This window comes from Malus domestica, chromosome 06, assembly GCF_042453785.1.
Source record: "Malus domestica chromosome 06, GDT2T_hap1".
Taxonomy (NCBI): domain Eukaryota; kingdom Viridiplantae; phylum Streptophyta; class Magnoliopsida; order Rosales; family Rosaceae; genus Malus; species Malus domestica.
The window spans coordinates 8,200,535-8,270,979 of NC_091666.1; the positions used below are offsets into that span (position 1 = coordinate 8,200,535).

Sequence of the window (70,445 nt, forward strand, 5' to 3'; positions counted from 1 at the left end):
AGGCTTTTATGATAAACTTTCACACTGTATAGGTGCAGTTCCTAAAATATTACTTGGAGGACAATGTAGGTGACACTGTTACGAGGCCTTTTGTGATAAATCTCAACACACCAATATGACTCATTGAAATGAATTGGTAGCTATTTATTGCAGATTAATGAGAGCTTACAAAAATTGTATAATACATACATTACTTGCACTTGGCTTGCTGCCACTCTAACTTTGAACATTCAAATAAACTAGTCGTTAAAATAAAATCTGTAGCTTTTGAAAGCTAATGAATCGATAGCAATTAACTACAATTAGTCGTGTCAAATCTACACGAAAATAAGAGAATTGGACGCAAGCCGAATATTGCTTTGTCTCAAAGGGATGGCGCGTGGAATCTTGTGGTTGCCAACGAAGAAGGGATGCTTGAGTGCTTCAGCAGCAGTAGGCCTTGCGGAAGGGTCCCAAGAACAAAGGGAAGAAATCAGCTGGACGGCAGATCTGCTTGCGGAAGGAACCATCGCAGATAGACCAACACTTCGAAGTTGTGGAAGCTCATAGTTCAAGTTTTGGGCAAGAATATGTCCCTCTGGCCATGTATCCCAAGTTGGACTGCCAATGACGCTGCAAATCTTTAACATCTGATCATCAGCACTTTGACCGGGAAACAGAGTCCGGAATGAAAACAGCTCTGCCATGATGGCGCCCATTGCCCACATATCGACCTTAGGACCGTAGAGGCCTGACTGAAGCAACACCTCAGGAGCTCGATAAGGGCGAGTGGTGACGTAGTCTGTATAGGGGGGGGGTGAATCGATCTCCATAGCAGAACCCAAATCTGCAATCTTGACGACACGGGAACCATCGTTAAACCAGACGTTAGCGGGCTTCAAATCACCGTGGAAATAGCCGTTTCTGTGCATATAATCCAGGCCATGAAACATCTGAAAGCAGATGCTTCAAACTTCATCCTCGGTGAATTTGGTTTGCCTTTTGACCATGTGATCAATGAGACTGCTCTGCATATACTAGAAGCCAAGGAATGCAGAATCGCATTTGGTGAAGATACCCTTCAACTGGACAAGGTTGGGATGCTTTGATAAACCAAGTGGTGTGATAATATTTCTGCAATCTCCCTTGCCTCAAACCCTGTCTTTCATGCCCGCACTCGCCATGTCGAAGTCGATTATCATTACATTCGGGAAAAGGTCACACGCCAGGAATTACAAGTTGGTTATGTTGCTACGCAAGATCAACTTGCTGATTTCCTGACCAAAGGACTGTCCACTTATCGTTTCAATTATCTTCTTTCCAAGCTTCCCGTTCGCCGGCAACCGCTCAGCTTGCGGGGGTGTGATAAACCAAGTGTTGTGAATGACTCTGCATGACTCTGCAATACATACAACGCATGCATTAAACAAATGCTGCCCATGTGAATGACTCTGCAATACACTCAACGCATGCATTAAACAAATGCTGCCCACGCATGCATTAAACAAATGCTGCCCATACTCAGATGCAGATGCATTAAACAAATGCTGCCCACGCATGCATTAAACAAATGCTGCCCATACTCAGATGCAGAAACATTGATGCAGTGTATCCATGTGAAATATTCACTATACCTGTAAAGTTCTAATTAACTATACTTGTAAAGTTCTATATAAACAGAAAATGAAAAGAAGCTCAGTAAATCGAGCACAATTCTTTTATGCTTGAGCTTGGAAAGGGACCGAACTTCCGGTAGTGTTAGACACTACTCAATGGAACTGAATATCTCCCTCAGATACTTGACTGCAACAATTTTACCCGTCGGTTTGTGCTGCGCCTTAAATACAGTCCCGAAAGATCCACTGCCTAGTTCCTCAAGAACCCATGATCAGGTCGTAGCTATTAAGGAACTGAACCTCAAAAGCTAAAGAAATCTGTGACAAAATTCAGAGCGTTTTCGCCTTTTCGAAGATGAAAAACGAGTTTGGCGTGAACCCAATTGAGAGAACTACTTACAATCTATGAGGCAAACCCCTCCTCGAATGTATGATCAGTGATGAGCGTTTTGATCTCTGAGAACAGCAGACACGAAAGTTGAGAGCTTTTGAGAAAACGAGAGAAAGAGAGAGAGAGAGAGGGGGGCAAGTTTCTAATTGTGGTATGAGAATTGGGAAATTAGGGTTCCAATTTAATTTATTGATTGATTAATTTCATTATTTCCTGATGGAATGAGGAAAGGCGGGAAGCAACAACACTCACTCGTTCAATTGGTTTCGTGGAACGCAAGCAATCTTGACTACTCTCCTCACAGCAGTAGGAAAAGGAAATGGGCTTTTTCGTCAATTCACACAACCCGGTTTTACTTTGGGCACAAGGATTTTCCAACGGTCACGATTTTATAAAATTAGTTTTTTACCTGGGCCAACAGCTGTCAACGGTCCGATGGGCCGTTGGGCCCACAAGGATTATCCGCAATGGAAAAGGAGAGACAGAATATAACAAAAACCCAACCCCCTTACCACTTCAATTGCTCTCTCTTGTCTGTCTCTCGTGGTCTCTGTGGCGCTATGAAATTTCCCAAAAGCAAACCCTAGCAGTCCGGCGGTTCGTCATGATCATCAGCCTACAAAACTCGCCCTAGGGCCTGTAGATCGTTGCCACTTTCACAATTTCACGGGGAATTCTCTCCGACGGAATCTGATTTTCTCGATTTCGGTGTGTCAGAAGCTTTCTTGGAGCTCGTGCAACCCAATCAATCGGCGATTTCGAAGCGACAATCCAATCAATCAATCGGCGAATCAAATCATCCGATCCGATTGAGTTTTCAACCAAGGTTTTCGGATTCTCTCAGACTCTTCCTGAAATTCGAACGCTTTGCATTGATAAGCGCAGAGAGAGGGCTTTCTTTAATTTCACCGAGATCTGTGAAATTCGATTCTGATTGCGGCGGTTGGCCGAGGAGGATTGGGTCGGCGGCGGACGGAGGGTGGAGGAGCCTAATTTAATTCCGAGCATCGCATCTGTTCGACATCGGTTTCTGAAGGATTGGAATCGAAAGAGCTGAGATTGGTGCTGTGGTTGGCGGCGGCGAAGAAGCTTCGGAAAAGCTGTCAATCTGTCTCTCCATTTGCGGTGGTTTGATTGTTCGATCTCAGTAGAATAATCGAAGAAAAAAAAATGAGCTTGAACTTTTTGTACTGTTTGATTTGATAGTAGTTTTTTCTTGGCCTTGAATATAAGGCCGTATAGTTTTATCGGCCTTTGATTATCGTTCTCTTCAGGGAGATTGTTTGTTCTTGTTTGTGGTGTTATACATATTTCATATTTTGGAAGGAAAAGAAAAAAAGATATTTACCATGGCGGTGTATTATAAATTTAAGAGTGCAAAAGATTATGATTCTATTCCTATGGACGGCCCGTTCATCGCAGTTGGTATTTTGAAAGAAAAAATATATGAATCCAAGCACTTAGGGCGGGGTACTGATTACGACCTCGTCGTCACCAATGCCCAGACCAATGAAGGTTGGTTCTGATTTAGTTATTACCTTCTCAACATGTTGAAATTAATCACAGATATGTGTACTAACATGTTGTATGAGAGTGTGTTTGTCTGATTGAGTGGTGAAATCGTCGGTCTATGGTTTTGGGGATTTGTAAAATTGTCTTTTGGGGTTTTTCTCGAATAATTAAGATTAGGGGTTGCCTTGAAATTCAAGATAGAGTGACTTTGTATGGTGGTTTACTTTTGTCATTGAATGAGAAAAGTTCGACCACCACATTCTCTATGGTGAATTGAGTCAATCTGAGTGGGGACAGGTTGTGTGAGGTTGAAATCTGGGTTCTTTAGGAATGGTTAATCTGACTAGAAACTTCCTAGGAATTGTGGGTTGTGATGTCGGGATTCAAATTTTGGTAGCTTTTATCCTTGCTTTCATGGATTATATCATTACAATATTTTATAGTCTTTACGAGCTATGTTTTGTAATTTCAGAGTATCTTGATGAAGCAATGTTGATTCCAAAAAATACGTCAGTTTTAATTCGCCGTGTACCTGGAAGGCCTCCAATGCCTATTGTTACTGATTCAGAGTACTATCTCAGATCCTTTAACTTCTTGTCTTTAGTTATGTTGCAAAATCCATAATCAATTTAGATGTTCTTGTGTTTAATGAATCTGTGACATGGGTAGTCCCTGTTTTGCATCTTCGTTGGAGTTATGCCATGTGCTTGGATAGGGTGATTGTGTTTCTTATGACCCCTAGCGCAGATTTCAAGGGTTGGTTAAGTTAGGCTATTTTTATTTCTTTTGTTGTAGGCGAAAGATGGAAGATAAGGTGGAGTACACTGAACCAGAAAGGACTAGCTTTCTGGCGGCTGAATCATCTGCCACGAAATATGTAAGTTTTAATAGCCACTTGATCATCTTTGGTTTTAACTGTGTGCTTATGCTTTGCTTTGTCCCAGACGTTTTAGTGATCTTTTGTTTATTATGGCTTTGCAGCCTGGTGATCCAGATTGGGATGATTATGGGGATGATTTGTATGAAATTCCTGAAGTGATGACAGTGCAGACAAGTTATCAGGCTCCGGATGCACAGCCAACTGATAAAGCTGATGAAGATAGCAAGATTAAGGCTTTAATCGACACTCCAGCCTTGGCATGGCAACAGTAAGATGCTTTCAGTTTCATTAGTGTACTGTGATATGATAATGAAAGGTTTCTGGTCACTAATGTTGGATGATCTTTGTGTTTTTGCAGCCAAGGTCCTGATGGTTTTGGTCCTGGTAGAGGTTTTGGCAGGGGTGGAAGAATGATGAATGGACGTGGTATTGGTGAGTCTCTTTAGATTATATAATTTTTATTTTTCGTAACATATCAGTGCTGATTGAATTTCTGCCTCTTTCTCTGTCAATTTTTCATAATGAAACTGATATCAATTTTCTTTGATTGAGGTCGAGGAGTAGGGGGCTTTGAGAGGAAAACACCTCCACAGGGCTATATTTGTCATAGGTGTAAGGTGCCTGGTATGTTCAAGTTTCCTTCTCCTTTTAGAAGATAACAGATGTTTTGTGATAAGTGATTAGATGAGGAAAATTCTGATATTTGGCATTTGTATGTGTGTTCAGGGCATTATATTCAGCACTGCCCTACGAATGGTGATCCAAATTTTGACATTAAAAGAGTGAAGCCACCCACTGGAATTCCTAAGTCCATGCTGATGGCAAACCCGGATGGCTCATATAAGTTGCCAAGTGGTGATAAAGCTGTATTGAGGCCAAATGAGTAAGCTGATCTGCTTTACAAATTTTATAGACGTATTTTCCATTTTTTTTTTCATAAAAAACTTATGATTATCTTTGATATGGAAATAGGGCTGCTTTTGAGAAAGAGATTGAAGGTTTACCATCTACGCGTTCTGTTGGTGATCTACCCCCGGAGCTACACTGCCCGTTGTGCAAAGAAGTGATGAAGGATGCTGTGCTAACGAGCAAGTGTTGCTTTAATAGCTTTTGTGATAAGTGTAAGTTATGATGTAAATTTAATTGTATAAATTTTGAACTTCTAAGGGAAGAATTTCAACTTTTATCTCTTGGGATCTTTTTGGTTTACCCTCATCTGGGTAATTTGATGAGGCCTGTTGATATCTTATTGTGTATCCTGAATTGTCGTACCAGTATGATTTACCATATCAATTTTCTTTGTTTACAATGGCTCATATGTTAATCAGGTATCAGGAACTACATTATGTCCAAGTCAGTGTGTGTCTGTGGGGCTACAAATACACTGGCAGACGATCTACTGCCAAATAAGACACTGAGAGATACAATCAATCGCATCTTGGAGTCTGGTGGTAACAGTAGTGCTGACAATGCTGGGAGTACTTTCCAAGTTCAAGGTTTGTTTTTCAGTGGCTTGCCTTATATTTCTATTTAGACTAGAACATTTTTATAATTACACTCATGATTTGTAACATTCAGATATGGAGTCTGCTCGCTGTCCACAACCCAAGATTCCTTCCCCTACGGTATCTGCTGCATCAAAAGGAGATGAAAAGCAGTTACCTCAGAATGAAGAACCTCCAAAGTTTCCTGAATCCGAAGATGACGTAAAGCCTGTTCTTCCCCAGCAGCAGATTTTAGAGAGAGTGAGAACTACAATAGTAGCTGATGCATCTGAAGCCACGCGTGAGTCAATGATTGTGAAGGAACCAGCGTCACAAGGTAGTATCCCACTGGTTGAGGAAGAAGTGCAGCAAAGAATGGCTTCTGGGGATGCAGGTAATGTAGTGGTCTGGGTATTATTGTTCTCTGGTTCTATCCTTGTGCATAAGCAAGTTCTGTGTTACCTTATTTTTTTGACATGCAGGTGTAGGATAGATGTGTTGAGTAAATTATTTTTTCTTGAAAAGAAATCTGTAGTGATCTCTTATTTTTATTTTTCTTCATTGTATCTCCGTTGCAGGAAAGAAAAGGAAAAAGAAGAAAATTCGTGTGCCTGTGAATGGTATGCCTTTTCTCTTATTTTGTTTTTGTAAACATAGAGGTTTCTATTCAAGTTATCTGCAGCAATTATAAATTTGAATTATATACATGATTTAATAGATTTTATAACACAATTACATTCAACGCAGACATGCAATGGAGAAACCCTCAAGATCTTGCAGCCGAAAACTATATGATGCCTATGGGCCCCGCTGCTTATAATCCATACTGGAATGGCATGCAACCTGGCATGGGCATGGAAGGATATATGACATCGTATGGTGGTCCGATGCCATATATGGGTTATGGTCCCATTGACATGCCATTTGGGGGTCTTGGTCCACAGGACCCATTTGGTGCTCAAGGTTATATGATGCCCATGGTTCCGCCTCAGAGGTATGCTCATGAATTTCATAGTGAACTGGTGTGATATGTTGGTGTGTTTGTGTTATGAATTCTTTTATTCAAATTGGATATGCAAGTTAATGTTTTTTCTTTTGGAGCCTTTACACAATATTTTAGGTTTGTAGGTGGAACCATTGCCTGAAGTGTCATTTTATGGTTGCAAGTTGCAATTCAATGTTTTCTTGCCTTCCTTTCGACCCTACAACCTTATTTCGTTTTGAATCTTCAACTTCATACAGGGATCCTGCGGACTTTGGTATGGGCATGAATGGGATGAATGGGATGAATGGGATGAATGGACTCCCCATCATGAGCAAAGAAGAATTTGAGGCTCGGAAAGCTGATTTGAGAAGGAAGCGTGAAAATGAAAGACAGGGTCAAAGGTAAAGATTGAATTTCAAATTGAAATTGGTTGCGTTTCCGCCATATCTATTTTAGCGTGGTTGAATAATTAATCGAGTTTCATCTTTTTTTTTCAGCCGGGAGTTCTCCAAAGACAGGGAATACAGAAGGGAAGTTAGCAGCGGCGGCGATGGTCCTCCAATGAAATCCAAATCTGTACGTCTTTTATCGTGCCAATTTTCCTCTCTCGTTATCATTTGTTGTGTGTTGCAGCAGCTGCGTATGGTTTTTATCAGCATTTTGGCAAGCAGACACCAAGTTGGCAATAAAAAACCAATTGTGGCTGCAATTAAGATCAAAGAGTCTAGGATGTTTTATTAACCCGGTTTTCGTTTTCCTATCATTTAATTATTTTTCTTTGGTTCTTAATTTTAAATTTTACGTCATTATATTATTTGTTTTCTTGGTAATGCGTGCTCCATTTGGTCATGGGGAGATGAAATGGAGGGAAACATATTCTCGTTTGGCCTTTTGTCACGGTGACCGCGAAACGGTCAATTTGGAGTTCTGTTATGGTCTGGGTTACCCTACGGCCTTGTGAATGCCGTTACTTCCAAATTATTTTTCGCAGGATCATTGATTCGGGAGTACCGAAAACGTTTCCGGAAATTGTTGGTGGAAAATTCGATCACTTCCGAAAACCCCTTGGTTGTCACTTTTTATTAAAATTTTGTAAAATTAGTAATGCTTCTCCTCCTCCCAAACCCCCAAAAACTCATTTCCATTCTAGATTTGACCAATTGCCCCTTCTACCTCCCTTGCGTTCTTGACAACCCATCTTTGTCTTATGTAGAGTGCCGTGTTTAACGAAAGTTAGATAAAATCCTCCAAATTTTAATCGGGCAATGCAATTTGATGGACCTGAAATAATTACCCCCACCACCCATAAAAAGGGACGTAAAATGGGAACGGTTTGGTAAATTTTGTTGGAAATTACTACAATGGTGGACTTATTGGGTTCATACTTATTTGTTGGTGCAGAAGTCGTTGGCCCGATCACCAAGCCCAGACTATCCTAATCAGCACCGCCGTCACCGACACGAGAAGCAATCTCCAGAACGCAGGCCCTCACGTGACCCACGTGACCTTGAGCCACAGCCGCCTCCCCGTCCTCCAAAGAGAAAATCCGAGCAGCACCACCACGACAGGGAACGCGAGCGGGACCGAGATCGAGAACGCGAGAGGGAGCACGACCATGAGGAGGATCATCACCGCCAGAAACGACACCGTTCTGAGTCCTCCTCGGCCAAACCTTCCGCCCAAACGACAGCATCGGCGAAACCTGCCTCCTCTGCAGCATCAGCTGCTGCGGCAGAAGCGGCGGCCGCGGCGGAGCGGAAGCACAAGGCAAGCGTGTTCTCTCGCATAAGCTTTCCCGAGGGAGAAGTGAGCAAGAAGCGGAAGGCCTCTTCTTCCTCCACTGCTTCTGCCACCGCTCCTTCTCCGGCGGCGGAGGATACCAAACCGTCGGCGCATCACCATCACAAGGAGTCGTCGTCGTCGTCGTCCTTGGCGAATGGATTCTACGACGAGTACAAGTCGTCGTCGACGGCCAAGGCTGCGAGCAGCGGAACTGGAAGCAGAAAGACTATGATCAGTGCTGCTTCCATGGAGTACGAGTCGAGCGACGACGATCGGCACTTCAAGAGGAAGCCGTCGAGGTACGAGGCGTCACCGCCGCAGGCCGCCGAGCAGGAAGAGCCCTCCGGGCACTCGAGAGGAGGCAGGGATCGGGATCGGGATCGGGATCGCAGGCAGAGATAGATAGCATTTTGGGTAACGCCGATGTTGGCTTTCTCCGAGAACGACATCGTTCGGCCCCACTCACTTAATATGTTGGTGTTGGGCCTTTTGAGGCGCTGGGTGTAGTACTGTATTGGTAAAGAAGCCCAATCGGGAGTTGTTTCGGGGGCCGAATGTATGTTTTCGTTTTTTGGTTGATGCTTGATATTTCATATCCCATGTTTTTTGCGTATCTTAAAACCCAAAAATTACAAATATAAATAAAAATACTCAGTCTTGATGTTCCTGATTGCCTCTTGGTTTTTGCTATTTTATTTTATGATTAATTCACACCTTCAAACTCATTTGATTAAAACAACTAACACCATTTGAGGAGTCATTTTGGTGATAAAAGTAGTTTGTGCCTGTTAATACTCAAAATTTGGATGTCAACGAAGACGAATATGGTTGGCCTTTGGTGGGCTCGGGATAAATACTATATGAAATTGACAACAAAGTTTAAGTGCACCCTTAAAAATTGGGCTATGTCGGCTGTAGTGCTCTGTTTATATTAGGTATAGGCTACAAGATGAGTTGCTCGGTTATATTGTCCTCCTTTTGTCCTCTTGTGCCTCCCTTAAATAGGCCTTCAATGGGTCCCAAAATCCCTAGGTTCTCCAGTATTCCACTGCTCTAGCATAAAAATCTTAACACGTAAACTTAACTCGCTGACGACTTCTCTTCATTTAGTCAACACAGAGAGATGAGATGGAGTGGCACTTTCTCAGAACTAGCGCGCAAGGTTTTCTCGGGCAACACGTATCGAGTGCTTCCCTTAGTCTTATGTAGTTGAGGAACCGCCTTCCCAAATGCTTGCTTTGACAACCTTTATGTCTTCATAGACTTCTTCTATTGCTAATGGCCAAACACGTGACTTGGAGTTGACATTTGAGTAAGTTTGTCCGTGGGGCTTCGTGTTACAAAGTTGTCAGTTTGCTAACTTGCCTCAAGAGGTCAAAAACTACTTTTTGAATAGGTGCTCGCCAACCTTGCGTTAGCAATGCCTATAAGACTATTGTTGTTAGAAAAATAAAAATTGAAATGAGTACAACAAATGGCCAACTAGGAATATCGGACAACAAAACGCTAGATAAAACATACACTTAAGGAAATGATTTTCAGTCTCTTATCCCCTTGTACTATTTCTTTTGTTTATAGCTACATAATTTTGTTTTCTTCCGATTTATAGCTACATAATTGAATATATAAACAATGAATGAAGGGAGAGAAACAAACAAGGAAAGGAAGAAATACAAAGGAGAGTGTATGAACCATGGCCATTTTCTAATTACAACAACAAAAAGCTTAGTGAACACACAAAACTAAGAGAGGGGAACGTCTACATACTATTCTTTATCATGGAGTTGAGTTCATGTTTAATCTTAATGATGTAGGCTATTATGGTTTGTGAGACTTTTGTTCACTTTAGTTTTGCTTCTTTAGTCGTGTTAGTTTTGTTAGTGTCTTAATTGCGTTGTTTAAGGCCATTTAATCGAAAATTAAGAGCTCGTTTGGATGTGCTTTTAAAATGACTAAAAGTGCTTTGGGTGAAAATGTTTTTGGAACCAATCCTTAGTAAAAATGCAAGTAAACTTTGGAAAATCACTTAAAGTGCTTCCGAGAAGAATCACTATAACTGGTGCTTATTGTAGAAAGCACTTTAAGTGCTTTTGGAACCAAAAAATATTTTCTCTAAAAACACTTTCAGTCATTTTAAAAGTATATCTAAACGAGCTTTAAGCTTAAGCTGTTTGAAAAATTATCAGACAACTTTAACGGCATCGGAATGAGAAGAAGCTGTGATGACCTTGGGTTCCTCCGTCTCGAGACAACGAGATGGTTGAGAAAGGCGCGAATGGCAGAAGAGTCAATGGCGATGTCCGGATTGTAGTCAAAATTGACGAAGCAAAACCGTAGAGAAAAAATATTGAAGAAGCAGAACCGCAAAGAAGAAAGAAGAAAAACGACGAAGAAGTAGAATTGCAAAGAAGAAAGATGAATTGAAGAAGAAACAAAATCACAGGAAGAAAGAAGAAGAAGAAATGTGTTGTGGGAAGATTTAGATGAAAGAAATCCAAAGATGAAATGTTTTTGGATTTCAAAAGCATTTGTAATTTGGATTGATTCCGGAAATATGTTTACCAAAAGCATCTCTAAAAGCACTTTCAAAAGTCCAATAGAGGAAAAGCCCTTGAGTTGCTGGGCCACATTAAAATAAAGAAAATCCGGTGAAAAACCGAGAAACATGATGTCGTTTAGCAAGCTACGACACATCGTAGTTCTGAAGACATTCTAGGGTTTCAGAAAAACAATGGACGGCTCAGATTGGAAATCCCGATCCTTTCCAGCACTATAAAGCCGAGTTTTCACCGCAAAGCCTCACTCTCTGTTTGGAAAAACCCTAGCCCCGTCCGCCGAGCCCTGCGCGTCGTAGCTCATTTCTGATCCGACCATGGGTACTCCTCTCTCTCTCTCTCTCTCTTTAGATTCATCTCCGTTTTCGTACGCAGATTCATGCTGGTTATATAGACATTGAAACTAAAGGTGAATCTGTTTTCCATGCGATTGGTTATGAAATACTCATATTTGCCAATATATTAACGTTGTAATTTTCTTTAAATCTTTTTGGAGCATTGTGTTTAGGGTCTGTTTTGTTGTTAAATCTTAGTACTGAGCTTATATGTTAGTAATAATTTCACTTTTACTGATAGTTTATAAGTAAACGGAAGCCTAATTTTTCAAATTTACAAGTTATTGTGAACTGGGTTTGGTTTTTGCTTGACGGTCATGTTGTAGGAAATGCGCCACATTTCACGGTTTAAATGAATTCACAAGTTTGATTATTACATGATTAATGGTGGTTTAATGATTTCTGTCAAATTCAGTTGTATAACATGTTGTTTCGTTTTGGGGACATTTAGGAGCCTACAAGTACGTGTCCGAGATATGGAGGAAGAAGCAGTCCGATGTGATGAGGTTCCTCCAGAGGGTCCGCTGCTGGGAGTATCGCCAACATCCCTCGATTGTCCGAGTCACAAGACCCACACGCCCTGATAAGGCACGTCGTTTGGGTTACAAGGCCAAGCAGGTAGTGATAATTTCATTAGCCGTTGTCAAATTAAATTTTCTACGTCTATGTCTAAGTAATAGGCATTTATCTGATGCATAATGTATGTTGATATTTGACTATGAAATGATTATAATGGCTGTGTCTGGAAGGTTTCTGTCTTATCTGATGCATATTTAGTCATCTTTCAGTTTCGGTTTACACCATTGCTTAATGATTCATGTCAGTGTTTATTGAGCATGCATGCTGTCTCTAGTACATTGCTTTGCCTTTGTTGTGCATCAGTTAATTTAATTCAGAGTATCCACTGGTTAAGCAGCATTCTGATGCCTAAGCATTTTGCCTATAAAAGCTGTTTTTTCAATCATCGAATGCTTCCTGGGACTGGCTATACTAAACCAAATAATTGATCTTCCACTGAGCGAGTTCTATTTATGGCTCTTGCTTTTTTGCCTCGATTCGACATATTGAGCTATTGTAGTCTCTGTCTTGGATTTTGTTTCCTTTGTCTTTTAATTTATAAACATTAATTTGTTATCTGTTGGAATGCACCTTTGGTTTGCTGGTCCCCATCCATGTTTGATGTAATTAAGTGATTTGGCTGATGGTTCTAGTAAAACTTGTTTCAGGGTTATGTTGTTTACCGTGTCCGTGTGAGGCGTGGTGGTCGCAAGAGGCCTGTTTCCAAGGGTATTGTATATGGAAAGCCCACAAACCAGGGTGTGACACAACTCAAGTTCCAGCGTAGCAAGAGGTCTGTTGCTGAGGAGCGTGCAGGGCGCAAGTTGGGAGGCCTCAGGGTTCTCAACTCATACTGGCTCAATGAGGTTTGTGATTCAGTTTCAACTTTTACTCATGTACTTGAGTTAGTTAGATTGGGGCTTGGTGTTAGTTTGATTTTGCGGAGTCTTGCTTACAATTTCTCTGCAATATTTGGATGCAGGATTCGACCTACAAGTACTTTGAGGTTATCTTGGTTGATGTTGCTCACAATGCTATCAGGAATGACCCAAGAATCAACTGGCTTTGCAACCCTGTTCACAAGCACAGAGAGCTTCGTGGTCTTACTTCTGCTGGAAAGAAATACAGGGGTCTTCGTGGAAAGGGACATCTGTACCACAAGAACCGACCTTCTCGCAGAGCAACCTGGAAGAGAAACACCACCCTTTCACTCCGTCGTTACCGTTGATTTCGGTCATGTTGCCTTATGCTTGGTTGTTATGTGCGTACCTTCAGGAAGACGATATATGTTATGCGTTTGAAATTTTGGCAGTCGAAGACTTCAATCGTGTTTAATTTGAATGATTTACGGTTTATTTGAAAGTCTTTTGGGACAGTATTTCCCTTATTTAATGTGCCGGACTCCTTTGATGTGTTTAAAGTAGTAGTTGTTTTGGTAAATATTTTCATGTCGGGTGATATGAGTTAAATATCGATTGATTCGGTGAAAGCTCTGGCGAGATGCGTTTACCGTACGAGCTTGATTTCTATTATTTGGCTTTCGAACTCGAAAGGAGGATAAGAAAACACATACTTTGTTTGAATGTTCATTTACATGAAGTTATGTTCGAACTGGCATTAGACTGATGCTTGGATCAATAGCGCTGGATTAATCCAAGTTATCCACCAGTTTGCATCAGAATCTTCTTCTTATTGCAACACATGCCAGATTGAGGAGAGCAATTTAAAAGAATTGGGTTCACTGTTGCGTTCCTGTACAAATAAAATAATGATGTTTGCAAGTTTTTCAATATGGTGGATGTCGGTGAACTTGTTCTATGTAAATTCCTAAGATTTAGAGGTCCGGTGCTCTGTATTCTGAGATTTACGTTTTGCGCACAGTAAATTAAAGAAAATAAAGCGTCGATATTAGTATTTAGGGTTGGTTTGATGTTGCTGTGTTTTGAAAAAAAAAACTGATTTTGTTATGCTGTAAGAATAAGCTCATTTTTGCTGCTTCATGTTTTTAATTTTTTTTTCATCCAAAACTGTGAAAATAAGATATTTTTAAATGTTTACCAAACACCATTTTTCAAAAATTGAAAACAAAGGTTAAAAATGAAATGAATATCAGATCGCTGTTATAAACTCAATTCTTAATTTATTATTCAAGATCATAAAGTCATAATACACCAGCCAAGCCACCATTAACCTTAATCCCCATACAAAAAGAAAACCCAAATTACAAATTACAAATTACTCAGATAATTAAAAACCCTACATTATCAAAGTCAAACACATAAAATCTAACAAGTCAAAGTAGGAATCATCCCAGCCTCCCTCGCATAAGCAAAGATCCCACCAGCCCTAATCACGGGGCCCGCGTCCCCGATCGGCTTCAACGTGTACTCCTTCCCCGTCGTGTGATTGATCAGACGGCTCTCGCTCAACTCAATGCTCACCACATCCCCCGTCTTGCACTCCTCGCAAACCCTACCCTCCGATTCCAGCGGGTACACCTCCCCCGTCGCCACCGAGTTCCTGAAGAAGATCCGCGCGTACGACTCCGCTACCACCGCCGCCACTCCCGCCGCTCCCAGCGCCACCGGCGCGTGCTCCCGCGACGACCCGCACCCGAAGTTGGCGCCCCCGATTATGATCGAGTACTTCGACCTGGTCTCTCCCGGATCCACGAAGCGCGTTGAGTAGGAGCCGGGGAGGCCGCAGAGCGCGTAAGACCCGAGCTTCTCGTACTCGGAGGGGTTGGAGGGGACCAGGGTTAGGTACTCGGCGGGGATGATCTGGTCGGTGTCTATGTTGTCGCCGACGACGTAGCAGAGGCCGTGGAATGTGGTGGATGGGGTTGGGGAGGCGGCTGCGCGTGTGGTGAAGGTGGCGCGTGAGATTGGGATTTGGGATTGGGGGGCGTGGGTGAGGGGTTTGATGGGGATGGGGGATAGGGTTGGGAATTTGAGAAAGTTAGGTGTAGACAGAGAGGGTTTGTGGGAGGAGGAGGTGGTGAAGCTAGGGTTTGGAGACAGAGAGAGAGTGGCGGCGCCGGCCATTGTGTCGTTGGAAGTTTGCTCAAAACAGAGGAAGGAGACGAGGAAACGAAAGGGCTTTTGTCTGTTTCAACTTTTAAGTAGTAAAGGGTGGCTGAACGACACTAAAGATGTTGTCGTTTGATGTGGGGAAGAGGCAAATTGGGAGTTGAATTGCTCACTCTTTTTAATCTTTCTTGCCATGTCTTGTTGAATTGGGTGCATTTTTGTTCGTTGTTATAAATTATTGTGTATGCCCATCATCATTTTTAAAGCTTGATATGTGTCTATTAATATAATCATGATTAAATAATATATTTTTAATTTTTTTATATCATTATGAGGAGAGAGATACAATTTGGCAACTATTTTTTATATGGAGTTTTAACGAAACACTCATGGTACTGTTCACTTTTAACGAAAAACCACATTTTTATCCTTCTACTATTCACTACACTTTTTTTTTGTCATTTTTCATTTAAATTAAAGTTTTTTTTTAGTTTTCCTTTTTTTGTATTTATCTTTGCTTTTGTTAGTTGCATCTTTAAACAATGCGGCTTTAAGAGAGAGCAATAGGAGCCATTGCATAGGGCCCTAATTGAACAGGGACTCCCGATGGATTGATGTCTCGTAAAACAATCCATGAACTTGACACTACTAAACTATTGCATACTCAAGGCGTGACAATTGCCATACAGATTCAAGTTCCAAACGGACAATCCATGGACTTGGACATAGCAATTTTAATATGCCTCATACTTGAAGCATGATAAGTGTATAGGTCGCAATGATTCAACTCCCCAGAAGTGGAGACTAAAAATCTAAGCTTTATAACGCTCTAGAGGAGGTTATGATCCAAATTCTTCAAACAATTCATCTAATAAGAGATGATTGTCTTAGAAGAGACAATGTAGAGCTCCTAAAGAGCACCCCCACGAGTAAAGGCTTCTACAATCGGTTGACCAAAATGAGGATCCCAAATTGCATGAGCAATAGGTCTTACATGTAAAGGATCATGTACCCATGCCTCAAAATTTACTTGCCAAGCTACATGTAACAGATTTCCAGAAGTCCATAGAAAAATTATTGCCAATTGCCTGAAATGAGAAGCAAAAATATTCTGATAAAGACGTCCCTCAGTAATAACATCACACTCTCGAAGTCATATGCGGTAGCAATACCAAACCAAATACGATGAGTAGTGAGGTGCTGAGCTAAGCCTTGGCTAAACTCAAAAGGTTACAAGTCGCCTAATGATGTTGAACCCAGAAGGTTACATATGGGCATTATAATATAGTGAAGTCCACTTGCATGATATGACACAATGTTCCTAGTTGAAACTTGAAATTGCAATGCACTCCTGTAACACATGATTTCCCATTGTGAAAGTTGTTCATTTCAATCGAGAATTATATATTATATAAAGGTTTCTAAAATGCCCGAAGCATATCTCCATAAGTAATTCCCTCAAGTATACAAGCAAATTACTCTGTATAAATTGCAAAGGAGAATGTGTCATGAAGTGTATAAAATTTCTAAAGGATTCAAATTGCTTGAAGCAAGTCCTGGAAGGGTATGATGAGTAGATTTTATATTATATATTTTACCCTAATCTTAGTATATTTTGGTTAATATATTGGAAGAATTTTGATACTTTGAATTGTATTTTCAATATAGGACTTTCGACTTCCTCTGGAGCAAAACAGAACCAAATGGACGAATTTTGGAGTAATTCCAGTTGGAGGACGTTCGTGAGTCACTTAACTTGATCGTATCAAAATTTGGGATTTTTCCACCAAGCGGTTATTTTCTGACGAAGAAATAAAGAAGCAGTGCGCAGTGCGCAGTGCTGGAAAATGACGTTTTTGGGCTTAAAGTGCGTTTTTGGAGCCCAAGATGACCTCGGATGGGTTCGTAGCCTTCTGGAAAAGTGTTCAGAATATCCCAAACATTAAATCCAGCTACATTGGGCCAGTTTTGGAGCAGCTTATGGGTCAAAACGTGGCTGTTCAGATTTTAGACGAATTTTATCATTTAATTTAGGGTTATGTTTCCTATTTTATGGGAATTAATTTTAGTTTCCTAGGGTTTTTGTGGAGGCTGAGCAGATATATTGCTGGGCCGTCTACCATATTGGAGTACGCTTTATTTTATGCAACTTTGGAGACAGAGAGAATTACTAGGGTTTTGGAGATTTTCTACTTGAAGGTGTTTTCAATCTTTTTCTTAAGAATATTTTCTATGATTTCAATTATGAATATGCGGAACTAATTTCTTTTGCTAGAGCGAAGCCTTGAGCCTTAGCATGAATATGTGATTTTTATTTAATTGCTTATGATTGATTGCATGCGTACTTTGAATTGTTAATCACCGGGATAAAAACTATCTAATTGTCGTAATGCCTGATCACCATTAGGATCTTTAGAAAAGTAATTTGATGCAATTTTGATCGGAAGGTTCCCTGAAATTGACGCTGGCTTCTTGTGATTAATAATTGTAATTTCTCTTAGGATGAATATCACGTCTTAAGGATTGCATGGTTTTTCAAAGGATTTTCATAAAGCATAATGAGTCTTTTATGTTTAGATTTGATCCGAACGTCCGGACGGGTTGCATGTTAGATATACGTTCTATGTTGGAGGTTCCAAGTAGAATATGAATTAGGAAAATCTAACCTTCAAAGTGGCATGTGTAGATTATAAGTAATTGGTAAAAATTCATAGGATTGCTAGGTGATGGTGGAACCCTAGTGCTTTCTTAATTTGATTCTCCCAAAACTGTTTTTTTTTCTCTCTAGCTCTAATATTGCAGATTGTTTATTTTAATTCTTTAATTTCGTTTTTATTTTAATTAGGTTATAAAATCAATCACCTGAACTTCTACTTTACAATAATTAAATGGAATCTGATTAGTTTCGAATTATTTAATAATCTCTGTGGAGACGACCTTGGGAGATCCGTTTATACTACAATAACCTTGTGATTCTTGCAAGTAAAATAGGAGATTTAAGCCCATTCACATGAGTAGTAAAAATCCTATCAAGAAAATGGCGCCGTTGCCGGGGATTATTTAAAATAATCCCTACTAATCAGATTTTCAATTAGTTATTTCTGTTCATACATATAAAAAAAATTTAATTTTCGTTTTATTTTATTTTTACAGATTACAACAGTACAACAGTCCAGATTTCAGAAATCTGTGCATGGTCAGCACCCGTTCAACAGTGCAGAAATTGATTCCATTTGATCCAGAACTTGAGCAGAATTTAAGGAGGAAACGCTGGGAGCAAACTTTGCAGAGGGTTCCTCCTCTGTAGGTAACTTTTCTACAGTCTTTAAATTCTGAAGACCTGCACAGCAAAGAAAAAATGACATTTGTAATTCCAGAGGCAGGTCTGCCCCTGGGTGATTCCCTGACAGCCCATACAACAAATATACCAAATTGCATTACTTATCCGGCAGTGGAGGAAGGGTCTGCATTTGAAATAAAGCAGCACATGTTGAATATTCTACCTACGTTTCATGGGTTATCATCTGATGATCCTAACATGCACATTGCAGAATTTTTAATGGGGTGCAAAAACATTTTGGTGAGGGGATTTTCAGCCGAATCTATTAAGCTGCGTTTATTTCCATACACACTAAAAGATCAAGCAAGGAGATGGCTCCTCACAGTTCCATCTGGAAGCATTACAACTTGGGCCCAACTCAGTGAAATTTTTTTAAACAAGTATTATCTAGCTTCGAAGACTCTTGACATGAGAACTCAAATTTTATCATTTGCCCAAAAGCCAAATGAAGAGTTTCATGAGGCGTGGGAGCGATTCAAAGAGTTGATTAGAAAATGTCCACATTCGGGTATTAACACTACTGATCAAATGCATATATTTTTCAAAGGGTTAAATATGACTACAAAAACTCTTGTCAACGCTTCATGCGGAGGTTCGTACAAAGATAAAAATGCACAAGAGGCTTATTTATTATTTGAAAAAATGGCAGCAGATACACAACAATGGGCAGTTGAGCAGCCACAATCTAGATCCGTTTTTGAGATGTCAAATGGTTCACCATACGTGTCGGCACAAATTGAAAAAAATGGAGAAAAAGCTTGAAAGATTTGATGCAAAATTTGACATGTTATTACAAAGAATTTCGGGTTCACAGGTTGCTGTACAACAGCCTCTACAAGCTGCCTGCAGCATTTGCAGCTTGACAAATCATGATTTTTTGAGATGTCCACATAAAGATGCTTATCCGGAGTTTATAGCGGAGCAGGTTAATTCATTTAATAATTTTCCACGTCCCATATATGACCCGTATTCAAATTTCTACAACCCAGGTTGGAGAGATCATCCTAATTTAAAGTGGGACAAAGATCTGAACTCTAGGCCTCAATTTCAACAGCAGGTACATCAACCTGCTGCACCAAAGGCAGCTTAGGAGGTTGCAATTGAAAAATTAGCAAATACTACCACTCACGAAATCCAAAATCTGCATGCATCAATGAAAAACATGGAAAAACAAATGGGGCAGATTGCTTTACAGGTTTCAGAAAGAGCACCGGGTACATTTCCTATTCAAACAGTACCTAATCCAAGAGGACGAGAAGAATGCAATGCTATACGGACTTTACAGTCTGGCAAAAGTTACAACAACGGACATGAAAATTCTGTTGGAAATTCACGGGCAGCAGAACAGCCCCAAACTAAATCTGCAATTTTTGCAGATTCTGCAATTTATGCAGATTCTGGGCAGTCCCAAGATAGATCCAAAGATACCACAAAAACTGCAGAACGTGTTTATGAGCCTCCAATGCCTTATCCTGAAAGGTTGAAGCCTAAAGCTAAAGATCAACAGTTAAAAGATTTTATGAAGACTTTGTCAAAAGTTCAGATTAATCTACCGTTAATTGATGCAATCAAGAACATTCCATCTTATGCCAAGTTTTTGAAGGACGTTTGTACAAAGAAAAAGAAGCTTGTTGATTTTGAAAAAGTGATTCTTACAGAATAGTGCAGTGCGCTCTTATTGCATAAATTGCCTCCAAAGAAAAAAGATCCAGGGAGTTTTACTATCTCTTGCACCATTGGAAATTGTGATTTTAGTAGTGCTTTAATTGATTTAGGTGCTAGTGTAAACTTAATGCCTTATTCTGTTTTCAAACGTTTAGGTGAAGGTGAGCTGAAGCCAACCTCCAGTATTATTCAATTGGCTGACCGTTCAATTACCTACCCTAGAAGAGTCATTGAAGATGTTATTGTAAAGGTTGACAATTTATATTTACCGGCTGATTTTATGGTGTTGGACATGGATGAGGATTTGACAACGCCCATTATTTTGGGCCGCCCATTTCTGGCAACAGCCCGGACTCTTATTGACGTTGAAGCCGGAACATTAACATTCCGGGTTGAAGATCAAACTGTTGTTTTCAAGTTGTTTGAAGCAAGCTTACATTCAGGTGACAAGCAATAATGCATGCGTGTTGATGCATTAGATGGTTTACCAAGTGCCAAGTTTATGAACAGATCATCAACTGACCATCTATCCATAAAGCCCCCGAATTTAACTCGTGATTGTACAAGTCCTAAACCACAGCAGCAAAGGGTGCTACATGATGACCAGCCAATTAACACTATGAAAAAACATAAAAATTTGCCAAGCAGCCCAAATTTTAAGAAAATACAGCCTGGTAAAAAAGTGTGGTTATTAAGTTCAGATTTCAAGTCATTTCCAGGGAAACAAGAGTCTCGATGGAAAGGCCCTTTTCTAGTTACTAAAGTTTTTCAAAATGGTAACGTGGACATCAAAGCTGAGGATACAGGTTTCACATTTAAGGTTACCAGACATCAACTTAAACCATGCATAGCAAAATTTGGTGTAGGCAAGTCATCAACTCTAAAGGCACCAGTGATCTAGCCATCGGAGTTCTGCAACGTCTAGCTACAGATTTAAAATAAAGCACTTATTGGGAGGCAACCCAATGTTTCTAAACTCTTTCCTAATTTATTTTATTTTATTTTATTTTTTATTTTTTATTTTCATTTTAACAAAAATTAAAAATTAAAAATTAAAAAAAAAAATAATAAAGAAAAGAAAAAACGAAAAAAATCTAAAATGAAAAATTGCAGGTTGATTTTATTTACCCAGTTGATTTTAGTTTATTTTATTTTATTTTAACGCATCTTGGTTAATTGCAGGTTGCGAATGTGGAAAATAAAGCGCGTCCTATGCTGGAATCCTGCACCCAGCATCAAGTCTACGTTTACATCAACCACATCTACACTATACTGGAAATTTAAAGAAGTCAACATAAAAAGTCATTCACAGATGCAAGTTTGGGGGTGATTGTTGCAGATCCATACACCACAGAACTGAGTACAGCTATTATTACCAGATCTACAACAACTACACTTGCAAGGATTCGAATTTTACCTCCCAGATGCACCGATCTGGGTCATGCGGCCTGTGCTGTTTTCATCCGTTGAGCTTGTGTGTTTACTTCTATTTCCTTGGCTCTATCATGGATCCGTATACCCCTACATAAAGAGCAAAAATATGAGTACACACAGGTTAAATATGGCATTATAATGAACTATCGTTGAACATGTAAATGTTGAGTTTAGCTACTGCAAAAGAACGAGATCTTTACCTTCATGATTTGCAGCGGCCGAGACATTTGCCGTTTAGTTTGTGTTCTGGGACCATTAGACCGGCAGCTTAAGCTTGTTTTTCTCTCGGTTATACGCTGGATTTGAGTGTCATTTTTCAGTCCCAGCAGTGGTTATATTATTCAAATATCAGATCATCGTCAATCCATCAAAAGGGTTACGGGTTTTACCTCATCATTTGCAGATCCTTGGTTGAGCAGAGGTGGCGACTCAGGGTGTGTTCTTGTGTTGTTGTCTCAGATTTGAAACCATTAGGGGTCGTCACACTGATAAAACCACATGCATGTGTTAGTTTTTGTTCCAGTTGTCTCAAACAAATAAATTGGACAATGAAACCACAAGATTGGAGGATGATTTTACCTTTGGGTTTCAGTTTTTCCGATTTTCCACCACGGCTGGGTACTCACGGAGGTGTGTTGTTGTTGGATTATGGACGGCTACAGATGCATCACTCTGCGAGGAAACTGAGACATACACAGAACAATCAAATGCATCAGTCACAGACATTTTCATTTTACTCTTGGTGATGCAGTTAGCAAAAATGGAGCTACCTCTTTACATTCGAACGAACAAAAGGAGACATGGCATGGCTTAGTTTTTACCTGCAGAGGGAGGATTTTTGGACGAACTATTTTAGATCACCCCGTTTGGGTATCAGTGTTGCGGACCAGAGCACTATCCTAGAGGAATCAGACATGCATGTTTCGCTCTACCATGGATGGGGGCTACGAGGGAAGAGATCCGAGAGAGTCTATTTGGTTTGTCTCAAGATAGAGAAGGTTTTTGTCTTTTTGGGAGTAATGAAGGAGAGAGAGCGGAGATGAAATGGGGAAATGAGAGAAAACTGTGAGAGAAACATAGCTCTTTTCAATTTAGAAAGAAATGGCGTATGAGACAAATGGAACATAATGGCGTTTTTCAATTGGAATCCTAAGGCACTCACCCCCCGGATGCACGACACGTGTGCAAAATCTGAACGTTTCCTTTATCTGCCAAGAGGGGGTTTTGAAATGACTCTACAATGGAGCCGTTTGGCTCTAGACTAGGTGAAAAGAGAAGAGCCGTTCGGCTCTGTACTCAAGATTTGCAGGAATCCAATGTCTTCAATTAATGGTGCATGCTTTTACGTGGCCTTCATGACTGACAATTTTTTTTTAAAACATCTGCATGCCAGTTGCACGGTACTTGTCAAATAGGCTGCCAGCTGCATCCCATTTATCAAGAAGGGAATCCAATGTCACGCCATGATTTTTTTTTTTTTTCCTCAAGCCCAGGTTTTGTTCTTTCCTTTCTTTTTCTTTTTATTATATATATATATTTATTTATTTATTTATATATTTTCTCATTTTATTTTCTTTTTATAGTCTTGTCCATTATTATTATTTTTTATTTGTTTTTTTTCTAGTGTCACAGTTGTTGTGTTGTGTTTTTTTATTTTTTTTATTTTTTTTAGTTTTCTTTTTGTTTCCACACCTTGAGGACAAAGTGTGAAATAAGTTTGGGGGTGGGAAAATAACATTTTACGTTTTTAATTTTTGTGTCGGTTAAAAGTTTTCATTCTTTTTAAGTTAATATCCATAGATTATTTTAAACGTTAGAACAAATGGACATGGTGAAGGTTAATCCCACATTAGAGTCTTTGCTATTTATCGTTGCTTAGACACTAATTCATGAATTATAATTTGAACTTTGCACATCACACCAACATGTTTTGTGGGGAGTGAGATTGAAACACTTGCTTTTAGTCTAAGTTTAATTTTAATTTTTGTTTTAAGTAAAGTTAGTTATTATTGTGAAAAAAAAAGTAATAATTGTCTCACCCAAGGTTTTGCCTAGTAACCGGGCCAGTCCTGCCTAATCAGTAGTGATTCTCGCGTCAAACGGTAGAGTTTTGGCATGGGACAAAGTGGTTAGTTGGTTTTGTAGCATTTTCAGCTCGGGTTAATAAGTCCATAGGGGTGTTCTACACCTAGTGCCCTAAAGCCCTAGTGGTTTGGGAGTCATTGACCTAAAGCTCGCTACATGGGTTGGATCGAAAGCTTAAGTGAACCGACATTGCACGACCACTACTGTTACTGAAAAAAAAAATTGTTATAAATGAGAAGAAAAAAAAAAGAGAAAAAATTGAAAAAGAAAAAGAAAAATAGTTATATTTAATGTTAGTATATGTGAAATAAAGAAGGACGAGAGGTAAGGGTTTTAGTCGAGTTTCCTTAACTATGTTGGTTCACTTTACACCAAAGGAAGTTTGTGAATTCTGTTCTAATTGATTCTAAATGACTTTAGACTCTGTGGTGGGATTGGTTGGAACTTTTGAAAAGATGTTCTAGTTTTTAAAATTTGCTATGGCTTGCAACTTGAAGGTGGAAATTTTGTCTTGGTTGAGTTTTAGCTAGTTGTCTAGTTTGTTAAGTTTTTATTTTTGTTTGAGTCTTGTTTTGCTTGAGGACAAGCAAAAAGCTAAGTTTGGGGGTATTTGATGAGTAGATTTTATATTATATATTTTACCCTAATCTTAGTATATTTTGGTTAATATATTGGAAGAATTTTGATACTTTGAATTGTATTTTCAATATAGGACTTTCGACTTCCTCTGGAGCAAAACAGGACCAAATGGACGAATTTTGAAGTAATTCCAGTTGGAGGACGTTCGTGAGTCACTTAGCTTGATCGTATCAAAATTTGGGATTTTTCCACCAAGCGGTTATTTTCTGGCGATGAAATAAAGAAGCAGTGCGCAGTGCTGGAAAATGACGTTTTTGAGCTTAAAGTGCGTTTTTGGAGCCCAAGATGACCTCGGATGGGTTCGTGGCCTTCTAGAAAAGTGTTCAGAATATCCCAAACATTAAATCCAGCTACATTGGGCCAGTTTTGGAGCAGCTTATGGGTCAAAACGTGGCTGTTCAGATTTTAAACGAATTTTATCATTTAATTTAGGGTTATGTTTCCTATTTTATGGGAATTAATTTTAGTTTCCTAGGGTTTTTGTGGAGGCTGAGCAGATATATTGCTGGGCCGTCTACCATATTGGAGTACGCTTGATTTTATGCAACTTTGGAGACAGAGAGAATTACTAGGGTTTTGGAGATTTTCTACTTGAAGGTGTTTTCAATCCTTTTCTTAAGAATATTTTCTATGATTTCAATTATGAATATGCGGAACTAATTTCTTTTGCTAGGGCGAAGCTTTGAGCCTTAGCATGAATATGTGATTTTTATTTAATTGCTTATGATTGATTGCATGCGTACTTTGAATTGTTAATCATCGGGATAAAAACTATCTAATTGTCGTAATGCCTGATCACCATTAGGATCTTTAGAAAAGTAATTTGATGCAATTTTGGTCGGAAGGTTCCCTGAAATTGACGCTGGCTTCTTGTGATTAATAATTGTAATTTCTCTTAGGATGAATATCACGTCTTAAGGATTGCATGGTTGTTTCAAAGGATTTTCATAAAGCATAATGAGTCTTTTATGTTTAGATTTGATCCGAACGTCCGGACGGGTTGCATGTTAGATATACGTTCTATGTTGGAGGTTTCAAGTAGAATATGAATTAGGAAAATCTAACCTTCAAAGTGGCATGTGTAGATTATAAGTAATTGGTAAAAATTCATAGGATTGCTAGGTGATGGTGGAACCCTAGTGCTTTCTTAATTTGATTCTCCCAAAACTGTTTTTTTTTTCTCTCTAGCTCTAATATTGCAGATTGTTTATTTTAATTCTTTAATTTCGTTTTTATTTTAATTAGGGTATAAAATCAATCACCTGAACTTCTACTTTACTATAATTAAATGGAATCTGATTAGTTTCGAATTATTTAATAATCCCTGTGGAGACAACCTTGCGAGATCCGTTTATACTACAATAACCTTGTGATTCTTGCAAGTAAAATAGGAGATTTAAGCCCATTCACATGAGTAGTAAAAATCCTATCAGGGTAAAACACAAATTATGTACTTAATACCAATAGATGGTATAAATTGCCTTCGCGAGTATTTTCATTATAATATTGTTGCAACAAACTAAATGTCTTGTAAGAGTTGATATTAGATTGAGGCTCAAATGATTATGGTATTAAAGAACCATATGGATTGAAGATCATGAGTTGAACACTCAAATGATTAACCAATATTCAGTCACTAAGAAGTATTATTCATCCTCATGACTCATGAGGGATTTGATAATTGATACTTGGTCAGGAAATACCATATCTTAGTGAAGTATGTGCCGTCATGTATTTAGCAAAATACATTGAATCATATATTACATTTCTTGGGAAGCACAATACCAACATATAGGTATTGGAATGAAATGAAGTTGATCATTTGTTATCTCTGGGAAATTATAGACAAGTGTTTGTTCTATTCCAAAGAACTCACTATTAGCCATGGTTTTATTGGGTAAGAAAAATCTGAATCTCTCTCTAGCCTGCATACAAATAGCTCACAAAAAGGATTTGCATTTACATACAGAAATAGATTGATCCTACCACAATCAACGAAGCAAACATTTGTTGTTATATCTTCATATCTCTCCGAAATACATATCTCCAAAGTTTTCACTTCAGAAGTTCAAGAATTGCATCGACATGCATTTGCACGATGACAAGCTAGTTAATCCAGGTTTATTAAAATTAGGGGGAGCATCTTAGAATATGCTACATTGGCCATATGATCAAAATATATTTTTGTTTCCTTTAGACCATCCAGTCATCTCATGAGTTATTATTGAAGAAGTTCTAAGGAGACAGTCAATCGAAGATTTGTTATCTCTTAAGTTATTGTTGGAGAAGTTCTAAAGAGATAGTCAATAAAAAATATGTGACCATCAAATGTGGAGTGTTGTAAATATGGATGACCATGTGTCTTCCATCTATTATTTGGTTGAGTGGATGACCCTACCTTTACAAAATTGTCATAGAAAGTGTCTTGGTAGGTTTGTTAGGTTGAAAGACGCTTTACCTATAAAACAATCATCCAACCAAGAAAGGAAAAAACATGGCAAGAGAAGAGGGAAGAAAGACAGAACGGGATGCCGAAGAAAAACATCAATTAGTTATACCAGGGCTAGAGAGAACGCGAGAAATAGTGAGAGTTATTTTGCACTTCTATTATTGCCTCGAGGACGTAGGCACACTTCCCGAACTCGTAAATATTGTATTTTATTTACTTTATATTTCATTGCACACATATCCTCAATCTAACACCCTAAAATAAAGTGTGATATAAAAAACGAAATGAATCACATTTTATATCTTGAACCTTTTGTTCATCAAAATTCTTTAGTACTAATTGTAAAATGAAGTATTAAAAAAACAACATTGGTAACAAATAAATCCCTCAGCCAGCCTTAACTGCAATTCTCATTCCTTATCCACAGTAATCCATAACACCACACGATCATTCCCAGTGTCATACAATTTCATAAGATGTTCTTTTGATTTGCATCTTTCGTACCCTTCTCCGTCCACACCCGCCACACGGAACAATGGGTTGCCATATTTGAAAACTGTAGAATGAAAAAACAAAACTAATTAAGAAATAGTATGAAAATAATAATTAAAATGTATAGCTAGTAGATGTATGTATTTCATCAAGTTTGGGGAGAAAATTAAGAACTCGTTCGATAACTATTTCGTTTTTTAGTGGTAGAAGAAAAAAATGAGGAATGCACAACGAAAAATAACACAAAATTAAAACTGGAAACAAAAAAATAAAAATTTCTTTTAAGTTGTTTATCTCCCACTATGTATTCAGCTCCATGGACTTGTTCACTCTGTAAAAACAAGCACAGAGCCCCAATTCCAATGACTGCTCCAACTGAACTTCTTCTCCCAAACATCTTTCGTACTGCCTCGAATTTTGTTGGTTTGGTTTGGTATTTCAAAGGGCTTGTATTTTCATTTCGTATGAAATGAAATGTCTGTAAATAGATACTAAATCAGACAAAGAGCAAAAAAAAGAGCAAATAAACTCATTAAAGATAGACCCCTTGATTATGGGAATGACAAAAACATTATAAAATTGGCTCTCCGTGATATCTGCAATATTTTCAGGTCGGCTTCATACCATATACAGTGTTTCCCCCAAATTCTAGGGATTAGAGATTTGTTTCATGCACCGAATCCAAATTCTAGGGATTAGAGATTGGGTTCCTCGAAAGGAGGAGATCTAGGGTTTGGGTTGCAACGAACGTCGGTGACCAAGGTTTTTGATGATTTTGAGTGTGATCTCAATGATTTGTCAAGTATTTTGTAGCGCTGGTGTGATCTGACATAGGCTTCGGCTTAGTTGTGCGAGTAAGTGTTTGTTACGCAGTGTTAAGGAGTTGTGTTTGTACTAGGGGAAGACTAGGATTTTGGTGGAGTGTGGTTGGCTTAGGAAGGGTAAGACTTTGAGAAGGGCGTAACATGGAGGAGTGTTCAGAGGGGGAAGATTTTGCTGACTTGGGAATGAGGTTTGGTGCTAAACTCTCCTTGTCAGAGAAGGAAAGGGATGGGGTTACTGTTGGCCGAAGGGAAGTCGATGAGGCTTTGTTGGAGTTCCACCACTGCTTGTTGGTGGAAGTCTTAACAGACAAGGGGGTGAATAGAGATGCCTTCATTGATTGTTTTACTTCGTTATGGAGGGGAAGGAAGGGTGTCTCTATTAGAGAACTCGGTGATTGAAGGTTTTTGGCAAGATTTATGGGGAAGCAAGATTTGCATCGAGTGTTGGAGATTGATATTCCATGGACGTTTAAGGGTGATCTGGTCATGATTGCGGACTGTACGGTAAGGGGAAATCATCGTTGGGATTCCTTATCGTTAGGGATGTTTTGGGTGCAGTTCCACAACGTTCCCCCATTGTGCATGACGGAAGGGGTGGCGTTAGCGATTGGTGGATGTATGGGAATTGTAATAAGAGTGGATAAATCTTCTAGTAGGGACTGCATTGGGAGGTTCTTGAGAGTTAAGATGCGTTTCAATGTGAGGGAGCCATTGATGCGTGGGACGTTCGTGAATTTTCCGGATGATAGGATAGTGCGGGTGGAGTTTAAGTATGAATGTCTTCCGAGGTATTGCCTAATATGTGGATTATTGGGCCATGCAACGCGAGTGTGTGGGGACAAACATATGGGTGTGAATGAAGGAGGGAACCATGGTCATAGGGATGAGTTTTATGCTTTTAAAAATTTGGATGCTGTAATTGATCTTAAAGGCAAGCTTATGGATGTGGCTACTCGAAGATACAGTTCATTAGGATCTAATGGGGTGTGTGGAAATACAGAAAGAGGAAGATTTAGCGGCATTGGGCGGAGAGATGGAAAATAGTGTTATGGAAGGGATGATGATATGGACTCTGGGAATGTGCGAGAATGTTCTGATACTCGGGAAGAATGGCAGCGTAAGGATGTGGATGGGCAGGTTTTAGTAGGGGAGGGAGAGCTCGAGGATACGACGGTTTCACCGAGCAAACCAATGAGTAAGGTGGGTGAGGGAGTAGATTGTTGTGGTTCTTTCGTTGAGAAACTCCGATTGTAAAGGGAGAGGGAAGATAATGAGCATCGAGCTCAGGAGGCGACTTTTGATGCGGGTTTGATTGGCCCAGGGGGTGTAGTTGCAGAAGGTGTGGAGAATGTAGTCTTAAAGGTGCATGCTGAGGAGGAAGATGTAGGTAAAACGGTCTGTGTATCACAAGAAAGTGGTGAGGCGATTTACTTAAACATTGTAGTGCCTGGAATGGATGAGACTATGTTACGGAATGAGGGATTTGGGCAAGATAATGAACAAGATTTAGATCCATTTGATTTGACTCCAATTATTGAAGCCATTTCGAAAGAAATGAAAGGGAAAAAATGGATGAACACGGAGATAGAATGTGAGATAGGGGTAGTGGGAATAACAGAAGTGGAGGAAAGATGAGTGCGCTCACAGAATGTGACTTTGTATAATGAGGCGGAGGAGACCAACCTAGAGGGGTCTCCCAAGGCACCATGAGAATTATATGCTGGAATTGTCAAGGAATTGGGGGTGACCTGACAGTTGATGATCTTCTGGAGCAAAATAGGCTCCATACCACTGACATAGTGGTACTTCTGGAGATGAAAGATAGGAGTCCTCGCTATGCCTACTTGAAATGGAGGATTGGTTTGGATTATATGCATGCAGTAGAGCCAAAGGGTATTGGAAGAAGATTGTGCATATTTTGGAAAGACTATAATCAGGTGTTATTAGTGAAATATTCGGATTTCTTTATTGAGGTGGGCATCCATGATGATAAGGTGAAGAAATGGAGATTCTTTGCAGTTTATGCTAGTACGGACGTGTTTGGGCCCAAAATATTGGTTTGGGCTTGAGCACTAAACTATTCTCAGCCCATAGGCTGTGCTTAGGAGTCATTGGGGGTCATCCGGTTTATGGCCCACAAAGCCAAGGCCGACCGTGTCCTATTAGGAATCCATGGGTAGTCGAATCATGATACGAGAATGAGTTTCGATAAGATAAGGATTAGGACTGGCTGAGATAAAGGGGGATCGAGGAAAAGAGTCTTAATCCGAGAATAGTTGGGATTCGATCGGAAGCAGGTTATCTACTATAAATATGGGGAAGAGGACATCATTCAAGCCTCTCTAATTCAACATACAAACTGCCCTGCGCAAACCCTCGATTTCGTGAAACCTCTTAACAACTCTAAGATTTTTATTTTCCTTTCTAGCCGACACATCTTCAGTTTGGATAAACAACACTGTTGTCGTAGAATCAGCCGACCGTGAAGCACCTTCAGTTTGGATAAACAACACTATGTCGAGGCCAACTGGTTATCTATCCAAGTCTCGGCCGAGGAGGATTTTTGAATCCTTATTGGCAGAGGTCATCTCATCAGCATTCTCGACGAAGTGAGGTGTTACAGTTTACTAGGGCTTATTACATTGAACGCTGAGTTGTTTTATGATTGGATACTCATAGGTAGGCTTGAGAGTTTGGCATTCTGACGGCCGAACCACGTTTACCATCAATACATATATCTGTTTTGATTATCTGTGCCCCTATACTCTGGTGTCGATTCGGCGTGCTTATACTCTTATGAATATAATCACCATGATTGAATCTGGCACTAACAGTTTGTGAACTTCACAGAACTAGCAGCCTTGTCTTCAAACTCTAGAACCCAAGGGTCGAGATGGTTCCTTCCTCGGCCGCAGTCACAAGATCAAGAAGTCAATCGCGTGATCAACGCAACATCAACATATTTTACTCTTCGGCAGAGCTCGATTGACGAGTTGGCATGCCCCGCATCAACTGAAGGACGTAGTTAGCTTATTAGTTACTCGGCTTGCGCGACACGTAGGCTTGGTAGTTTTTAGGGTTAACAGGACGATAAAAAATGAAAGGACCAGCGGCGTATATTACATCAACGTATTGAGGTGGCGGGGGATGATTGCTTGGTGATAGAGGATTTCAATGATATTTTGGATGACTCGGAGAAGACTTGAGGGAACTATAAATCGGTTAATAGTATGTGGGATTTTTGAGAGTTTGTGGCGATGAGTAGATTAATGGATTTGAGTTTTATGGGATACCCATTTACTTGGAGGAATAAACGTGACGAATGACTGATCCAACAATGGTTGGATAGAGGCTTGGCTTCCAATGGGTGGCTTGGGGTGTATCCTGAAGCTATAACTCAACATGAGGTTTTGGAAGGATCAGACCATGCAATGCTTGTTTTGTACACCGAAGACCGGATGCCATTTCAGAGAAATAGATTTATGTATGATCTTTGGTGGAGTAAGGAGGTGGGCTGCATGGATATTATTAAAAAATCATGGGAAAGAAATTTCATTGGGTCTCGAGCGTTCCAAGTTATGGAGAAACTGAAGCAAGTAAGACATGGCCTTCGCAAGTGGTACAGACAGCGTGGAAGGAATTCGAAGGGAAGGATTGAAACTTTGAAAAAGGAACTCCGCATTGCATATAAGTCCAAGTGTTTTGCCGGTGCTGAGGTTACAGAAAAAGAAACGGAGTTAAAAAAATTAGTCAGGGAGGAGGAACTCTATTGGAAGGTGAAATCATGAATTCAATGGTTGAAGGAAGGGGATAAAAATACCAAATTCTTTCATGCTCAAATGGTAAAGCGGAGAAGAAGTAATCGTATTAGAGGTTTGGAGGATGATAATGCGGTATGGTGGGAGGACTTGGCTAAGGTTAAGGATATGGCAGGGGAATATTTTGTTAACTTATTCACTACAAGTAACCCACGATGGATTCAGGAGGTGACGGAGTGGGTTGATCCAAGAGTTAGTGTGGGGGATAATGAGGAGCTGTGATGCCTATATTAGATGAATAAGTCCAAAGTGCAGCTTTTCAAATTCCGGCTTCTAAGTCCCCAAGTCCGAATGGGTTCTCGAGTGGATTTTTTCAGGATCATTGGGAGATGGTGGGGGGTGAGATTATTCTGATGGTGCAGGTTTCTGGCATTCAGGTATATTGTTGGAAAAAATCAATCATACACACATAGTGCTAATCCCAAAGGTTGCGTGCCCAAGGAAGATGACACAATTCCGACCGATCTCTTTATGTAATGTGTTATATAAAATCATTGCGAAGATTATCACAAACCGAATGAAGGTGGTTTCACAGAGAATTATTAGTATGAATCAATTTGCATTTGTGGTGGGGAGGCAAATCCAAGATAATATCCTGGTTGTTCATGAGATTTTGCATTGTTTGAAGATGCACCCAGCTGGTGAAGATCAATATTTGGCTATGAAATTAGACATGGCGAAGGCGTATGATAGGGTGGAGTGGAGTTTTTTATTGGCAATGATTCGTAAACTGGGTTTCTGTGAAGAATGTTGCAAGAGAATTGAGGCATGCATTTCCATTGTTACTTATAGCGTTTTGATTAATGGTTTGCCAAACGGATACATTCAACAGCAGAGGGGTCTTAGGCAAGGAAATCTAATGTCTCCGTTCTTGTTTCTAATTTGTGCAGAAGGTTTATCGACACTTTTACGTCGAAATGAAGAAATTGGGGTGCTTCATGGTATGCAGGTTACCCAGGTGGTTTGCCTATTTTTTGTCAAGCTTTGGTACTGGAGGTCCAGGGAGTACTAGAGGTGCTTGATTGTTATGCGGATGGTTCCAGACAATTTATTAATCGGGAGAAATGCTCCTTATTTTTTGGAGCTAATTGTTCTAAACGGCAAAGGAAGACAATTGGGCAATGGACTAATATTCAAGATAAGGATGGTTTTGGGAAGAACTTGGGTTTGCTAGCAGATTTTGGGCATTCCAAGCGTGCGGTATTTGAAGAAGTTCGTAAGGGTATGGATGCACGGTTTAATGGATGGGCGGAGCAATATTTGTCGTAAGCGGGTAAGGAGGTGTTAATTAAGGCGGTTGCAATGGCTATGCCAAACTACGTGATGTCTTGTTTTAAGCTTCTGGTGAGTACGTGCAAAGAGATGGAGTGGGAAATAGCGAGATTCAGGTGGAGGGGAAACAAAAAATATTCTGGAATGCCTTGGATTGCATGGGAAAAATTGAAGAAAAGAAAGGCGAGGGGCGGATTGGGGTTTAGGGACTTACAATGCTTCAACCTTGCGTTCTTGGCTAAAATTGGGTGGCATTTGATGATGGCTTCGGACTCGCTGTTGGCTCGGGTACTTAAAGATAAATACTTTTCGAACACAACGTTTTTGGATGCAAAGTTGAGGTGTAAATCATCATGAGGTTGGAAAGGTATTTTTCAGGGAAAAAAATTCTTGAAAGGGGGTTGCGCTGAAGGGTGAGGGATGGAACAAATATCAGAGTCATTGAACATCCTTGGATTCCTATACCCAACACTTTCAGACTTCAAACTCAAAATGCCTTGATGCCAGAATGGGTGAGCGATTTGATTGATTTTGAGTTGGGTGGGTGGAATATGGAGATGGTACATGAGCTTTTTGATGAGGAAGAGTCAAAGTTAATTTTGGGAATACCATTGAGTTTGTTGGGTTGTAAGGATAGGTTTATTTGGCATCATATGAAACATGGAGGGTATACGGTTCGAACGGGGTATAAGGTGGTGATGGAGTTGCAAGCGAATGGGGAGTTTGGGAGAAGAGGTACGGGCGTGGCAAGTGGGAAGGTTGAAGGGGACCAATTGTGGAAAGGAATTTGGGGGCTTCATGTTCCTAATAAACTAAATTTTTTTATGTGGAGATGTTGCAATGGTTCGCTGGCGGTAAGAAGGAACTTGCTTCGAAGATGTATGAATGTGGATGGTCAGTGTGTGGTGTGTGGTGCTGTGGAGGAAACATAGGAACATCTTTTTTTTTCGATGTGTATTTAGTAAAGTGTTCTGGTTTTGCTGCCCATTACAAATTGATTCGTTGTCTTTGGTGGGACAAGACTTTAGGGGATGTTGGGAGGCTTTGTTGTCACATATTAAAAGATGGCAAGGCAGGAAAAAATTCTCTAGGATGTGGTATTCGGGTTGTGGAGAATTTGGAAGTGCTGAAATGATGTGGTGCTTCAAGGGAAAACATGGAATCCAATGGAGGCAATTGAGGTATGGAGGAGACATGTGGGTGAGCATCGGGTATTTGAGAAGGAGGTGAGGGATTCTTTGGTTAACTCAAAGGAAATTGGGGCACGAGAGGATGGTGGAGCAACTGAAGGGTGGAGGAAACAAAAGTTTGGTACTTTGAAAGTAAATTGTGATGGATCATGGAATTCGAAGACGGGGCTGGGGAGTTATGGGTGGGTGATTCGAGATTTTGTAGGTGTTCAAGGAGAGCAGGAGGCCATTCGGCAATCTTGGCAGAAGCGGAGGCCATTCGTGCAACATTTGTGTTTTGCAAAAACGAAGGATTTACGAAGGTGGAGATTGAATCGGATGCCCATGTGCTATTGCAAATGATTAACAAGGAGATTGAAGTAAATGCTGATTTGGAATGTCTTCTGTTTGATATTGATTCTTTGGTGAAGCATATTGAAGATGTCAAAATAGGGTTTGTGCCGCAGGGAAGCAACTTGGCTGCTCACACGGTTGCCTCGTTTACTGCCAAATATGGTGGTCCATTTGTTTGGGATGAGATAGGCCTTGAATTTTTATTTAATATTCTTGCTATGGATGTAAACATTTCGATTAGATTATAAATAAAGTCTATCTTTTGACAAAAAAAAAAAAAGAATAAATTGTTTGTCACTATTTTAGAATCCATATAATGTCAAGAACTGAAAATGGAAGAATGGTGTTGTAAATATTGTTAATTATGTGATTAATATGTAATATGCAATAAGTTAAAGAGAATTTTTCATTTTTCTTAAGATGTAAATTAGGTCAGTCGGTCAATGTAGCCACATAGTCCTCCAACACAAATTGCTTTATTAACAAAACAAATTCTTTCACTTTCTAATTCTGTAAGAAATATTTGTTATTTATCAATATTTTAAGGCATTTGCTTATAAATGAAGAACTTGTACTCATAATTTACTTTGTTAGAACTTAGAAGTGATATTCCTATAAACATGTCAATTTGTCTATTAAAAATTCAAGTGCTTCTCCCAAAACCAAAATTGCTTCTATCATTCATAAACACTTTGGGGGTGTTTGTTTCCCCTCACTAAAGTTCACTGGACTGGACTAGACTAAAAGTTAGTCCAGTCCCGTGTTTGGTTCCTGGCTGGACTAGTTTTAATGGGATTAGCCAAGACTCGCTTTCACTAACAACCTCACTAGCCGTTCTTAGCGTGTCCCCCCTAAAACCATTGGATTAGCTAAGAACTTCTTCGGCCTGCTTGAATCACCTTCCCGACCTCAATTTCGATGGCACAAGCTTCAGGCACGGCTTCATCTCCGACGACGAACTCGTCAACTTCTTCATCTCCGATGATGACCTTGTCAATGGGTCATCTTCGCCATCTTCTTCTCCTTCGCTGCTTCGTTATTGCCATGGTTGTGGCTTTGAAGCTATTGATTTTGGCTTTGCCTTCGGCTTGCCTCCTCATCAACTGGGTCATCTTCACCATGACTGCTTCGCAATCTCAGTAAATCAATTTTTGTTCTAGGTTTTTTTTCTTTCTGGTTTCTGGGTTTTTTTTTCTTCTAGGATTTGCAGGTTTAACTGGTTACTAGAAGACTTGCCTTTCTTTTTAGAATCTCTGAAGGCTTGGCGAATGGTTAACCAACAAATTCTCTTAATTAAACAAGAAAAGTAAGAGATTGATGCATAATTTGATAGAGAGAAAATGATGGAGAAGAGAAATGAGGAAGGGTAAAGGAAGGAAGGGGAAAGAAAATTTGCTTGGGTCCATTCATTTCCAGACTTCACTGCCCTTTAATTATTAATTTTTGTTTAATTTTTAAGCCAAAAGTGAATTAAAAATGGAAAAAAAAATGTAGTCTGTGACTTAGTCCGACACTACACCAAACTAAACTAGTCCAACTTAGTCTAGTCTAAGCAAGTCCAGCTTAGTCCTTGAAGTTAGTCCAGTCCGAGACAGTCCAGTGCAACAAACGTACCCTTCAAGTTTTTCTTCAAACCATAGCATTTTTAATCATCTGGAAACACTTTTAAGCCCCGTAGAAGCAAACTTAAACCGCATAAAAACTTCTATAGCACAGATACACTGTCACCATGCATTCCTGTGCATTAAACATTTAATTTTACATAAAATTATATTATTAACACAAGATAGCCAATAATTGCGGTGTATGTAGAGGGATGCACATGTAAATAGAAATTTTGTTGAGACGGGCATCCAAAGATACAAAACCCCAAAACCCTGTCCCTGTCATCGTTACCGTCCCTGCAACTCTGAGGCTTAAGACTGTATCTGAATCAAATTTTACAGAGATGGAATTTAGGGTTTCACATGGAATCCCTATGTTCTCTGGCTCCTCACACCTCGCTTACCTCCATAACCAGCGTCACTGCTTCTCTTCCCTCAAGAAACTCCATAAAACCGCTCAAGCTCGCGCTTTTGTCAATGGCGGAGGCGGCGGTTCTAAAGGTCAGTGTTTCACTTCCCGCTTTTCATTCCCGTTTGGTTCCTGAGAAAATTGAGCAAAAAGCAAGGATGAAACCTTAATTTGATGGAATTAACCCTCCACTTTGTCTTTCCTTTTATGCTAACAAACAAATAGAACGTAAAGAATTGGGATTTCTTGAATTAGTTACCAATCGTTGTGCGAGATCATTGGCACTATCGGTTTTGAATTTAGATTGCGGGATTATGAGCTATTTATTTGTTAATTGTTATGTAACTTATGTGCAGGTGATTCTTTTTTGTTGCCTGGTGCAACGGTGGCTACATTACTTATGCTCGGTGTTCTACATGGTCGTCGGATGTATGAAGACCGGAAGGTATGTGTGGGTGAATTACATTCCATTCATCCATAATAAATAGTTGAATAAAGTTGTGAATGATTGAATGAACCGAGCAGCATTTACTAATTACCTAATTAACCATGAACCGAGCTGCATTTGCTAAACCCATTTACTAATTAACCATGAATGAGATATGTGGGATAGTATGCCATTGAACAAAAGACATAATTTGTCAGATGCCAGACGATTGTGTAGCTTGAGAAGGTCCTTTGAGTAAAAGGATCAAATCATTTGACCAAAGCATCCGAATTCGAACGTCTAATTACACAGTTACTGTTTTCTGTCTGTCCCCTTTGGTGAATTCTACATGCTATATCTACCATTTTAATGCATAACACTTGAAAATTGAAATTTATGGTACAATACTTTCTATATATTTCTTACATTGTGCTACCTATTCCAAAAATGGACCTCGATTATTACACTTGCATGCATGTCCGATCATCGATATGAAGTTTACTTGGAGTTCTGGTGATTATTCATGACTAAATATTTTCTCCCACTTGATTGATAGGCCGAGGAGGCACGAGAGAATGGAGCTGAACTTGAGTTTCAACCAGATGTAAAAGTAATGTCTCAGTTGTAATTCTAGCTTGATTTTTTTTTTGTAACTTTCACGCTTTCACTATAGCTGTATGTTTTAATTTCAAAAATGTTTTTCCATATCTGACATTGACGTGAACTTTGTTTAAATTGGCAACCTTAGTCTAAATTTTTAAGGTTGCTGCCTCTGCGCTCCATTTCCAGATGTTGGGGATTATTGACAAGTGTGGTAAGTGATCTTCTCACTTCTTGATTCCTTATGTTTAACGAATCTTTTCCTTTCAAACCTATGTGTTCCATTTATTTTGTACACCTTCTTTGTTAGAGAAAATAGGTTTGTATTTCCTCTCATTATGTTGCCTTACTTATTTTTACTTGTGATATCAGATTGAATTTTAAATGTATTACTCACTATGATTTATTTTTGTTAGGAAATTCCAGTCTCTCTCCGCCCGCATGTTTATGGAGCGTGGGCTAGGGCATTCCATTCAAGTAAGATTTTACCTTAAATTTTTGTTGTCACACACCTTTTTAATACTTTTGATACTATAGCTAGTAACTTATTATTTTTGATAGAAAAGTAGAAATTTGTGCATGAATTTCAAAATTGAATGATATATATTTGATAATATGGTATGTTTGCATGTAAGACTTGGAAGAAGCAGCTCTGCCACTGGATGAATACGCATCTTTACGAGAGTTCTTTGTTCGAACCTTGAAAGAGGGTTCCAGGCCTATTGACCCCGACCCACGATGTCTGGTAACTGGTAACCAGCATTTTGGACTTCTTATTGTCCAATCTGTTCCTTTCTGAAGTGTTTATAGTATTACGTGACTTGTATGAATTTTTCTGTGGTGAAACCATGATAGGTTAGTCCTGTGGATGGTACAGTGTTAAGATTTGGGGAGCTTAGAGAAGCAGGAGCTATGATTGAACAAGTAAAAGGTTTTTCTTATTCTGTTTTTTCTCTGCTCGGTGCAAACTCATTTCTTCCTATGATAGCTAAAGGAGATATGCATGAGGAGAGTAGTGAACCAGAAAATACTTCCAGGGAGAAGAATAAAAAGTCATGGTTGAGAGTTTCATTGGCTTCCCCTAAAGTTTGGGACCCTGTGTCAGAACGGTAATGAAATACTTGCATTTCTGTTAATATTATCATTTATCATGTACCAAGTTGAATACAATGCAGATTAACACATACATAAGTATTCTTTGCAGTCCTATGAATGGCCTATTTTACTGTGTAATTTACTTGAAGCCTGGAGACTATCATCGTATTCATGCACCCACTGATTGGAATGTTCTTGTCCGCCGTCACTTTTCGGGTAAGCTTAAAGGCTGTTGGACCCTGGCATGTTGAACGCATTCCCTGTCACTTTGTATTAACAAATCTTTGGATTGTGAAGTATTCTGCCTACTTTCTTCTATTGAAAAAGTTCTTTATCTCTCTCAACATGTAATTGGCCATTTTCTGTATGTAGTAAACCAAAAGCTAAGACACAATTGATTGCTCACTTTTAACTTTTCATTTTATATTCTCATGAAGATCAGTTTGGCTTTTAATAGCATTGATTTAGCTCTTTCATTTGCTCTCTTTGTGATTTTGGTATTTACTTTGCAGGTCGTCTATTTCCTGTAAATGAACGTGCTACAAGAACAATCAGAAACCTTTATGTTGAAAATGAACGGGTATAGTGTTACTTATTATTAGTTTACAATAACAGGAATTTAACAACAATTAGCGAGATCGAATGTTGATATTGTTTGTTGTATTATCGATTTCATTGTTGTTATGAGAGATGCTTACTTATTCTAGAATGTAAATTCTGATTTTTTTTTTCTTTACATATTAGGGGTTAATGATGGATGCAAGAACTAATGTAATGAGAAGATATGCAAAAACCCGTTAACAAAAATGCAGGAGATGAACATAACAACATAATAAAGGTCTGTAAGAGGTTCTAAAGTGGATGCCATGTTGCAAGCATAAAACGAATTTGATACATTAAAATAAAAAACGTGCATTCCTTGGAAATATGTGGCCTTTTCATCCACCGTCAAATCATCCTATTGCTCCATGGTTCTCCCTTTGTCAGTATGCCAACATGCTTTGTTCTATGTTCGGTTGCCATCTTTCCAGGATTAATATGGGTTCCTTTGTTCTTTTATTGATGCAATTTTGTCTTTGCAATTCTTATGCCATCAGGTTGTTCTTGAAGGTCTATGGAAAGAAGGATTTATGGCACTTGCTGCTATTGGAGCAACAAATATTGGTTCGATTGAGGTTTGGCATTTAAACTTAAAATAATTTGTGTTATTGGCTGAGAAGGCTGAACATCTGTTTATGACACAATCAAATAATGTGCATAGAAGGGCTGGGTAATGCATAGGGTGGTTTTTCAAGTCACCGGCATCTTTTTTATTAAAGCAACTGAAATGGGGAGTTGCAAAGTATTGAGAAGCGTACAAGTGCTTCTATTTCGACAACAAAAACTAAAAAAGCTAAAATAAAAAATAAAAATAAAAATCATGAGTTGCACCTTGGCCCCAAGTGAAGCAAATCCAGATTGCCAGGTGTAATTTTCTTATTTGAGCTGGGTGAAATTGGACTACTAGTTTCTACTGATTAGCTTTCTATTGTTATTGACTTTGTCTTAATTTGCACATGGCAGCTTTCCATTGAACCAGAACTTCAGACAAACCAGGCCAGAAAGAAGTTACTGCCCTCAGGGCCTCCAGAAGAACAGTTATACGAGCCTGATGGTATTGGTAGGATGCTCAAGAAAGGGGATGAGGTCAGAGATGTACCTTGAAAATTTTCTAGGAGTATTATACTTTCATTACACGTCCAAGATATAAAAGAGAATGAAAGAAAACTGTTTGGAATATTAAAATCAGATAAAATCTTTTTTCATACTACTTATGTTATTCTTGCCCTATCTGGTACAGAATTTTTTTTCTTCTAACGATTCCCCTTTGCCTTGAACCTCTTTTTTGTTTTATATCTTGTGGGTTTCAAGCATAAAGATGGAAATCATTCTTAGGTTCTTGAATCCCTTTATTATCTTGATTTGTCAATGCTTTGTGCTTCCATCCATTCAAGGTTTTTATTTTACCTGCCACTGCTTCCATCTATTCAGGTAGCCGCATTCAACATGGGATCAACTGTGGTGCTTGTCTTCCAGGCCCCCATATCACTATCACAAGAAAAACGGGATTCCTCATCAGAGTTCAAGTTTTTGGTGCAACGTGGGGATAGAGTCCGCGTCGGAGAAGCATTAGGGAGGTGGTATGATCAGTAAGCCCGGCGTAGCTAGCCTGTTATATGATGCATTCAATCTGTTTATAATGAAAAAGAGGAACAAAAGAATCCGTTAGCTATTGCACTCACTTCCGAAATTCAAGTATTATATCATTCCTCTATGTGATGCTGCCTTTTACCGGTTTAGTTTTCAGGTACCCTTTTAAATTGTTCCAATTGTGTGTATATGTTGTCCAAAACTTGGATGCTTATAGAAGCCTCTGCATCTACCAAGCTAGATAATTAAAGGGAGTCATTTTGTTCATGTCAAATGCTCAGGAAATTGTGTTTAGTAAGAATTTTTTATTTTTTTTAACTTCCCTCTAATACTTAGGATAACTAAGCACATTACACACAATTATCATTTAGTCTGAGTGGCACTCAGCCTCGATTTTGTTGGAGGTCCTGAGCTTTATATGTTCATGGACGACAATTGTTCATTAGTCGAAAGAAAAGGTAAGAACGTGACACTTTTAGGGGCACCGTATGATGTACAACCTGCAAGGTTATAAGGTTGTTGCACAAGCACCCACCCACCCACCCCAATAGGGCCAAAACTAAGCCAGGATTGGTAGGGTTGTTTCATTTGTTGCGGCTTTTAACATGGTGGAAGCAAAGTTGAGTATATTATTTTGTGCTTTGCTTTGCTTTCCAGTATTTTATATTCTGCTCTTCATGATAAAGGTTATCTTGCAACATTTGGGGTCGTCCTGATAACGTTTTTGTTTTTGGTTTTTTAGCTTTTAAGATTTTATTATCAATCTTTATATTTTATTTGTTTTTCTTATGTTCTTCATATCTCAACACAAAAAGTGAAAATTAAAGATAAAAAACAAAAGGGAAAACTAATAAAAGTCCCTCACAATTATTTTTTTTGGGCAAGTTACGTTTCACCAACTCAACTTTGGATCGTATAACAAACTTATTCCTTATCTTTTGAACCTTGCAATGTTATACATCAATTTACGAGTGTTGCAACGTTTGATCTCTGTTAGAAAATCTGTTAAGCTAATCGTTAAGTGGTGACATTGTAACAGTTACTCGACTTCACTTTTGTATCCAAAAGCTTGGGTTTTTATTTTTTTTGTCTTCTGGACTCGTTGGATTTTCTCTAAATTTGCATCAGATGTGAACAAAATCAGAGACCCAACAAAGCACCAAGCAAGATGAGAAGACCTAAAAGTACAAGAAGAGAGAAACTTTTCAAGGAGAGTGGCAAAAGGCCTTTAAACACAGAAAGAAGAAAAAACAGCCTCGCTCCCAAACCTAAAATCTCAAGTCCCTCCTCCCCTTCCATTGTTCTCAAACCATGGCGGCAGTGTATTGCACCGTAGCCTCGCCGTTTGTCCCTCGAGAATTGAAATTCAAACTGAAAGTATCGTGATTCTCATGTCGGGACTCATTGGAAGTGAAAGAATTGTTAGAATTCAAATTGAGATTCCTGTCGAAGCCATTGCTGAGCTTCGGAACCTCGGAGGAAGTGCTGTCATTTACTGAACCTTCCGGGTTTCAGACAGTGAGGAAAGGGCCCGTGAGGTTGGCGCTGGGGAACAAGAGGGAGGGGACAACGGGGGAGGCAGAGTCTGGTAATTTGACGAACCTCGAGGTCCTTTGATTCTCAATCCAATTGGATATGGAGTAGCCTTGCACCTGCTACGTTAGCACTTAACGGATAAATTGACGGACAAGGAGACAAAGGTCGAGCATTGCAAAAAATTCTTAGGTTGGTGTATGACATTGCAAAAAATTCTTAGGTTGGTGTATGACATTGCAATTGTTAAAAAGATGAGGTAAAAGTTTATTACATGGCCTAAGTTGAGACGGTAAAATGTTATTAACCTTTTTTTTTTTAATCCTAAAACACCTAAACAACTTTTCTTATTCTTTAAGGCATTTTTGATATTGTAAGGACAAAAATAAAGGAGTCAAAATTCAAGAGGATTTTGAATTAAAAAAATGTTCTTAATAATAAAAAAAGCTTCCTTAATAATATTAAAAGTCAAGCATGTTGGATTTGGTGAAATGCTTTTAGGGTTAATATATATGGTGATGTGAAGTATTTGGAAATGTTCATGGAGTATGAGAACTTCTGTGTTGCATTATTTCAAGGGATAAGTATAAGCTACACATGCGAACATTAGGGCAGAATGACCATTAAGGGTCGCATAGTGAGTTACATTTGATGAAGGATATAATGAGCACGTGAAGGGATGATATGATATGACACTATGTGTATGATGATTTTATATTATTATCATATTTTATAGTGTAGGTAAAACAACACGTTTGACTGCGTATTACATATTCAACTCACAGAGCAACGGTTGTTGTTGCTCATCCCTTACCTTTATATTTTTCAGATGAGTTATTTAGCAAGATAGGTGCTAGACAAGTTGAAGTTATGTTAGATGAGGGATTTAAGGATTTATTTTATTTTGTACACCCTGTAAAGATTTTGAAGTTATTTTATAAGGGAAGTTTGCTTTTCGTTTTTATTTTTACTTTTATTTGTGCGCCGGGCGCAGGGTTAATTTTTCGGGCGTATGGTTATTTTATAAGAAAAGTAAAAATAAAGATTTTTACTTTTATGTTAGATGAGCTAGGCAGGAATTTTTAGAACAGTGCTGAAGGGTATTAGAGGTTAGGAATTTAGACACCCTTGAGCTTGTAGTCTAGGTTTGTCCTCGTAAATTTGGAGTAAGGTTTAATAAATTTTGAGGACGAAATTTGTTTAAGGAGGATAAATTGAAGGATTTCGTATTTTTGATATGTATATGTGTAGGGTTGTTACTTTGTTTTGTAAATTTGTACAATCCCACAATTGTGAGTGGGAGAACTAATTGCCATTAAGCTACTTACGTGGAGATTTCTGTAAGTGACAGCTTGAGTTTGCATGCGCTAAGTTGGAGGTGGCATTAAGTTTGCATGCAATCAACATGTGTTTGTGACTCATAGTTTTATAGGAGGAGCTGTCCAAATAATGGCTTAGATTATCCAAGAGGCAAACTTATTAGATGTGATGTCCATTTGGTCCAATCAGAGCATAGGGATAGCCGCCACATTCTACTATAAATAGTAGCAACTGCACTTCATTCTTTACAAATGGAGATAGCAGCAATGCATGCATACGTAGAGAAAAGTTGGGGAGGAAAAAGAAATAAAACTAAAAAAGAGAGACGAAAATGAGAAAGAGCTAGGGTTCGAGTTCTATGTGGAGAATGTTAGTATGCTTGTTTTGCCGAGGTTCTAATTATCGATCGAGATGAGTGGTGTTTATAATGTGTCTAAAATGTTATTATTTTCTGATAAATGTAAAACCATGAGTTATCGTGGATTTTTATTCTATTTCAAATATCTCTCTATTTTTAAGTCAAGCATGTTGGATTTGGTGAAATGCTTTCAGAGTTAATATATATGTGATACGTGGAATATGTGGAAATGTTCATGGAGCATGAGAAATTCAGTGCTGCATTATTTTGAGAGATAAATGTAAACTACACACGGGTTACATTAGAGCAGTGTGGCCATTAGGGGTCATGTGGTGAGTTACATTTGATAAAGGATATAATGAGCACTTGAAGGGATGATGTGATATGGCACTATGTTCTACTCACTGAGCGGCAATGGTTGTTGCTCACCCTTCACCTTTATGAGTTATTTGGCAAGATAGGTGCTAGACAAGCTGAAGTTGTGTTAGACAAGGGAATTAAGGGATTTATTTTATTTTGTACACCTTGTAAATATTTTGGAGTTATTTTATAATAGAAGTTTGTTTTTCATTTTTATTTCTACTTTTATTGGCGCGCTGGGTGCATGGTTAATTTTTCCGCCAACCTCGGATTTGGAGGGTGACAGTTGGCCTCATTTCCACTTAGTAACCATGTATCCCAAGGATTTGCTTTATGCTACTTTGAAGGTACAGTTTTCTAGATTTAGTTTCATGCTGTACTTCTGAAGCAGGTCAAATGACTCCTGAAGGTGTGTTATGTGGTCCTTCTTCTCTTTGCTTTTGACAAGCATGTCGTCCACGTAGAATTCCATCATGTCTCTGATATTCTATTTAAATATTTGATTGAGGATTGTTGGTATGTTGCCCCATCTTTCTTAAGTTTGAAGGGTATAACTCTACAACAGTACGTACCTTGATCAATAACAAAGGATGTCGCTTCCCTATCTGGTTCATACATCTTTATTTGGCTATACAAGAATTCATGAAACTTAGGAGCTCGTGTCCCCTGGTTGAATCTACCAAGAGGTTGATTTATGTGAGTTGATATGGATCATTAGGGCAGACTTTATTCAAGTCTATGAAATCCACACATATCTCCACTTTCTGTTCTTCTTTTGCACCAGAACTACATTTTCTAGCTAGTCTGGGTGGTGGACTTCGATTATGAAATGGGCATTTATGAGCATATCTATCTCGGCCTCTATGATCCTACTTTGTTCTGTTTCGTGGTTCCATTGACGCTTGATAACTGGTGTGCAGTTAGGTGTAGGTGGAGATGGTGGCAGATCACAGTGAGATCAGTTTCGGGCATGCAAATACGTCTTTGTTAACCCGCAAGAAGTTGGTGAATAGTAGTTTCTCTCGATCGGTTAGCTTCGCGCCGATCCTGGCTTTCTGATTCAGTCTATCGGGGTGGAGGATGATGTACACGGGTGTCCTTGTCCATTTTTGACTCCAGCGTACTGTCATCTTGGGGCTGAGATTCAGGTTAAATTCTGTATAACTTGTCTGCTAACCCCCTAATTGTGATTACTATGCTAATTCGTCTATGCGGGTATTAGAGCTCTGTTTTCCTTTCTTGATCATGTTCATGCTTTCGATAGTGCATCAACACGCTACCGATTGATCTTATTTTATTTCTTTTACTCTCCCATAAGCATGATAGCTAAGTAACTTGTGGTAACTGGATGGAACAACCTTCATCTTATGTAACCAGTTCTAATCGAGGATGGCGTTGTGGGGAGTCGGACAATCCATTACGTGGGAGGTCAGTAGGTAGTTATAGGGTTTTGCTTGGACCATTAGCCTTACTGTTCCCAAAGATCACATTGGTGCCCCATTGAAGGTGTAGAGGGTTGTCTTCCCTTTGTTGATGCTATCAAGAATCCCCATCTGGTACGAGAGGATAAACTAATTCTCCAACATCTACCTGGTCTACCTTTTAACGGAAGGGGAAAACTACCTATGAATTTCCACACAACTACTCATTTTGATGTGATCAGTTAACGATTTTCATATTCCACAGATCTTTATCATGTTGTGATGCAGACCACATAACTCAAATGATCGAATACTTGAAGACCAGCTAAGCAATAAATGGTTAGGCGCAGTAGCCGACGGTGAACTCAACAGCTCGGCGCCTAAGAATCCAAAACTCATGACCATAGTGACTCTATGGGATCATCAGCCTTTTTCGAAGCACTGTGCCCAACCGACGGTTCTATGGCTAAAAGTTTTGCAAGATGCTTTAAGCAAGCAAAATTTCAAGAAAAACAAAGATGAAGTAAAGCGAAAAAGCAGTTTATTAAATTTCTAGAAATTGATAAACTCGTACAAAGGTTGCCAAAATCCAACATAAGCTAAAAAGAGTAGACTACTCAATTAGCAGCTTGGATGACCTTGGGCTTTCCAGTAGCTATCCTGCCTTCAACAGGCACTTCGTACTCAACAATTTGCTCACCCGACACTTCATCTTCAATAACTTCGATCTTGGTAGTACCATTATCGATTGCTCAATCTATGGCAGTTGAGAAATCAAACTGAAGCACTTTCCTCATTCTTAGCAAGCAGCACAGAAGTAACAGCAGCAGAAGAAGGAGGCTTTGATGCCTTTTTAGCAGCCGAATGACTTCTTCTCAAATGAAGGTCTAGTAAGCAAGCTAACATACTAGCACGGCCCCACACCATTATTTTCTGCCCAAGTGGGCCAATTCTTGGCCCTAGCTAGCCAACTACGCCGCACCACCATGCATTAGCTCCCCAGAGCTGCCCTACCTACATAGCAGCCATATGGCTACCCAATCTCGTCCTCGGCCCCTGCCGAGCCATTTTATCAAGCCCTGAGGCTCCAGAAAAATAAAGAAGAAAGAAAATTATTTTTTTCTTACCTTGGTGCGGTGCGGAGAAGACAAAGAAAGTAGCGGAAGATGATTCTTAACACTGGCAAGCAAAGAAGAATGCTAAAGGAGGGGAATAAATCTCCTCTAGCTTTCTCTCTCGTTCTTGTAGGGATAAATAATTGCTACCCAAAGTTGATTTAATCCCCTACTTAAGGTAGGCTTAAATAGGCTTTGGTGGCAATTTATTTCCCTTTCCTAGAAGAATCTAATTTCAAGTCAAAGTGAGAGTCCGCATCAAATAAGGAAATGATCTTATGTTTCCCTAAGCAGATGGAGATTTCTACACCTACTGCCATTTCCTGCGAGTAGCCCAGCATGTGTGGGGATATTTGTGGAGCAAAATATAATCCAAAAAATCATGGACGCGACACGTGGACTTTTGGGGTTAAAAAGACGAGATTACCCTCGAGGCACACCGAAATTCCCACAGGCATGCAGCGGATAATAATGACTTAATTAAAGAAGAGTCAAAGGTGATCTTCATGGAATTTATTCAAATTCCCCTCATCACTCCCTCATTGATTTTATTGAATAAGGTAACCTCCAAAATTTCTTTAATTTGGGAATAAATACCATAATAATTGCAAAATATTAGTTCACATGATATCCTGCAATAATTCACCCAAGTCCACCATATATGGCCGGCCACTCTCCACCAAAAGAGTTGGCTACCCTCCTATAAGTACCCCTCTCATCTCACATGCTAAGCCATTTGCTACCCACAAACTCCTAAATACATTCTTTTCAGAATTCCATTAGAGATTCTTCGGCCAAAGCACCCCCAACATTCATCGTGGACACGTGAGGCTTTTGGCCTTACTCTTAGGTACTTTTATTTTGCAAGTGCATTTTCGTCAAAGGAAGAGACGGTGGAAATTTGCATCCGCATGATCAAATCATTTGTTTGCTTCGGAAACTGAGAAGTGAAGCTTGGAGGGGAAGTGTACACAAGGACTTTGAAATTAAGTATGAATGTTCGTAGTATTAGATGCGAGCTAACTTCTTACACATGTAATCTTCCCTTCTTTTTTCTCCTTATTGTTTCTAGTTATAGCCACTCTCTAGCTCCATCAAGGAGAAACTTCAGTTCGTGGTTGCGGTCCCTCTTTGTCGAAATAGCTTTCATGAAAAAGTAATCATAAATTGTTAATCATAAATGTAGAGGAGAGTAACAAAACTATCACTTAATACATATTGAACTGAAAAGCAATCAGAAATTGTTTCTAGTCTTGGCCTTTCACTGATGCCCATATTCAATCTAGAAGACTGCTCTAAATACTTATCATAGTTACTTGGAAGATTTAAAGAATCCAAAGGACGGGCTTATGCGTATATACAGAAAGATATTAGTTTTGAGGATACCTTGAATATTGCTACTGTTGGATGTATGCCCTTTAAAAGAATCGAATATTTAAAGAATATAAGGATAGGTCCATATGTATATTCTATTCGTTGGGTGCTAAAATTCAAATACCATTGTTATGATTAAGTCTTATATTTGAAGGAGAAATTAATGTTTCCATTTGCATACGATTCTTTTACTGATCACCATGTAATAAATGTGATTGGTAACAAGTGTACAGGTGCAAAAGAATTCCCCGTGGAAAGATGCAACTCAATTCATCCGCACACATGCGTATCCCCTTGGTACATGAGGATGAAAACAAAATGTATTATCATATCGTTGACATGACAGCCCTTTTATCAATGAATGAAATATCATTCTCTTCTTAAAAAAATGTATATTATCATGGTTGTAAAAAAAAAAAAAAATAATAATAAATGAAAACTTTGGATGCGGTCCCTATTTATTAGTGTTTTTTTTACTGTAATCTTGTTTATTTTCAATTTTGTATTGAAGTCCATGAAATTATTGTAATAATATATTCCTATATAGGTTATTATAATTTTTAAATTAAAAATTGAATTTTGTAGTGGTTTATATTAATGAGATTTTAAATAAAACTCAAGATTTATAAGAATGAAAATATTAAAAGATAAATTATAATCTCCAATATATTACACACACACACACATAGGTATATATACACAAACATGGGTACATTCATCAAAATTAACCAAAAAAGTTAATATACCAAAACATGGGTAAATTCTTCAAAACCAAAATAATAGATATAGTATTAAAAATGATACACCCCGACCGAGATCAAGGCATGCTGGCCGTCACGTGAGAGTGACGTAGTCATGTGCACAGTATGGAAGCAATAGAGATAGAAAATATACGAATAATTAAAAACCGAAATACTAGAGTGCACTACTAAATAGGAAGTGATAGGAGTTAGTTACAAAAGTAAACACTCCTAATCAGAGCATAATAAGTCTAGGTGCAATCCAGTAGGACAAGTACTAGTTATACAGTATCAGGAATGTCCTACTATTATTTAGGTAGGTCAAAACTACCAACGCCTTTAAGCCACCAACAGCAAGCTTACTTAAAACCTGGAGGGGCGCAAAACAGAAAATGTGAGTGGGCAAAAACAAATGTTTTACAAAACCATTTCATTTATCAACATATCTAACCCCTCACTGTAAAACATGTATAATTTTTTCCTAGAATCAAGATATAAGCATATACATAAATATATATAAAGTCATATCAATTCAATTCATGCTTCACATCATCATATTCATATATATGCCATGCCAAGATATAATAGAGTAAGCAATTCAGGTAATAATAATTTCATAGAAATATAACATGTGAGCTGGGACTCCTATGGTAGTATGTACGGCTGAATCCATAGCTCAAAAGTCACTATAGCCGAAGTCACTACTATGTGTCAGAACCAAACAAAAAGGTCTATACGACAATAATGGGTGTAATACAATCATGCTCAATACTACTCTCACATAATAGCTGGGCGATAAATCGCTAGTCACCTACGAGTCAGAACCATAAATAAGGTTTGTACAACAAGATTGTGCACCTAAATTGAATCCAATATGAGCATATGGTGCGGGAGGTGACATAATAAATAGGCATGTGCCATATCTATGGCTAAATCACAATCACCCTAAGTGCAGTTTTATGAGCTCAACATTATTCAATCACATATCGCATCATTGATGATTCACATAACCAAACACAACTTACCTGAGCTTACCTGAGCATCCACAACACCACATTTATATATATATATATATATATATATATATAAAGTACTACATACCAAATCATGTATGAATTATAAACTTATATGCATGGCATTTATGGCATAATATTATTTAAACACATATTTCTGGGAAAATATCAAGTATATAATATATACTGAAAATCAAAAGCCCACTCACTGATAAGTCAAAGGGTCATAGCCCCTGAGTCACCCTTGGATACGCTCATCCTCGGGATAAGTCTCACCTATATGCGAATTAACTATAAAAATATTATTTTAAAGCACACAGGCAAAACTAGCTAATAACTTGTCATACATAGGTCAAAATGGGTATATGAATATACCACAGTGACCTACAGAACCTCAGGATCATCCCTAAATTTTCAGATTAATTTTTGGACCCCTCACGCGCCACCATGGGCTGGCGAGTGCACATCAAGACGCACAGCCATGTGCAGAGAATCTTGACGGAATCCCTAACTGCCGTTAGGAATATTCCCTGAAATATTCCATTAAAACCCAACAGTAACCGTCCAACTAATTGACGGCGTCAAAATATTCCGTCACACTTGACGGAATATTCCGTCGTCTCCTACCTTAGAACTTTGGCGATTATCGCCGTCGCCGGAAGCTGGGAAAAACTTCTAACCGTCTATTCTCACTCATTTTTAACCATTTTCTTCGAAATTTGAACCAAATGAAAGCTTAGAGTGAGAAGAATGGCGTTATACCTATTTGAAGCTTCAAATCTCACAAAATCATGTCGGAGCTAGCTCGAAAATTCGGTGACCTCTACAACTCTTCGTATCTAAGCTTCCCGACATCCAAATTTATCCAATGAACCACTCCGAGCCTCCTTAGGACCTTCTAAAGCTCTCTATGAGCTTAAAAACTCCTAAAAACCACGTATTAATTAGTGCATGAACAATACTCAAGATCGGGGTTATGGTTTATCAGGTTCTTAACGTCCAAATCACCTTAAAACTTCTCAAAAACTTAAATAGAGTTATTCAAAACCTTTCTTAAGCATTAAGGTACTATACCTCACACCAGAGCTTCTGGTTCCTCGAGTTCCTGTGAACTTCTCCTCGAACTAAAGGTACCATTCGACTCATGGAGTCACCAGGAAGACGATAGTGACTTTAAATTCCTCGATCTGTGAATGGGAGATGGTGCTTGGGAGTTGTCCGTACAAGAGAGAAGAGAGAGAGAGAGTCTGCGAGAGAGAGAGGGCATGTGAAGGAGAGAGAAGGAAGGTGGGTGTGTGTGGTCCAAAAGCCACCAATCACAACTAAGTGAACACTTAGTTCTAATTGGGTCCAATAATAGAGGAATATAGCTAATTGGTCCACAATCTTAAGTCTAAACCACAACATCCCATAATAATTCTCAATGTCCAAGGGAATTTAGGTAATTTCATGCCGTCGTTAAATAAATAACACACATCTCCGGGACGGGCTGTGACAAAAAATATTAGTAAATTTTTTAGATTAAACTTCATATGGATGCATTCTCAAATCAACGAAAAAGAATGTACTCATATAAGTTTAAAAAATGGATTAAAAAAATTGAATGAATTTTGTTTAAAAAACAAAAGAATACATTTTATATTAAAAAAGGTACATTTTGTTGTGGCCTATATTCTACAAAGGGGTGCGACAAAGGGAAGAGAGAAAGATGGAGCATAGACTTGAGGAATTGTGTGTTAATTCCCCAGGCCTTGTGCCTTTATTTATAGCAATAAGGAGGAGAGAAACTTGCTCTCCAAGTAATACAAAGTCTATTAGGAAAGATCTTCTAGATCCCAAAGGATTCCTATTCTATATGTACTTAGGATTTACACAATCACAATATTGATAAGAACATATGTCACAACACTCCCCCTTGAGTGTGCTAATACTCAAGTAGATGGCGCATCAAATCTTCAAGCAAATGTAGAAGCAATTAGTGAAGTTGTCTCGTCTAGTCGGCACAAGTAGCAAATGCGAGTCTTAAAACAAACGGAAGAATGCATGAGTGGTATAATTCACAAAACCTCACTATGGCAAAACCCAAGGTAGGACAAAAGCTCATAGTCGAAGGAGAAAATGAGAAGTTGCATTAATTCAAAACTATACGTCTTCGAGACGCAAGTAGAACGTACACAAGGGTATGACCAACTTAGGATGGGTGCCTCGTCAAAACTTAGTCAGGTAGCAAAAATCCAGTAGGAAAAATGCTCCTAATTGTAGGAAAAAGAGTACATTAAGGTCAAGTGAGTGTACTTTTGAATAGTCCCCCTGAGTTTGACAAAACTTCCAAATGAAACTACAAGCATCGCAAATGAGAAAGTTACGCATACCAATTCCCCAGACAAACTTCTGAAAGGTAGACTTTGGCAAACTACAATCATCGCAAATGAGAAAGTTATGCATACCAATTCCTCGGACAAACTTTTGAAAGGTAGATTTCGGCAGTGACTTGTAGACGTTGGCAAGGTTGTCTAGGATTGGACTGCTTGACTTCAATCTTTTGATGCTCATGCTGATGTAGACACAATATGCTTGGTGTTGACTTGTTGGACGTATCATGATCTGGTTGATACATATGACGTTGTCTTCATGGATCGTTGTTGGGACTCAACGATGGATGAAAATCGCAGGGAGTTTAAATATGCTCAACAAGAGTTCTCGACCATATCTTTCTATAGTAGTCTTGGAACAATTCAAAGGTTTTGCAACAAAAAGTGTATCTGGTTGACCTCCAAGATATTACGGTGTTCCTTAATGGTAAAGACATAACCATTCGGGAACATACCTTGTGCGATCAGACATATGCTATGATTCAGCGAATCCCACAAGGTAGGCATCATTTCGAAGATCAAGGGGGTGTGATCTATTCTGAGATGCATAGGGATAGATAAGCCTAAATCTGTAGTAAAAGATTATCAGCACATAAGATGTTCGATCTAGTGCATTGAACTAAGTACAACAAATGCCAATTGTACTTAGATATGGTTGCCTCACGTTCCAATATGGAACCTTATGCTCTATACCCTCTATACTCGGACATAACACCTTCTGGGTCTAGTTTGAGTGGTGGACCAAAATACCATTAGAACAAGCTCGAAACTTCAGGTCGAGGTAATGTCGAACTTTCCCAAGATCATTCATCTTAAAGTTCGACTTTATGTGTGAGTCAATTTTCTCAACTCTAGCAATTTCAAATTTTGTACACGTAGGGGCATATATCCCTAACTAATCAAATATTCACTTAGACGGGTATACCATATCCGCCCGGATAGTTCTGCATCCACAAAGTGAAGTTCTTTTAAGATCCGAGAGGGTGTTCTTGTGGTCTAGAACTATTTGAATCAGTACATGTAAGTCATTTGGAAACTCTATGTAGGTTTGTATTAGGATCCTAAAGATACTACAACCACGTTTCTAATGCTGCAATCAATCACATGGCATATGAGAGAAACCTTGCACCACAAGGCATCATATCGCACTATTTCATTAATCTCATTCGTCATATATTGATTCTTCTAGTTGACTAATCAGTTCTACGTTGACATTAATCAATGAAACGTGGTTTATTATTGTCACTTTTCATTTATGACGGTAGTAACCATATAAATTAAACATCATCTATGATAATCTCATTCCAATTCCATATCTCATCCAAACTAGTATAATAGCCAAGAACTTCAGGTCTCGGGAGGAATTCATATTTAATCTCATGAGATGAAAAGGATTGAGACAACGATTGATGGGGCGAATTCGTTCATGCCACGTTCCTCCAATTTTGGGGAAGTGAATCCTCAAACCGAGTGATTTGCCATGCTTCTGGCATATGACAGATTGAATGGCTAGCTGCCAATGCAAGAGGGGAGGCCACAGCAGTGACGTTCTTACTTTCGGGATGAAGGTTTGTCGTACATTTGGTACACATCTTTGCAGGCACATTTGTAGCTGGTATACGTGATCTCGTCACTTTTGCTAGATCAGAGGAAGTGTCTGGTTATACTCTGATGATGTAGATTGGATTGAGATGAGACATAGTGGGGGCATCCATGATAATTCATGTCGTTTTTTAGGAACGTTGACGTTCTTATCTCCCCTTAACGACGGGAAGACTGTCTCATAAAGTGACAATTCGCAAAACGAGCGGTAAAGAGATCACCTGTCAAAGGTTCTAAGTAATGAATATTAGAAGGAGAATCATAACTGATATAGATTTTCATCTTGAGGACCCATTTGTTCTTTTTGTTCGTAAGGGCGGCGCAAATGGCACATGGACCGCACAACCAAAGACACGCATATGCGATATGTCGGGTTCGTATTTGGTAACCAACTAACACGTGCTTTATAAGTTTTGGACATGACGGGCCTCAGGCGAACCAACATGGTTGCTTGCAATATTGTATGGCCCCAATCAAAGATCAGAAACTTGGTATGTATGACCAATCGATTGCGTAATCATTTGAAGGCGTTTAATAAATGCTTTTGCTAGGTCGTTCTGGGTATGAACATAGGGTACTTGATGTTCAACTTCAAAACCCAACCGACATGCAATATCCATCGAAAGTTTTAGTGATGTAAATTCTCCAACTTATCTAATCAAATAGATTTGATTAGATAATCAGGGTGGTGAGCCCTGAGCTTGTTAATCTGAGCCACCAATATGGAGAATGCAACATGTGGACAATAGGCACACGTGTGGCCAATGTGTAGAAGCATTAACCAATACCATAAAGTATATACATGGTCCACATGGTGGTTGAATCAGTCCACAAATGTCCCCTTTGAATCCCTTATAGAAAAAATGGAGGGTGCTAAGGCTTGATACGCTTCTAAGTATGATGTCATTACTTTTGGTAAGAGGATGCCCAAAACGATGCATCATGGATCATCCTAGATATTCCAAACATACATCCATAGTGAAAATTTCCTTTGGAATCGCAGGCTTCTGGCCGGCCACATAGTGGGCCGGAATGGGTGTAATCCACTAGTTAAGCGTTCTATTGTCTCTAGAATACACTCCTGGCTATATTCGTAGGAAGTGCAATATAGTAATATGCGAAGGAATTTTACTCCATTTTCTACATTGGTTTCAATATGGTATAATGTTCTCGAATATCCATAAAGCTTAAAAGGTGTTCTTCCGGAATGAGTGAGTATAAGGCTTCTTTTTATGATAAAATTAGTACCATTGGACAATATAAGGCAGTGCCATGCCCCACAATCGGGTTGGATAAGCTTGAAAGGTTTTTAGGGAATGATTAGGTATGAAGTTAGCATAGAACCAGATTGCTAACTTCCCCTCAAAACATACCTAAGCATGAGTTAATTATAGTCACATGTGGTAATTTTGTTAATTAACTCTTATTCGAGAACAATAGTGATATCCAAACACCAATCTTAAATCCAAGAATAAAATAAATTATTCATAAAGTAAACTAAATATACAAGGGGGGGTCCAGCCAATACGGCCTTCCATGTCAAATTGCGCTCCTTCAAATGGGTTAGGTGGAGCAAAATTAGTCTCACAAATTGATTATGAGAATGGTACTCCTCAACAATAGTGGTAAAGGTACTTATAAGTGCATAACCAATAATCTATTTCGTTAAAACTGAATTAGATTAAGCAGGATTGAGGTTCAGGAATACGATATAGAAAGACGAGAAAGATTTTCTTCCAGTCAAAATTTGATGGGATATAAACTTTAGAATTGTACCTATTCATGGATGTAAAGGTTTCAATCATGTTTTGCTTCGGGCAAGAATTCATCTTGGCATGATTTGAAACGGTCCATAGCGAGTCAAAGAGCCATGGATTCCTTTGCAGTGAGGTATTTCCATTTGATATGCTTTAGGCATAAGTTATCGAATGAAGATCACGGCGGAGGCTTATTCAGCTATTCCACATCATAACTGGCTACAATGATTTTGCAACTAATCGTAGTCAAGTGGGGTGTCATGTTTTGTATCCACATAAAGTAGATTATTGTTTGAAACTTCCAAATTAGTGAAATCGAACTTGTTATAGTTCGACAATATGCTGAATGGCGGAAACAAGAATGTGATTGGTGTTTTAGGAAATAAAATTTCCATAAACATCAATGTTAGAACATTCAGGTTCTAAGACATGGTTTGGCTTAAATGGATTTAAGCATGGAGGACTTTGGGTCTCAACATGAGTGTTACGAGTTAAGAAACTTCAGGTTTTTATGGCACTTGTCCGAAACTTCGGGTTCGGATGTATGAACTTCAAGTTCATAATACCTGCAAACAAACACAATATATACAAAAGTAGGCAACAAGAAAATATGCAAATATGTATAGAGTTTATAATATAATTATTTGGACATTGGGACAAAATTAAAAGTTGGGTGAAAAAATTTAAAACCTATTAGGCCTGAAATAATTAGGCAATTAAATTCGAGGCCCAAAATAAGGGACCAAAGGCCACGGGGTGGGTTGAGTAAATTGTGTTGTGTGGCCCAAGCCTAAAAACTAGGCTGGGTTAGTCACATGCCTAGTATTCAGGCTGGCCTAGCATCACAGAAAAATGGACTGCAGGTGAAAGCCCAAGGACAGAGGCCCAAACCAGCTATGATCTGGTGCTTCGTGGACATGGATGCACCAACGCATGGCTGGGATCTGGTGCGACGCAGACATAGATATACCAGCACATGGGTTGGGATCTAATGCTTCACAGAGTAGAAGGGACACTAAAACTGGTTTGGGCTAGGTGTTATTCACGGGCCAAGCTAATGGTTTGGGCAGCTGTAGGTGAGCTCAAAGAAGGAAATAAACTGTAGGTCGAGAAATCAAGCCCCAATTGGGCTCGAGTTGGGATTAAAAACACCCCAGTCGTAGTTGGGTGCGGTCGGGGAAGAAGATCGGCGCGGCATTGTTTTGGGACAATAATTCTCTGGGCGAGTTCATGAGTCAACAGGGACCACGAATATGAACGGAGATTTGAGAAATCTTCAACGTTTCAACCAAAACCCTAGAAATTCGATTGAAAAATTGAAAAATTCGATGAGATTTAAGGGAATCTTGGACAATCGTTGTCAACGACGAGCTATAAGTCATAAAAAACGTTGACCCGTGGGCTAGGATTGGCTGCAATTCAACTTGTAATGGTGGAGATGCCATGGAAGGCGTCGGGGTTTTTGGGTTTTTCAAACCTAAGCCCTTGGCTCTGACTTGTGGTCTCACAGCTCGGTGCGGCTCATCCACACATGATGCAAGGCTTGGGGCTAGCGGCTCGAGGGCTTGGCGGCTCGCCAGCTGTGGCTCACACAGTGGAGGGGTTTGAACGTGTTGATGCACAAAACCGGATGTCTTGGAACAACGTAAATCCGACCGTGAATCTGCAAGAAATGTAAATGACACAAGATGTATCGTGGTTCACCCCAATGTTTGGGCTACGTCCACACTGTAGTTGATTCTGTTTCTCTGTAATTGTATGGATACAAGTGTTTGGGGGAAGTCCCCCGGAGGAGAAAGAAGAGAAGGGAGAGGAGAGCCTCGGTGGTGTGAGGTCTCTCCTGAATGTAATGATAGCTTCTCTTAGCCTTCTTAGGCTTGGTTCTTTTTGCCCCCCCCTTAGAATGAGGGGAGGAGTCATTCTGTGTGCTGTGGCTTCCTTCGCTTCCCATGCTGGAGAGGGATGCCTGATCAAAAGAAAGTGTACGAATGATAGAAACCAGCTTGACACAGCTGAAGAGAGTAGGAATAAGTGTCGTTTCCCACAGACGGCGCCAAATGTTGATGCACAAAATCAGCGAAGACTTTGGTACAACAGAAAGTGTCAGGTTTTGTGACCTTCGCTTGGTTGCTTCGGTCACTAGTGAGGATAAGTACGTAAATGAATAGAGACAGAGAAGCAAACACAGGATGTACGTGGTTCACCCAGATTGGCTACGTCCACGGAGTAGAGGAGTTCTTATTAGTAGTGAAGGGCTTACACAAGTACAAAGGATCAAGCTCTCAATTTAGTGAGTTCTTGTGAATGATTTAACACAAATGGCATTAGCCAATATTGTGGGGGAATGACCCCTATTTATAGAAAAACTTGTAGCTTTGTCACATTGACATGTGTCATGTTATGATTGGTTCTTGATGTCGACACGTGCTGCGCTCTGATTGGCTTCTAATCTTGACACGTGTCGAGTAGTGATTGGCCTCCTGGTCGGAGGGGAACTCTTCTGGGTCCTTGACAGTATAGCGTTGGCCGGTGCTCGGTAGTTTCGGGATTGGTCAAGTATGGTACAAACAGAACGAAACCTTAATTTATATTTTATTAATTTTTTTTTCAATTTCCAGATTAATTCAATGCATATGTAATCAAATAATTTTAATGAATGAACATATATTTGATGCAATTCATGGCAATATCAAATTCACATAATTCAACAATTATGGATATAATGCATGCACAATTTATGTAGAATCTAAAATTCGAAAAACGTAAAATTGGGTCATGCATTATGGTGAATGTTCATGCTATCATGACTGCAAAAGTATCGAGATAAAGACCTTTGTTTTGGAAGAACCTAATTGCGTGATGATATGGATGAACTGGTTTAATGCAGAAAATTATTTCTTCAATTTCGTCTTTCCATCTCCAGAGCTTGTATCACTTTCAAGATAAGAAAAACAAATTGAATCAATAAAAGTATATGAATTCAATAAAAATCAAAATTTAATCAATTAAAATAATTGAAACGTAATACTCCCTTGATTGAAGACGAATAAATTCTCTTTAGCATAGCATGAAGAGCGTGCTGATAACGTGTTGTGGCCTATATTCTACAAAGGGGTGCGGCAAAGGGAAGAGAGAAAGATGGAGAATAGACTTGAGGAATTGTGTGTTAATTGTTTAGTCCTTGTGTCTTTATTTATAGCAATAAGGAGAAGAGAAACTTGCTCTCCAAGTAATACAAAGTCTATTAGGAAAGATCTTCTAGATCCCAAAGGATTCCTATTCTATATCTACTTAGGATTTACACAATCACAATATTGATAAGAACATATATCACAACACATTTTACCTATAAAAAGTTATTATATTTAAGAATGGGTACATATAAGAATAAAATATTAAAATATTATATGAATGGGTTCATTTAACATTAAAAAATTAAAAAGTATTTTTATAAATAATTAATGAGTACAAATTGTTGTAGGCCTATTTAACTGAGCTATTCTAAGGGAGTAGAGAGAAGGAGGCCGTCGGTAGCAAGAGAGAGAGAAGAGAGATTTAATTGTGAGGTGTGTGTTGTATCACCCCATTATGCCTTTATTTATAGTAGTAGGATAGGTAAAATCCTTACCCTTTTAGGATTACAACTCTTAATAATAGGTAATCAACTCCTAATAGGAATATAAGAGATATTCCTAGATCCACTAGGATTTACACAATCACATTCTTATTCTAAATATGACTGCAACACTCCCCCTTGAGTGTGTAAATACTCAAACAAACATCACATCAGATATTCAATAGATAAGGTAGAACAGTTGGTGAAGTTGGCGGCACAAGGGGTGAATGGGAGTCTTAAATTTAAGAAAGTATGCATTGATAGTAAAACTCACAAAACCTCGCTATGGTAAAACCTAAGGTGGGAGAAAAACTGATAGGCTAAGGTGAAAAGTGAGAAGTATGCATAATGTCTAAAACAAACATTAAACAAGACGAAAATAGTGAACTCAATGGAGTATGAACATCTTTAGGATGGGTGCCTCATTAAGACCTTGTTAGGCAGCAAAAACCTAGTGGGAAAAATGCTCCTAATAGTAGGAAAAAGAGTACATTAAGATCAAGTGAGTATGCTTCCGGATACTCCACCTGAGTTAGACATAACTTCGAAATAATAGAACTACAAGCGATTCAATTCAGATAATTTACGCATATTGATTCCTTGGATGAGCTTCTGAAAAGTAGACGTGGGCAATAAATTGGTGAAGAGATCGGCTAGGTTCTCCTGGGAATGGATTTGCTTGACTTCAATATTCTGATACTGTTGTTGCTGGTGAAAATAAAAGAATTTCGGCGCTATGTGCTTTGTGTTGTCACCCTTGATGTATCCATTCTTTAACTGCTCGATACATACTGCATTATCTTCAAAGATCATTGTAAGAAGGTCAACAATGGAAGTAAGACCACTAGTGCTTCGAATATGTTCCATAACTACTCTCAACGAAAAGCACTCACGCAATGCTTCATGCAGGGCGAGAATCTTAGCATGGTTTGAAGAAGTCGCAAATAGCGCTTGCTTGGTAGACCTCCAAGATATAGTGGTGTCTCCAACGGTAAAGACATAGCCCGTTTGAGAATGTGCCCTATGTATGTCAAACAGATATCCAACATCTGTGTAACCAACAGGGCGAGAATCAACCCAAAAGCCAAGGGGGACGGTGTGTCTTCTCGCGGATTTGTGGGTGCAGAACAAGCCCAAATCCGTCGTACCTTAAGGTAGCGGAAAATGTCTTTAACACCATTCTAGTGTCTGCGTGTAGGAGCGTTGCTGTGTCTAGCCAAAAGATTAACAACGAAAGAGATGTTGGATTTAATGCATTGAGCCAAGTACAATAAAGCACCAATTGCAGTTAGGTATGGACCTTCTGAAGGAAAAAATTTTATCCTAGCTAAGAACATGTGAGAATATTTGAACACATATGCAAACTATTAACACATTAAAGTAGGCATGCATTAAAAAACAATTCTAAAACCCATGACTTTCAAAGCCTAGTGAATGGTGAACCATGAGACTCTTTAACAATATTAAAGAGAAGGTAGGATTTAAAGATTCATTACCCTTGAAGCTCATCCTTGTTTACACAAGGGATTCACCTAAGTGGAGGGCCTTCAAGTCACCTCCTAGCTCCTTGGATCTTCCTTGTGATTTTCTTCTTTTTTGATGCTCCTTTGCTCCTTGAGGATGTGAGGAAATGATCTCCAAAACACCAAAGGTTTGGTGTCTCTAAGTCTCCACACCAAGGATGAGGTGTGAAGATGAAATGGATGACTTAGAGAAGAAAAGATTGCTAGCTAAATCCTCTCTAAGTGGCCGGCCTCCTTGTTGAGAAAAAGAGAGAAAGTGTTTCACCTCTTTGCCTCAAGAAAAACCCTAATGAGAAAATAGCTATAAAGTTAACTTTATACTACATCACATTTGAGTGGCAAACTTGTAATTAATTCAAGTTTGCATCCACTCTCCCTTATGGCCGGCCTTGTCTTTGTTATTGGGCTAATTGCCCATTTTGTTTTAGTTGTCATACAACTTAAACATAATGGGCTTTGTGGACCAAAACACTTTTGGCCCCCGAAACCCAAAACCAACTTAAAAGCTCAATACGAACCTTTCGTAAAATTAATTAACTAATTAATTAATATTGACCATTTTCATTAAACCATTTAATTGCATATCCATTTCATTTATATTTCTTCACTTTCATCCTTACTCGGTGTACGATCCATTAGGTTCCAATTAGCGAGGCAGTGGGCGATTGTTACTCTTAACGATCGATTATGAATTGAAACAACATTTCAATTCTCCCTTTGATTAAGATTAGTGTTTGCTAATCTTCAGGGCTTCCACAAACCATGAGTGACACCTAGCAGCATGTCATGGTTACCCAAGCTAAGTAGAAGTGGTTGGAGAACCTATCCAGTTACAACTACAACGCAATACAGTCATTCTCTAATACAATACTCTTAATCACATTGTTTGAGTGATAGTTCGTTTCATGTCTACTATCCAATGTGATACTTCTCTATATGATTCAATTGAATATGATTTGGAACAAACTTCCAAAGTCATATTCATATGCTTTGGCCAAAGACTCCCGAATCATATCTTAGAGTATTCTCCTTCCACCATGGAAGGTTAGAGATCCCTTGTTGTGCATTCATATGCCTACATGACTAGATAGCTTAACCCCAACAATGCCGTGGACACTCTCGATGGAATGCCTTTGACATGATCAAAGATCAAGGACCTAACCATTAGACATCTATGATGCCTCAGGTCAAAGGACTACTTTGCATATTGCAACTTACGAGTTCTTACATGACATGTTTGTTCAAACTCTCTTTTGATCGTTGTTCAGTGTACTTGATTACTCTTTCAAGCACCTATGTGTTTGTCTTAGTGTCCAACACTAAATGACTTGAGACTAGTTATACTCATGCTTGAGTTAACATAACACATACTAACCTTAGCGGATTGTCAATGCCCAATTGGCAATTCAATGGCTAGGAACGTTTTAGGAATGAACATAAGAGAAAGGTCTCGTTAATCTAACTTACTTAAATCACTTCTCTCTTAGATCAAATACATTCCTTGGATTCCCTTATTGCTTAAACACATGATACAATAAATAATGATTAACTATAAGCTTTGCCCTTCATTAAACATATAATAGTTTAATACAATAAGTATTCCAAAAGCTATTACATCAAATGAGTGGCTTTGTGGGCATAGTTCCAACAATCTCCCACTTGCACTCAAAGCCACCTTCCCATGTATCTAATACCCATCTTTTCCATATGACGGTCAAGTTGGATTTGAGACATTGGCTTTGTCAGTGGATCTGCTATGTTATCTGCTGAGGCAACTTTGAGGATGTTGACTTTCCCCTCAGCAGCATATCTTCTAATGATATTAAAGCGCCTGTCAAAATGCTTGTTCTTTTGATGAGCCTTGGGTTCCTTGGATTGAGCTATCGCCCCACTAGTATGACAGTACAAAGTTACTGGTGATGTAATGGTTGGAACCACTCTAAGTTCAGTAATGAACTTCTTCATCCAGAACGCTTCTTTGCCGGCTTCAGCTGCAGCGACATATTCTACCTCTGTTGTGGAATCAGCAATTACATCTTGCTTCTTGCTTTTCCAGCTAACAGCCCCACCATTCAGAGTGAATACATATCCAGAGTTTGAACTTCTATCATCAACGTCATATTGGAAATCTACATCTGTATAGGCTTCCACTCGCAACTCTATCGCTCCTCCATAAACGAGGAACATGTCCTTAGTTCTTCTTAAGTACTTAAGGACTGTCTTGACAGCTGCCCAGTGTTCTGATCTTGGGTTAGATTGATATCGACTAGTAATGCTCACAACATATGCGATATCAGGCCTTGTGCATATCATGGCATACATGAGACTTCCTATGGTGGAAGCATAAGGAATAGCACTCATCTGCCGTATCTCTTCAGGAGTTTTAGGTCCAATGGACTTAGAAAGGTGAATTCCATGTCTTACAGGAAGAAGACCTTTCTTAGATTGTTCCATCTGGAACCTACTTAGCACCTTATTTATGTACATAGATTGGGATAATCCAATTAATTTTCTGGATCTATCACAATAGAGCTTTATCCCAAGTACATAAGATGCATCTCCCAAATCTTTCATGTGGAAGGTTTTGGACAACCACACTTTTACAGAAGAAAGTACTGCAGTGTCATTCCCGAATAGTAATATGTCATCTACATATAACACTAGGAATACAACTGCATCCCTAACGACTTTTTGATAAACACAATTGTCGTATTCGTTTTGAGTAAAACCAAACGTTTTGATTTTAGTATCGAAACGAATGTTCCAGCTCCTGGAGGCTTGCTTAAGTCCATAAATGGACCTTTGAAGCTCGCATACCTTAGTCTTTTCAGACTTGGACTCGAAACCTACGGGTTAAGTCATATAGAGCTCTTCCTCTAGGTAGTCGTTCAGAAAGGCCGTCTTCACGTCCATTTGCCATATCTCATAATCATGGTACGCAGCTATAGCAAGCAAAATCCGAATGGACTTAATCATGGCTACAGGAAAGAAGGTTTCTTCATAGTCAATCCCTTCTCGTTGCCTGTAACCCTTGGCTACTAGTCTAGCCTTATAAGTCTCCACGTTCCCATCAACGCCTATCTTCCTCTTGAAGACCCATTTGTTTCCAACAGGTACTATACCTTATAGAGGGTCTACAAGAGTCCAGCCCTGATTTTGATACATGGAATCCATCTCGGATTTCATGGCCTCTTGCCATCTCTTTGAATCAATGTCGGACATTGCTTCAGTGTAGTCTCTAAGGTCTTCCTTTGTGTCATTGTCACCTAGAAGGTGCAATTCCCCAAAGTCATTATCTAAGCCATACCTCTTAGGTGGTTTGCTAACCCGTTCAGATCTACGTGGAGCTAGGGGTTCAGGAACAGGGTTGTCAACTTGTCCAGTGCTTGTTTGTGGTTCATCATTAATCTCATTAATTTCCTTTAATTCTATCTTTCTTTTGCTAGTTCCATTAAGAACGAATTCATCCTCCATGAATATAGCAGTTCTGGCGACAAAGCCTTTCTGGTCGTCAGGGTGATAGAATTCGTATCCATAGGTTTGTTTAAGATACCCCACAAAATAGCATCTTGTTTCTTAACGTATGCTGGACAACCCCAAATCTTAACGTGTTTAAGACTTGGCTTCTTCCCATACCATATCTCATATGGTGTTTGTGGAACAGATTTATAAGGCACTGCATTCAGCAAATAAGCTGCTGTGTGTAGTGTATATCCCCAGAATGATATTGGTAGATCAGCGGAACTCATCATAGAACGAACCATGTTCATCAAGGTTCGGTTTCTCCTCTCAGAAACTCCGTTATGTTGAGGAGTTCCTGGTGGAGTCCACTGTGATACTATTCCACACTCTTTGAGATAATCTAGGAACTCGTTACTTAGATACTCTCCCCCTCGATCTGATCTTAGGATCTTTATCTGTTTCCCAGTTTGCTTCTCAACTTCATTCTTGAATTCTTTGAACCTTTCAAAGGATTCTGACTTGTACTTCATAAGATACACATAGCCAAACCGAGAGTGATCGTCGGTGAATGTGATATAGTAGGAGAAGCCTCCTCTCGACGTAGTAGACATAGGTCCACATACGTCAGTATGGATTAACCCAAGAATTTCAGTGGCACACTCTCCTTTCCCAGTGAATGGAGATTTGGTCATCTTCCTAAGCATACAAGGTTCACAAGTGCCTATAAGGTCATTACCTAATGGACTAAGATATCCGTCTTTCGACATCTTGCGAATCTTATCTTGGTTTACATGTCCAAGTTTAAGATGCCAAAGTCTAACTTGGTTAACTTCTTCTCTAGCCCTTTTGGGTTTTGAGGTATTCCCGCTTTCAATACAGTGCATCCCACTACTTGTCTCTAGGTGAAAAAGTCCCTCTATCATATTACCATGAGAGATAATACGACCATTCAGGTATAAAGTGCAACTCATTTTGTCAAACAATACTGAGTGCCCATCTCGTAAAAGCTTAGAGATAGAAATCAAATTCTTTATACATGAAGGAAAATATAAACAATTTTTAAGTTCCAAGACTTCCCCAGAGGGTAGTTTAAGCATGTAGGTGCCTATTGCTTTTGCAGAGATCTTAGTGCCGTTCCCAACTCGCATAATCATCTCCCCATTGCGCAATGTCCTGCTCCCTGTTAGTCCCTGCAACGAATTGCAGATATGTTGACTAGCGCCTGAATCAAATATCCAGGAATTGGAGCTCATTGTAAAAGCACTCTCTATGACAGAAATAGTCCCTTCAAAAGTTCTTGTCATAAGGCTCGCAATGCGCACCCTGTATTTCTTCTTCCAACGTTCATCCTTTCCACAATGAAAGCATGTTCTTTTGGATTTTCTTGCCTTCTTCTTATGCAACCTTTTCCTTGTGATTGCATTCTCACTTTTACTGTCCCTTTTGAAACCTTGTTCAAACATACAACACATGTCAATCATCTCAGTAAAAGTATGATTGAATCTATTCACTTTATAGTTTACAATAAACTTAGTGAAATCATCCGAGAGAGATGCAAGGAAAAAGTCTTGGGCCATTTTCCCATCGATGGAAGTTCCTAAACTTTCAAGATCTTGAAAGATCCTTTCCATCTTTTGTCCATGTTTATGAACCGATGCCCCCTTTGCCATTTTGGCATTCAATAGACTACAAACATTTGAGAATCGTACATTACTAGTCTCAATGTCATGCATCTTATGCAAACTTTCAACCATGGCACAAGAAGTGTCCATGTGCTCATGTAGCTTCATAAGCTCCTTACTAAGTGAAGTGAGGATTAAGCATTTGGCTTGTAAGTCATCCTCATAGTGTCTATCATAATTTTGACACTCCTCATTTGAAGCTAGTTTCGTAGGAGGTACATGAGGAAGGGATTGCTTAAGCACATACAATATGTCTATCACCTTTGAGACATTCTCAATATGGCGATACCAAGCAAGGAAACGTTGGCCCCTAAGGCCCCTTTTGTCAAGTATAATGGTGGGTGTAATTTTAGGCATGTCGTTAACTACATAACATAACAGAAATCGTATTAGATTGTTGATTTTAAAACTACTTGATTGGGTCTTAAATCAAATAGTACCACCCACTATTTTTGGAAAATTCCACATCCCTCAATGGAATTCGAGAGTTATGATGAACTCTTAGCAGGGTATGGGAGGCTCACCATTACCAAGCCCACCTCAGAATTATATCATTTTGGCTAGCAACAATAATGATGAGAGGATAACTCTTAGCCATTTACAACTTTTGTAATTACCCATTTGTTTTGGCCTCTAGAGAATGATTGCCTCAGAATTATATCATTTTGGCACCATTGCACTTAGTTAAGTCATTCCCACCATGCTAGTTGATGTAGGGGTTCAAGCATAACCTCATAATTATATCATGTTGGTCATACTCATTGTCTACACTCACTTCATCATATATGTTTATGGACTCCTCCTGGATGTAAGCACATACTTTGAACTTCTCCATTATAGGGTGAAGCCGGTGTATGAGTCACAAACGATTGGAGCCCACCACGGTGGAAGGCCTACGAAGAGATGTTCAAAACATCTCTCGCTTATCAACTTAATATTCGTTTTGTCGAGGGAGTAGTGTTGGGCTACATCAAATTTATTTTAATCTTATTAAAAGAACTTGGGCCTATCACAACCATTGGTCCAAGTTAATATGATTTAGTAGTATATAATACTCCCACTATTTCGATGAAACAAGCGAGACTATATGTAACTACTAACGAATGCTTTGCATCCTCATATGGACTATATGGTCATATTAGGTCTTAGGATGATTATGAACCGTTTGATTTGATCCAACACGAGCCTTGTGTTGGACCTTGGGTTTAAGGTAGATGGTTGTTGATTTTCGTTACGTGTTTAATCTAATTAAACCGTTATTTCCTATTGGGCGTTGGACTCAACTATTCCAATTTGCATACATATAAACAAAAAGGAATACTTGAAATAAAGAGAAGGGCTTATGCCCTTTTACAACACATTTGATGGACTTATGTCCATTTACAACAAATTTGAACTAATCAAATTACATTCAAATCTAAACTACTAAACCCAAACATTCATAATGTAAAGCGGCCAATCACATAGCTCAATTATTGAGGCCTTTGGTTCATAATCACCCTTTTCTTAATCAATCACATTAACTAAGAAAGCAACTTAAACAATTGGTTTTCGGATTCATAGAATTGATTTAAATGGAACTAATTGAAATGAAAATCAAATTCTCATTAAAGAGACAAAACCATTTTGTTCTCATCTTATTTGGGCAAAAAACAATGACCTCAACAATTGGGCCATTATTTAATAAACATAAACTTTTGGGGTCACTTTGTAAAAACACAAAAGTCCACAACTTCATGTAATTACAACTAGAACCCAAAATTTTTAATAATAACAAAAACAACAATAAAGGAACAAAACAATTTGTCCTTTAGAGTTTTTGGGCCTTAACGTAAAAACGTAAACTTTTGGGCCAAAATACAAAAACACAAAAGTATCAAAACTTTATGTAATTGCATAAAAGGCCCAAAATCAGCCCCCACTTGGGGTTGGCCGGTTTTAGTAGTGAAAAGGAGTGTGAAAGGGTTTTGGTGATAAATGTGCATGCAAGTGGAATAGGTGGGTGATGATAAAGGTGAATGGGATGGGTTGTAAGAAAAATGTTTTGTGAAACGTTAATAGCATTTATCATCCTCACCAATAATCCATCACCCATCACAAATAAACCAAAACTTTATGAAAAACACCAAACAATTTGAATCAAAATTCCAAATCTTTTTGTTCTTGGTAAGAATATCAAGAACATTGAAGAACACACATGAAAACTCATAAGAGCTCCATGAATGTTTTCACTCATTAAAACTCAAATTTTCACAACACAAAAGAGGGTTAATATCCTAGGGTACTTAGGGGTTCCAAAAGTCACTTTAAAACCATTTTAACAAGACAAACATGAACCCAAAAATCCACCCTTTGGATTTGGCCGAATTTCCCAACATACATGGCACCAAATTTTAGTTCCAATATTCATGCTTTAATGAACTACATCTACAACATTTGAGATGCCAAATTTTCAAGCAAAATTTATATTCAAAAGCAAGAACAAAGCTTGTAACATTTACAACATTTAAATCACAAATCATGAAAATCACAAAACCCAAAAGGATTCACCATAAACTAGACCTAGGCTTTGATACCACTTGAAGGAAAAAAATTTGTCCTAGCTAAGAACATGTGAGAATATTTGAACACATATGCAAACTATTAACACATTAAAGTAGGCATGCATTAAAAAACAATTCTAAAACCCATGGCTTTCAAAGCCTAGTGAATGGTGAACCATGAGACTCTTTAACAATATTAAAGAGAAGGTAGGATTTAAAGATTCATTACCCTTGAAGCTCATCCTTGTTTACACAAGGGATTCACCCAAGTGGAGGGCCTTCAAGTCACCTCCTAGCTCCTTGGATCTTCCTTGTGATTTTCTTCCTTTTTGATGCTCCTTTGCTCCTTGAGGATGTGAGGAAAGGATCTCCAAAACACCAAAGGTTTGGTGTCTCTAAGTCTCCACATCAAGGATGAGGTGTGAAGATGAAATGGATGACTTAGAGAAGAAAAGATTGCTAGCTAAATCCTCTCTAAGTGGCCGGCCTCCTTGTTGAGAAAAAGAGAGAAAGTGTTTCACCTCTTTGCCTCAAGAAAAACCCTAATGAGAAAATAGCTATAAAGTTAACTTTATACTACATCACATTTGAGTGGCAAACTTGTAATTAATTCAAGTTTGCATCCACTCTCCCTTATGGCCGGCCTTGTCTTTGTTATTGGGCTAATTGCCCATTTTGTTTTAGTTGTCATACAACTTAAACATAATGGGCTTTGTGGACCAAAACACTTTTGGGCCCCGAAACCCAAAACCAACTTAAAAGCCCAATACGAACCTTTCGTAAAATTAATTAACTAATTAATTAATCTTGACCATTTTCAATTAAACCATTTAATTGCATATCCATTTCATTTATATTTCTTCACTTTCATCCTTACTCGGTGTACGATCCATTAGGTTCCAATTAGCGAGGCAGTGGGCGATTGTTACTCTTAACGATCGATTATGAATTGAAACAACATTTCAATTCTCCCTTTGATTAAGATTAGTGTTTGCTAATCTTCAGGGCTTCCACAAACCATGAGTGACACCTAGCAGCATGTCATGGTTACCCAAGCTAAGTAGAAGTGGTTGGAGAACCTATCCAGTTACAACTACAACGCAATACGGTCCTTCTCTAATACAATACTCTTAATCACATTGTTTGAGTGATAGTTCATTTCATGTCTACTATCCAATGTGATACTTCTCTATATGATTCAATTGAATATGATTTGGAACAAACTTCCAAAGTCATATTCATATGCTTTGGCCAAAGACTCCCGAATCATATCTTAGAGTATTCTCCTTCCACCATGGAAGGTTAGAGATCCCTTGTTGTGCATTCATATGCCTACATGACTAGATAGCTTGACCCCAACAATGCCGTGGACACTCTCGATGGAATGCCTTTGACATGATCAAAGATCAAGGACCTAACCATTAGACATCTATGATGCCTCAGGTCAAAGGACTACTTTGCATATTGCAACTTATGAGTTCTTACATGACATGTATGTTCAAACTCTCTTTTGATCGTTGTTCAGTGTACTTGATTACTCTTTCAAGCACCTATGTGTTTGTCTTAGTGTCTAACACTAAATGACTTGAGACTAGTCATACTCATGCTTGAGTTGACATAACACATACTAACCTTAGCGGATTGTCAATGCCCAATTGGCAATCCAATGGCTAGGAACATTT

General features: G+C 38.9%; 6 protein-coding genes, 1 long non-coding RNA gene and 1 other non-coding gene across 8 annotated transcripts; 5 read left to right on the forward strand and 3 right to left on the reverse strand.

The window, feature by feature from the left end:
• The first annotated feature begins 2,507 nt into the window (after positions 1–2,507).
• Positions 2,508–9,294, forward strand: LOC103409521 (E3 ubiquitin ligase PARAQUAT TOLERANCE 3). Its single transcript, XM_029104547.2, has 15 exons — positions 2,508–3,501; positions 3,971–4,067; positions 4,294–4,375; positions 4,480–4,646; positions 4,737–4,810; positions 4,931–5,002; positions 5,105–5,261; positions 5,351–5,499; positions 5,707–5,874; positions 5,957–6,256; positions 6,441–6,482; positions 6,610–6,856; positions 7,105–7,248; positions 7,345–7,423; positions 8,249–9,294. The coding sequence occupies exons 1-15, from the start codon at positions 3,336–3,338 to the stop codon at positions 9,029–9,031; spliced, it is 2,727 nt and encodes a 908-aa protein (XP_028960380.2). The 5' UTR covers positions 2,508–3,335; the 3' UTR covers positions 9,032–9,294.
• Positions 9,295–11,287: 1,993 nt separating this feature from the next.
• LOC103437101 (large ribosomal subunit protein eL15z) lies at positions 11,288–13,517 on the forward strand. The gene is made up of 4 exons (XM_029104548.2): positions 11,288–11,505; positions 11,971–12,137; positions 12,746–12,943; positions 13,060–13,517. Exons 1-4 carry the CDS (start codon positions 11,502–11,504, stop codon positions 13,303–13,305), a joined length of 615 nt encoding a protein of 204 aa, XP_028960381.1. The 5' UTR covers positions 11,288–11,501; the 3' UTR covers positions 13,306–13,517.
• A 680-nt stretch (positions 13,518–14,197) lies between these two features.
• Positions 14,198–15,425, reverse strand: LOC103437102 (3-isopropylmalate dehydratase small subunit 1-like). The gene has a single exon (XM_008375558.4). The coding sequence runs from the start codon at positions 15,119–15,121 to the stop codon at positions 14,363–14,365; it is 759 nt and encodes a 252-aa protein (XP_008373780.3). The 5' UTR covers positions 15,122–15,425; the 3' UTR covers positions 14,198–14,362.
• Positions 15,426–18,851: 3,426 nt separating this feature from the next.
• On the reverse strand, positions 18,852–18,956 carry LOC139197266 (small nucleolar RNA R71). The gene has a single exon (XR_011582505.1). It is a non-coding gene; the product is annotated as a small nucleolar RNA R71 (small nucleolar RNA).
• Positions 18,957–19,620: 664 nt separating this feature from the next.
• Positions 19,621–20,568, forward strand: LOC139196767 (uncharacterized). Its single transcript, XM_070823109.1, has 2 exons — positions 19,621–20,056; positions 20,267–20,568. The coding sequence occupies exons 1-2, from the start codon at positions 19,621–19,623 to the stop codon at positions 20,566–20,568; spliced, it is 738 nt and encodes a 245-aa protein (XP_070679210.1).
• Positions 20,569–21,921: 1,353 nt separating this feature from the next.
• Positions 21,922–22,495, reverse strand: LOC139197197 (uncharacterized). The gene is made up of 3 exons (XR_011582334.1): positions 22,367–22,495; positions 22,125–22,228; positions 21,922–22,030 (listed from the first exon to the last, which is right to left on the reverse strand). It is a non-coding gene; the product is annotated as an uncharacterized lncRNA (long non-coding RNA).
• A 7,245-nt stretch (positions 22,496–29,740) lies between these two features.
• LOC139196768 (uncharacterized) lies at positions 29,741–33,121 on the forward strand. The gene is made up of 6 exons (XM_070823110.1): positions 29,741–30,072; positions 31,384–31,750; positions 31,838–32,044; positions 32,170–32,229; positions 32,481–32,745; positions 32,802–33,121. The coding sequence occupies exons 1-6, from the start codon at positions 29,741–29,743 to the stop codon at positions 33,119–33,121; spliced, it is 1,551 nt and encodes a 516-aa protein (XP_070679211.1).
• Positions 33,122–36,462: 3,341 nt separating this feature from the next.
• On the forward strand, positions 36,463–41,246 carry LOC103405693 (phosphatidylserine decarboxylase proenzyme 1, mitochondrial). The gene is made up of 12 exons (XM_008344720.4): positions 36,463–36,752; positions 37,017–37,105; positions 37,644–37,697; positions 37,836–37,901; positions 38,104–38,164; positions 38,323–38,432; positions 38,543–38,796; positions 38,892–38,998; positions 39,295–39,362; positions 39,880–39,957; positions 40,346–40,468; positions 40,814–41,246. The coding sequence occupies exons 1-12, from the start codon at positions 36,596–36,598 to the stop codon at positions 40,973–40,975; spliced, it is 1,329 nt and encodes a 442-aa protein (XP_008342942.3). The 5' UTR covers positions 36,463–36,595; the 3' UTR covers positions 40,976–41,246.
• The last annotated feature ends 29,199 nt before the right edge of the window (positions 41,247–70,445 follow it).

What these genes read in the sequence shown, in the direction of transcription:
- LOC103409521 (XM_029104547.2), top strand. Translation starts at nt 3,336, where the DNA reads ATGGCGGTGTATTATAAATTTAAGAGTGCAAAAGATTATGATTCTATT. An exon ending in AATCATCTGCCACGAAATAT is followed by an intron (nt 4,376 to 4,479) that starts GTAAGTTTTAAT and finishes ATGGCTTTGCAG; the next exon opens with CCTGGTGATCCAGATTGGGA. An exon ending in AATGAAAGACAGGGTCAAAG is followed by an intron (nt 7,249 to 7,344) that starts GTAAAGATTGAA and finishes TTTTTTTTTCAG; the next exon opens with CCGGGAGTTCTCCAAAGACA.
- LOC103437101 (XM_029104548.2), top strand. An exon ending in TGGGTTACAAGGCCAAGCAG is followed by an intron (nt 12,138 to 12,745) that starts GTAGTGATAATT and finishes AACTTGTTTCAG; the next exon opens with GGTTATGTTGTTTACCGTGT. An exon ending in ACTCATACTGGCTCAATGAG is followed by an intron (nt 12,944 to 13,059) that starts GTTTGTGATTCA and finishes ATTTGGATGCAG; the next exon opens with GATTCGACCTACAAGTACTT.
- LOC103437102 (XM_008375558.4), bottom strand. Translation starts at nt 15,121, where the DNA reads ATGGCCGGCGCCGCCACTCTCTCTCTGTCTCCAAACCCTAGCTTCACC.
- LOC139196767 (XM_070823109.1), top strand. Translation starts at nt 19,621, where the DNA reads ATGGGGCAGATTGCTTTACAGGTTTCAGAAAGAGCACCGGGTACATTT. An exon ending in CAAGTTTTTGAAGGACGTTT is followed by an intron (nt 20,057 to 20,266) that starts GTACAAAGAAAA and finishes TCAAACGTTTAG; the next exon opens with GTGAAGGTGAGCTGAAGCCA.
- LOC139196768 (XM_070823110.1), top strand. Translation starts at nt 29,741, where the DNA reads ATGAGAATTATATGCTGGAATTGTCAAGGAATTGGGGGTGACCTGACA. An exon ending in AGTGTTTTGCCGGTGCTGAG is followed by an intron (nt 31,751 to 31,837) that starts GTTACAGAAAAA and finishes CAATGGTTGAAG; the next exon opens with GAAGGGGATAAAAATACCAA. An exon ending in GTTTCTAATTTGTGCAGAAG is followed by an intron (nt 32,746 to 32,801) that starts GTTTATCGACAC and finishes CATGGTATGCAG; the next exon opens with GTTACCCAGGTGGTTTGCCT.
- LOC103405693 (XM_008344720.4), top strand. Translation starts at nt 36,596, where the DNA reads ATGGAATTTAGGGTTTCACATGGAATCCCTATGTTCTCTGGCTCCTCA. An exon ending in TGGGACCCTGTGTCAGAACG is followed by an intron (nt 38,797 to 38,891) that starts GTAATGAAATAC and finishes TATTCTTTGCAG; the next exon opens with TCCTATGAATGGCCTATTTT. An exon ending in TGTCCGCCGTCACTTTTCGG is followed by an intron (nt 38,999 to 39,294) that starts GTAAGCTTAAAG and finishes TTTACTTTGCAG; the next exon opens with GTCGTCTATTTCCTGTAAAT.